Consider the following 60,948-nt stretch of genomic DNA (forward strand, 5'->3'; position numbering starts at 1 on the left):
CAGGCCTCCACAACAATTATACAAAACTCTGTTCGGGAGTGCAGCATGACAAGTTCCTCAGGACAGGCTTTTGCACTAACATCCTACACCAACAGAGATAGAGCAACGTTCTTCCTAGACTTTCAATAAAAGGTTTGGATACACATTGTGTACATTTCATAGCAAGAATCATTGCTTCTAAAATGCAAGTAACTCACAGAAAGGAGTGCATGGCAGGACACAGAGCACGATGGGACAGAACCTGAGGCAGAACGCAGCCCTTACTAACCTCCCTATGGCCGAGAGACATAACCCACTCAGATTCCTTCAGGCCTTTCCCGCCTCTGATTTCTGTGATCCCAGCAATGCTCTCTCAGCACTGATTGATGCCGAATGGCTATCCAAATACACTAGAAGCGCTTGCAGTGTTCAGGTAAAACGTGTATTTGAAGAAGCTATAAGATGGTTACCAGCAGGTGGCCCAGCAAATTGGTTCATTTAATACCAGCAACTATCTATTCCAGACTCTCAATTTTCCTTTTGTTATTGTTTGAGCAGTGGGGAACATCAGCTGAAGGACTCTGTTGAACTAATACAGCACACAGTGTTGACTAAATGTCACAGAAGATGTTATTTCTGAGGTCAGAGACCACATCATGAACTTACAAGGAAGGTACATCAAAAGGGAGGACAAAGAAATTTAAAAAAAAAAGAATCTTTTCTGAATGGCAGTCAATAAGGGGTCGTACAGAAGAGCTGACAGCAGAAAGGAATTCACAGTAAAAGATGGTCAGGAATACTAAGGCTGGTGGGTAAGATATTTGGAGTAAGAAAGAGAAGATCAGGTACATGGATATGCCAGCAACATTGTTTTAACTTGGTTATAAATCACTGTTCATGGTTTGCTAATATCAAGAAAGAAAACCAGTAATAGTACTAGACTGTATAATCAAAGTGAACAGTCAGCTAAGGTGATATTAATTGTATTTGACTGATGAGAAGGGGCGGGAGAGTGAATAGCTGGCAGAGGGAAAATGTAAAATTTGATGCCTGCTAAATGAGGCATGATGAATAATGGTTTTTCTTGTCAAAACCACTGCTAGATTCCCCTCAAGCTGTGAGCAGGTATTCAGAAACATGTGTCTAGGTTTAACCAAAGATCTGATCCTTCTCCTAATAAAGGGAACAGAAATTACTGTAACTGATGCAAACAGAAGCTGAAAAAGACCACAAGCTGAAATTCCTTTTTATTTTACAAAATACGTATCTAAAGCAAGTTAAAAACAATCCAGGGAGGGTATCTATTATCTTGCATGAACAGCCAGCAGTTGTTGACAGCAGCTAATAGCATTTTCCATGAAATTCGGCTTAATCTTGTTTTTGTTGTTGCGGTTGAAAACAATTTCTTTTCATGTATTTATTAAGAGTAAGCAGAATTTCTGACAAGATACTCTATAACTAAAGCATTAAAAGTGGATCACAGCTAAATAAAATAATATGGCAACAACGTAAGTAATTCAGATCTTAGGATAAGGTTATTCAGAGAGTTAATAGCAGTGGTTTTTGCCAGTCTTATTTGCCTCATCTTTACAGAGATTGCTCAGCTGTTAACACCCTCTTTTTATGGGAGAAGTTATCCTTTTTCAGTGTGTGCATGAAGTTGAATTGCACTTTTTTTTTTTTTTTTTTTTTTGAAGCAGTATCAATTAGATGTGTCTCATATGGTCTAAAACTGCTCTCAGTTTTCTTTTAATTGTAGAAAATCAGGACATTTTCTGTCATCATTATACTAAAATGAATTTGTGTCAGGACAACTGCTAAATCACAGCTCTCTTTAGTTTGCTTGTTATGCTGGAGAAGATTCTGTCCAATTATTTGGGCAACAGCCCCTGGGGTTATGCAGAGGCTTACTGCACGTATCAAGCCACTAAACATGTTTAAAGTCAGAAGCATAGCAGAGAGGTGCTATAAAAGCACTGATGCCTGAGATTCATTCTCTCTAACTCCCTTTCAGACACTGTATCATTGCCGAAGCAAACAGACTCTGTATGTTTAACAGCAAGCAGCAGAAATTAAACACAGGCGTAGAACAAGAAGGCACATGATGATGATGATGAATTGTTCACTGAACAGAGCCACAGTGCCGAATTAGTCCTACTGAAACCAATGAATAAAAGGATGAGAAGTAAGGGTTCTGTGGTAAAGATCATGCAGGGAGGCCATGTGCTCTCAACATCCAAAATTTTAAAGTAAAGATCAAAAAGGGCTTCAGTCAGCCATTCCAGTGGAGTTTCTTGCATCTGTTACAAAGCATCTGTTACTGGCCACCTCAGGTGACTTTGCAACAGATGGATCTAGTGACAGTCTGACTGCTGTGTTCCAGGTACACAAAAGAAAATCTATATTTTGAGAGATACAGAAGTTGTATCCCAGGTCTACTAAGTCACAGGACTGGAAATGAGACCATACCACCAGAATTCATGCCCAGCTTCAAATTTTCCCTAGATCTGGAGGATCTGAGAGCCAACATCTGAATTTAGGTCCTTCTTTGGCTGGAGTTAAGATTAAGTAATGATCTCAAGGATCAGCAAGGTCTGTTGATGAGTTATTCTGATAGCATCTAGATTACAACGCTATATAGCCACTCATTTCTATCACTGAAAGGAGTAAGCAGGACTGAAGACCTTACAGAGCTCTTCCAATCCTTGCAAGCAAACTAAGGCCCAAGTAGAGGCCAGGCTGAAAGGGCACTTGAGTGCCTATCAGGACTTAAGTCCAGCATCACCCTTGCAATGTAAATTCAGAGGTGCTACCAATTATACTTTACAGCTAATCAGTTGATCCCAGGAAACACTGAGTTTGATGACTTGCCTTTGCAACCCTGTCACTAACCAGGTCTTTCTAGCCAGAGTTTTGCTATACTGCCAGAGAATTCAGGGGCTGACCTCTCCTGGCATTCCACTCACTGCAGAGGCTTCAGGCTACTGCTGCTGCAAAGGTCTTGTAGCCATCCTTCCCCCTTCACACACACCTATTGAGATACATTCATGACTCAAACACACCTACAACCACAAGCACTGCCTAAACACTTCATCTTCTCCCTCCCTCAGACACAGCTTGCACAGCACCTGCTGAGATGATCTGACGCTCACCCTGCCATCAGGAAAAGCAGCAACAGCAGGTTTGCAGATGACCTGGAAGCACCTACCTCCTGTCCATCCATACTGTAAGAGATGTCAGATCAAGCTCTAGCCTGGATGTGCGCCAGAGGAGGAGTCTGGCTTTTGGGACAGTGTTTGAGCAATTGAAGAAACAGAAGCATGTGTGGACCACATGCAGTCTGTAGATTGCCACTCAGACCACAGTCATGCATAATTCAGAGAGAAGACACTGCATGCTATTAAATCCTTTTATGTAGCAAAGCATATAGTTTTGAAAGAACAAGTAAATAGTTACTCATGCTTCTTACCAAAGTAGTAAACAATTTGAGGGTTCAACTTCTCCTATTTTGGGAAGGTTTTTATGTTTTGCGTTGGTATCCTTTACATATTCAATCTCCAAACAGGAATGTTTGTGGAAGTAAAATTGCAAGCACTGGAGCGACACACACAAGCTCCACATAAACTTCTAAGCAGCTTTCATCCCAGCCCCAAATATCCCTGCTGGTCCTATGCAAAAGCTGCCAGCTTCATACAACTTCCTGCTGTTGATGTGACCTTTCAAAGATGTTACAGTTGAAACGAATTACAGAAGAGTTCAGTATGCCTCAAACGTACACTGGAAAGAAAGCACAGTTGCATGTGTTGTTTAAGAAGGAGCAAAGTGTTATTATATATCTGCTTTGCTGGAAACCAGCCCTTCATTTCTCCCTAACAACAGGGTCTCCTATTCCGTGTTTGGTTCTGCAAGTTGTATACAGCACTTTGTTTGATAACATCATTATAAGAAACAAATAACAAGGAGCTTTCTCTCCTTTGGTTTTGCCCTTTTTCAGCCGGCATCCCTATGAGGGGAGAGAGGCATTTTTTTTCTGCTCTTGCCTTAAATCAATTTTAGCACAGATGCCCTTTAATCAAAGAGATGCTGAAGTTAACAGGGACCCTTTGCAGGTCATCTAGTCCAACCCCTGCTTTTGTGCAGATTTCTAAACAATCTTATAAGCAGATAAAAGCAGAACATAGTCAGGAGACTATGTTCCACCACTGCACTTTTCAAAGGACTCAAGAGTCTTTCAATCCTAATTTTTCCATATGCTCTGTCCCTTTTTCTCACCAGACAAAAAGAGGTATCCTCATTCAGCCCTATGAGGACAAGAAACAGTCAAGAGCTTCTATCGTAACCATGCAGTGCCTTTGAGAGCTACTTTTGCTCTGAAGATTAAGAAGCAGACACAAATGAAGCATTTGTAAATGCAAGTATCTGTCAGTACAGCGATAATACTAATGGTATACTGCAGAGGTTGTACTACTTACACTGGATGTCTTCTCCCAGAAACAACGTTGGAGGTACAATAACTTTTGTACATGGAAATCTGCAGACTTTGCAGCTTCCTTCACCTGAGAAACTTTGATTCAGCTTGAAAAGAAAAAGAGCTTTCCGTATAAAAGTTACCCTACATGTACAAGGCAGCCTGTGCTGAAAGGCAGTCAGAGCTAGAGTTCCTGAGCAAGGAGCTACAGCAAGTGAGCTGTACTGAAGCCCACCCCTCTCCCCTGGGTGAACGCAGGTGTGCAGACACTCCTGTGCTCACACAGCTGTGGGCTTTTCCTTGTAGAGGAGCTTGGTAGATGAAGCGCTCTCATCTGCAAAATTTAGGAGATCTACTGATTTTTACATGTTACCTGAAGAAAGCCAAACAAAACATCTGCCAGCTTTATATCATATGCAAACACTATAGCAGTCTGAGGTAAGAAAGGAGTAGGAAGACAATGTCAACGTAAGCTGTACCTGAAAAATTGGCTAGTGAAATCAGCCTAGCCAAATTGTAAGCCTTCCCACCTGCACACAGCAGAGGGCTGTGTTGTGCTTAAAAGAGCTAGAGCCACCAGCTGGGAAGTTTCTTCAGTGCAGCAGAAAAAGCAGAGGCTCTAAGCAGACAGAATTATTCCCTGGGCTGCTGTAGGAAGAGGAAGAATTAGGAAGGACTGTACAACCTCCTAGTCTTCCATCCTCAGAGCACAGAGATACATCACTTCTGTTCCACCCCAGTAACTCGCAGTAAAACATTTGGATGTGTAACCCCTCTTCTCCTGAACAAGCTTACCTCTCCTTTGGCCTTGCCCAACTTTAATTAAGAACGTCAATAATTTTGCTACATTCATTTATCCCAGGAGAGAGAGGCCGCGCTCTTTGCTGCCACTGTGTAAATCAATTACTTGCTCTATACTGGGAAGTACATGCAGTTCTCCTTGCTCCATGACAAAAGGGATGTATTAGCATCAGGAGCATTTCTAGACAGATGTCACAGAGGTTAGAAATCCAGGATGCAAGAGCAGTGAGATGGGGCTTTTACCTAAGAAAGAAGGTAGGAACTTTTATAGATCCTTTAAAACAACACAAATACTGTGTACTTGCTAGGGTACAAAATATTTTGCTTCAGGGATATCGTGCAGGATATTCTGAGATAGACAGACAGTATGCACAGTTGCTATAACAACGCCAGGAGTGTTACTGCTATAGCATTAAAACTGCAGATAGTTGTGATGAAGTTAGGTCCATAAACAAAGAGATGGTCATTTTGAAGGCCACAGTGAGCAGAAACTTAAGGCCAGATCAAATGCTTTTACTTTTTCAGGGAGAAGGGGGAAAACAATGAAGACCTGCAGGATTTGAGCAAAGGAATAACATTATTAACACTGCATATCATTCAATGTAAGCAACTGCCCAGCACAAATTCCGCTATCCCAAAATGCATTCAGTTTTGCTGTAATGACCAAAAAAAAAAAAAAAAAAAAAAAGTCTGTACCAATACATATAAGAGCTCTTTTTCAGCTCTCATATGACTGAGCACACGCGGCTGATCTACTATCAGAGAGGTGCTCACTTAAGGCCTCTCTCTTCTGTTCCCAGCGTATCGTGAGAAACATTCTCATTTCCTTGCTGCAATGTGTCAATACTTCAGAGAAATGACAAGCTCTGACAAGCTCTGTGATCATGACAAACCTACTGGTGAGCAGGTAGCAAGCTGCTTCTCGTGTATTTTTGAGATGTAATTTCTGGTGCCTCCTGGAGTTTTATCAAGGGGACTCTCTTCAAAAAATGCCATGTTAGGCAGAACATTAGCAAAGAGGAGTTCAGTCATAACTGCATTCACTGTTCAGCTGCTTCAGGACCCCATTGCTATTTTCATTGTTTGAGTCACCCACATATTGACTGATTTTGTACAGGAATGATGTGTGTAAGAAACTATTTTGAGGAGGAAGAGGCTCACTCTCATAGGTGCAGCAGCTCTAAGTAAGCAAATTCAGCATGTTCCCAGTCGAGTCACAAAGTCCCCTCAGGGTAAATGATAGATGGGCCATGAGTCACAACTGTCATACTACATTTTAAAAGATTTGAATCCTTGTGAGTGCAATCGAGACAGAAGCATGACAATGCTAGCCTTGAAACAGTGGAATTAAGCCTCCCTTTTCTGTGCGAGACTTCAGTGGTCACAAAATTTTAACAATTTGCTGTCATTTAGACCTTTCTGTCTTGTTGCATTATTTCAGTTGACAGAATTAGCAGCTGGATCAGAAATGAGATATTTCATATCTAGAGGAAAGAGCAAGAACTGTTGGAAGCCCAAGAAAGTCAGCATCTTTCCCTAAGCAGTGTGTATTTTGATCTCAGGAGTAACATGAAATAAATCCCATTTACAGATTGTAGACTACTGTCTCCCTTTTGATTTCCTGTACTTCAAGTAAAATCTGGGAATGGGGATGACTACAAATAGTAATGACCTTATCAGAGTAAAAATTTGTTAGGGTGCACTCCAAGATTTTGCCCAAAAAATCATACTTATTTTTCCACCATCTGAAAGACATGGTGGGTCTCACTGAAGAGCTACAAACCAACATCCAAAGTCTCGCCTAGGAAGGTGTGGTCCTTTTTTCTCAGACAAGCTGTTCCGTTCATGCCAGACTGATATAAGCAATGGTATTCTAATACAAGCAAATTAATCTCACTGTGGCACAATTCAGCAAATATTTGGCTTTGCTATAACCTCATATATATTATTATGCTGACAAGGCACAAGCTTGCATTTGTTGTCTGTCTTCCTCCAGAAAATATCAGCTTTAGGACGAACTGTGAATTCCACAATTACTGAGCTAATTGTTCCTGCATGTTGAGCTCAGAAGCTAGTAAGCATCTAAAATCATGGACTCCGGCCAGCTTAGAATCAATCCCCTCTTTGCACTGCATCACATGCTGGTGATCCCTGTGCAGGTAAGTGTGTGGATTGCCTGAGGGTAGCTGGAACGCTGAAGATGAAACAGTGAGATAAAACAGCTCCTAGGCTAAGCATGAAGCCACCATATAATTAGAGCATGGTAACTAGACACAAACTTGACTCATGCTGGCTTTGGCCAGTCACAGCTGTGACTGCAGAGGCCCACTGTGGTCTAGGTGCACAAACAAACAACCCACATCTCCACATCAACAGAAAAGCACATTTCATTGAAACTACTGCTTTGTCAATGTCAGGGTATGTAGCCTGACAAAAAGCTGAGGGACCCTCCCTCGTAAGCTCTTGTCTGTCCAGTTTCCCTATTAAAAACCAATCACAGCTGCACCTTCCTCCAATTGGTTGCTCTCAAAAAAATCCAAGCTGCTCTCAGCTGCTCTGCAGGTAGTGTCCTCCTTTGGTTCCACCACTTCCTGGGACTGCACAGGGGCAGGAATGGGATGGGTTTTCCTATGTCTTTGAGAGAACTGAAACATTATCTCAAAGTTAATGGAAACAAGTGCTACTTGGAAGGGGGTCCTACTGGAACATCTTTCAGAGAATGCGAAGGGCTTTTTCTACCCAACTCCCTGAATGTAGCCTAAAGTTGTAAGAAGCTTTCAAGACAGTTTGCCAGAGATATACTCACTATGTAGACTTTATGGACTTAAATCAGAAAGTAGATTTTTATTTTATTCTTCATTTACATTCAACATATCTAGCTGCCCTAAATAAGGCATTAAAAAAAAAATCCAAACATCACATGGAACTACATTTTGTGGCTACAGACTGAACTATATCCAGCAGTCATAGCTCAGGCTATCTGTACTCTGGATAGACAAGAAGTTATAGGCGTGGATTGACTTGTGTTTCTTAAGAGTCTAAAGCACATAGGTTCTCTGCTTTGGTGCTTTGGTACCCTATTTGAGCAAAAAGAGTTACACTTCTTTTCAAGATTATGAAATCTTGAGGAAAGGGTTTCCCCTGTCCCGCAGATTATACTGGATGCAGAATTCACTAATTCATAGCTGACAAGTCAAACGAAACAGGGCAGTATGCCTTTCTCAGTTCTTGGTCTCATGCAGAGCTGAGCTGTTTAGCCAGGTGTTCGGCATCAGGAGCTCTCTGTTGATTTGCCTTGAGGATGGAGATCTCCAGCATTAGAGCCTTCAAACACACACACTTCATCAGTGCTAAGTTCACCTTATAGAACCACCCACTCTCAGTGCAAGAAAAATACACTTTGAGAAGAGATTTTTACTCGTTATTTCACAAATACTTAGCTCTACTTCAGCAGATTTAGTCGGTTCAAAGCTTGAATTTTAAGTACAATTTACAGAGGGAGAATGAATAAATGTTAAGTAGGCTGCACTCAGCACAACATAAAGCTGCTTTCTCTAAGCAGTTCAGGTGAAATCCAGACACTTTGCACAGCAGTGACATTGAGCCCGCTGACTTGGATTGTAACTTTTCTGCATTTTGACAGGGATAGTTACTACTGTTAGTGCCTGTTACTTAATCTGTGCACAAATTGAACAGAGCTAGGTAATTTAGAAGAAAAGGAATTCAGAGCACCAACTTAAGACAAAGACCTTGTCCTCTACTCACAGCTATGCTGTTGCTATACTATTGTTATTGAGATTGTCTCTGTTTCAGATGAAACAATTGTTTTCTTCAGTGTGCCTTGTATGATGGATGCTATGTGTTGGTTCTAGGATAAAAACAATGTTGATAACACACAAATGTCTATAGTTGCTGCTAAGCAGTGCTATATAGAGCCAAAGCCATTTACAGCAAAGGGCCCAAGGAGGGAACAGAATTAGGACAGCTGATTTAAACTGGCCAAAGGAATATCCCATACCATATGACATCACGCAAAGAGTTTTGAAGGGGGTGGGAGTTTATCTCCCTCTCTTCTGCTGATCAGGGTCTGGCTGGGCGTTGGTCAGGGAGTGGTGAGCTATTTCTTGTGCATCACTTGTTCATATATATAAATACATATACAGATATATTTATATACAGTCACAACTATTTTCCTTCTTTTTTCCAGGTGTCCTCAGCAAAGACACTATTTCTTTATCAAATTCTGAAGGAAAAGTTCTTGCAGCATGGAAAACTCTCAGTAAAAAAGGCTCTATTTTGAATAAAATACAAGTCATTCTTATATCACACACACAAGAGGTAGTAGGACACCATCACGCTGCTAATTTTTATTCTATCTTCTAAATAAAAAGACCAAGTGTAAAAAGAATCTTATCTGCTACTTCAATCCATATACCTTACACCACCTTCCTCCCCCCAACCCCCCCCCCCCTTGGAAAATGGGCATTTTACCAGTAAATATCAGAAAACCACACAGGGATTCTGTGGAATTTGTAGACTTTGCAAATTTTTATGACAACCTGCAGTTTTCTCCACTTCAACACACCGAGCTCCATTCTGAGCTTCAGAGAACAGCTACATCAATATAACGTGCCCACTCAACCTCCCTCCAGCTTCATTACCCCTATCAGAGAGCCTGGGTAGGTACTCCGTTACATTTTCCATCTCCAGTTTTTTCCTGCTTCACAAAGAAAATATCCAAGCTCTGGAGATCTCAGCCCTGGCACTGCTTTCTCCCACATTCACCAGCTCAAAGTGAACATGTCTGCTGGGAAAGACAGCATTTTAAGAAGAGTAGTATTTCCCTGAGGGCTTTCTTCTTATCCATCCTCAAATACATTCCATGGTCACTCAAATGCCCCTTTTGAAATCTGCTGATTTAATTAAGGGCTCCCAATATATATATATTATTTATTTATTTATTTTTAACTGCTATCCTGCACTTCCATTCTAAATGAGAGTAAAGTAACTTGGGAAGCATCATATATCTGATCAAAAGCTATCTTACCTTGCCATAACAGCACATGTGCTTTAATAGCTCTGGATATGATATGCAGAAATTCTAAGCTGCTTCATTTTACTTTGGACACTGCATGTGAAGATGCCTGACTAGCATCCCATAGGGGAAGAAGAGTGTTAAAGAATATTTCATATCCTAGTGGTTGCAGTGTTGAGAGCAAGAAATGATCAAGTTTTTAACTGATGAGGCTACGTGACCCATTTGCTACATATTCAATGGCTTTATGATGCATCCTCTCACCTTTTTAATAACTGATAAGAATCTCTTCCCTTCCCCATTTTCTGCTCCTCCCATAACCTGGCATGGAAGGTCAACAGCACATTTCAAGGGCTGTCCATGGTCCCAAAGGAGCATAGAATGGAATGCACAGCATCTAGGGAGATGCACTGGTCCATAAGCTGCATGGTTTGCTATGCTATGTACAAGTGAATGGACAGGGTTTATTTTGGAGGAACAGACAGATTAAAAAGCAAAAAAAAAAAAAAAATCACTCTTATTAACGAGTAATCATGAGATCTGGGCCTGATCAGGAGTAAAATCTGATCTGTGGTAACTATGATAACTGAAAAGAAACACGGAGATGCCATGCCAAGGATTTACTCAAGTTATGTGGCTGAGGCTTCCTGTGAAACCACACACACAGCTTACCCTGCAAGGTCAACCAAAGCACTGAAAGCAGTAATTATGTTGTCTTGAAGATATTCTTTGTAAACGGAATACCTATTTTGAATCCTTACTTTGAATTTAAGGAAAGACAAATTAGGGTGCCATTCCTCAAAGAAATTAAAATAAAAATCTGAGCACAAATGGCTCTAAAGCAGAAAAGGAGAATACGGGTATCAAGAAAGTAATTCAGGAAATTGCAAGCTGTTTATTGACCTCAGATAAAAAGGGGAAGTGTACAGAAAACAATCTGGGTCATAGTACCAAAGATGAGCATAAAATAATAGCAGGATTGTCTAGGGACAAAATGAAGAATAGCAAGACAAAGTGAAATGTAACTAGGAAGGAACATTAACAGGAATGCTTCAGCACTTAGCAGAATGGGAAATTTAGAATAGGAATAGGAATTAAGAAGATAAAAGTAATCAGAAAACGCCACATGTCCAAAATATTAAATTACATCATATAGGAGACTAACTAGAAATATTGGCAGAAAGCAGATCATGTATCAACAACAAAAGGGGTAGAAATGCATACAGCAGAGTAACTCCGGTATTTAAAAAAATATATATTTGAAAAGTAAATAAAATCAATGAAATAAAAGCAGATGAGTTGAATTTTTAATTCAAAAGGTCCATTTAGACAAATAGGTTATTTTGATATCTTTTTCATCCTCATTGGGCATAATGTTGTTTGTCCCAGAATAATTCTACAATTTCTGGAATTAACCTCAGTAGTGTTAATGGACATACTGGAGAATTCAGAATACAGGCAGCTTCTGGCAGATGGAAAACCTACTGCATCTCTAACAAGAGGAGGAAAAAGAGAAGGTGGAAATTAAAAACCTGCCAAGTTCAGTTACCAGAAAACTACTAGACTAAATTATACCATCTAACAAACCCACTAACAGTACTAGAGAACAAACGACACCAAATCAAATTTTCTTACATAACAGACCAGCAGGTTTTGTGGATACAGAAGAAGCAATAGGTGCCAGAACTCAGCTTTTGATGTTACCGAACATAACATTCTCATAAATGACCTGCAGAAGCAAAGATGAATCAAATTACCACAGAATGGGTGCAAATATCATCCTAAGGGGTATGTACCCACAGCTCCCTGCCAAAAAGGAAGTATGCATCAAACAGGATATTTCAAGAACAATGGCACCACCTCCAACCTCACTTCATGCTTTTGTTAATAATGTGGACAACAGAATAAACAAATTGTTTGTTAAATTTGCATATGACAAAGTAGGGAGAACTCCAAGTATACTAGATGTCAAAAAATCAAAATAAATTTGAGAAACTATCTGGAAGAAGATACAAAGTGATAGGAACTTAATGTAGAATACTGAATTTTAATAGCAATGCCCAACTGAAGGAATTTAAGATAGAAAATAGCTGGCAGTTAACAGCACTTAATAGCATTGGAATACAATGGATATCCATCAGATGAGAAGTCAATATAATGCCACTGTTAGAAAGGCAAACATCAGGCAAGGCTGTATGAACAGGATTATTTCATGTGTTTGTCACAATACATTTTCTCCATTTTATTTGGTGCTGATAAGGCCTCAGCTGAGAGTTTCAGAAGGCTCTAAGAAGAAGTTTCAGAAAGCTCTAAGAAATTATTTGGGGAAGTTGAGCTTATAGGTTGTTAAATTCCCATTTCATCCTTCCAGTCTTCAGGGGTATAAAACCTTTTGCAAAGAGAAAAGAAACAGTCTTCACACACAGTGGACAGGACAGGTAGGAACAAGCTTAGATGGAATGAGGCCTGTGGTTACAGATGAGGAAAATCATACAGCCTCACCCGACAGCAGATTATCTGGTTTGCTCCTTTATTTGTGTAAGTATGTGATTAATATGAAAATCATCCCGAAAGACAGATGTGCAAAGACAAGAATGATCAGAAGACACTATAGTTCCCAAAACTGTAGACAGTTCTTGACCACAGAAACAGACTCTTCTCTTGAAAACTGTGCATTGCTTTTTGCACTACTAACACAGCTCTGCAAAAAAAAAGCACAGTTGGGCCTGTGGGGAATCAGCTGCTTCCTTTGCACTACTGCAAATTCCCAGTCTCACTGACCTCAGGATGGCAAGAAGCATTCTCATTAGGGCACAAAACAATTGTGTCTTGAGGCGCCTTTTGTTGATGCTTTCCTGAGGAGGCCTACTTGAACTAGAGGCCTTAAACTTGCAGCTCTTTTAAAAGCATAGCAATTTGATGTTCACAATCCACTTAATATCCTGCTTTGTTATATCAGTACATCAAGTAGGTTCATTATAAGGAGAGCTCCACCCACAGCATAGAGGTGAGCTCTAATTTCTTAAATGCTGTCACTGAAAATGTAAGTCACTGCATTTTGAGCTGCTGGCAGGGGTTGAAAGGATAAGATGTTGTTATCCTGCCACAGTATCTAAGCTGTCAGTGGGAGATTTATTGCCAGAATAAAATTTTCTTTCAGGAGTAAAGAAAAGCTGAAAGCTGGTGCATGTGGGACAAAACACACAGAGTGGCATGAGGGACACTTAGCCTGAGATGTGCTATAAAGGAAGATATGGTCTCCCTGATACTCTCCCCAGTTCATATATATGTGAAAACAAGGACTGGTAGCTGGGTTTCTCCAGATGAGTGACCCTATTACTGAGTTTGCAACTTAAGTCAAGGTGATGAGCTATCAAGACTAACCACATCCCTTACTCATTAGGTTGAACATAGTGACAACAGAAGTAGAACAGGTACTTATTTTTATTGAGCTCTCAGAACCAGTATAGTTGAAAAATGCTAAAAAATTTGTCTCCAGCAGCAGCAGAAGCAACCTCCTGCTCCTTTTGCCTACTGTAAAAGGAGAAAAAAAATGTATAGGTTTGACCTCCAACTGAAGTGCTTTTACACTTAAAAAAAAAATGTTTTTTATGATATGGGTTTTTTTGTTTATGAAAATCCCAGACTGTGAGACAACAAAGTATTCCTTTTTAGTAATTCCTCTAAACCACACATCATTCAAGAATTCAACAAAGAACACCAACAGAAATTCGGTAATAATTACAAGGAAAGAAAATGTCTGCAATAAAGGCTCTCTTTCTTTGGTTTTCTGTTTCATGCCTTTCATGAGAACAATCAGCTCTCATAAATAAGCTATTTTCAAATTCCACATAGAACAGCTTCAAACTGACTTAGTAGAAATCAGATTTTTCTTTCCATTCTCTTCTGGAACCAATACTTCACTGAAAAAGGAGACAAGACATTCTGATTTCTTAATAGCAGAGTCATTCATAAAAATGACACGGAATATCTACGAAGTCTGGCTGTAGACAGTTATGAGTCAACTTCTGAGCCTAGCAGATAACCAGCAGATAGCAGAAAAAAAGTTGCAACAATTTTGGACCACCATCAACAAAATCAGAGAGAAGACCATAAGACACCAATTCAGAAAACAGCTAATTGAGAAGGAATAAAATTCTGCTCAACTGCTGGGCTGTTCAGTTTTTACAGGAAACAGACTGTAAGATACTGCAGTCGTTGCCTCTCCTGACCTTTTTTCTCATTTCAAGCTCAGATAATAGTGCTTTCTATTCTGTTTTTATTGGTCTTTCTAACCATAACTTTTTATTGACTTACAACATCATTGAGAGAAATAAAATGTAAAGATCACCTTGGGACCATATCATCACTGCTATCTCAGCACTTTCACTGTATTTTCAATCTGTCACCCTATGAGTTAACTTAGTTGACATAAACGAATGAATACATACAATATATCCTCAGCTTCTCAGGCGATTCTGCCTAGCAATTCCCTAAACAAGCTGAATTCTGTTTTCCATATGCGCAAACTCTGAAGTTATTTTACTACTTTCTCTCTCACCTTTCTTCTGGATCTATTATTGATTTATCTGTGGGCACTCAAGCCCTTGCCATCATCTGCAACCCCAGTTGCCACCAGCCCTTTTCTGTTTGCGAGCAGGGACAAACACATACCTTTATACGTGGCTGGCTTCTGTAACATCATCAACACAAGGCTAGGCACTTTCTGGGTCACTTGTATAGCCTCCTTATATGCTTTCTTCCCATGTAGAAGTAGGCCTGTGACCTTAATAAGTCTTGTGATATGTCCATCTGAGGTCTGCTGTCCTAATATAGGCCTGAAATTACATGAGAAAGCACACAGCAGTATAAAACACTCTCATGCACAATTCAAAGGGTTTATCAGTAGCTGAATGAAGAGTTCAGATGTTGCTGAAATATCAGACAAAAGAGGTTTTCCCAACTGAACTGCTTCTTGCAGCAGGTGAAGACATTCACAAACTGATACAACCATGGGAGGAATAAATGTTTGCTTTAAAAGGAATATTGCCATCATCAGTCAACTTACAGACCAACAACCAGCATAGCATTTGCTCTCCAGATCGCAATTACCAGCCAAAAGAATAAGAAATGAAACCCTTGAACTATGCCCACCCATACATCTGAGCAAGCCTTATGATTTCCCAAAGATACAAAACAGAATGACTGTGAACACACGTGCACATCACATTTAGCAGAAGCAGTACTGAAAACCAATATGCCATGCGGATGCTTATAGGCAATGCTGCACTGTGCAGAGAGGAGAGACAGCATTTCTGTGTGCTTCAGCTTTATCAGGATTTCTCCCACACACTTCCCTTCTTTTCAGCATAGAGATGACTTTATACAATTTTCTTTCCAAGGAAAATGCAGTGCTGCACAAATCCTCCATAGGGTACTTCTGGATCTTAGCACAAGGTGAAATCAGATGGCAGGTATACCCTACAGCCACATTCTGACCTGGAAATCCTCACTTCCACAAAAACTGTCTCCCTTCTGAGTGTAGACACTCAGAAGGTCTAAGACAGATAGACTGTGCATCTTACACCCTGTCAGTTTGAGCTGAGCACTACTTTTTTGTCTAGCCTATTGAAATACTCTATAACTACAGGAGAGGTGCATGGAAGGACTATTTTCTTTTTTTATAAGATTAATGACCAAGAAAGATTTTCATACAGTCATCCACTAATTCAATCCTGAGTTTGGAAAATATCTGGTAATTATGATTAAATACAGTAGTGTGCAATACACTGGGCTTTCACTCCAAAATGCTACCTTAAACCAACGCTTCTGCAGCTTAAAGTTCCTAATTCATTAACTGTCATATTTATGTGAAAAATTCACATTTTCATCTGGTAAATTTTGGGGTTTAACATGAGTATCAGCAATGGATTATGTCAAATTTCAACACAGCCATCTGAAAACAATGTTATGCTTTATGCTGAGGGAAATAATTCTAACATTTGTCAAAATACTAGAAACACCCATTCTGCAAGAGTTGAAGTTCCACAGAAACCAAAAGCCTTTAAAAATAATTTTCATCCAATCCATCCTTATGCTTGTCCAAGGGCAAATGAAAATTTCATTTTCAGCCTCTTTCCTTTTATATTAGTTCCACCCTATGCACCTCCCCTTTGATATCACATAATGAGCCAAGTTTAGATTAGAATCACTGTAACACATTTAAAAATTCCTCCAGAATAAAGAATGCAATTAACAGAGGACCCCCTTTGCAAAGGAAAGTAGAATGTCTTTACATTAAAAGCCATTAACAGACATCAAAATACCAAAGACCCACAGATATTTGGAGTCACATAGTACTAAATGAGCAACAACAAAATGTAAGGAACTGTTGCACATATAAAACAGAGTCCCTGATATTTGAGAGGCCTCTTTCAAAAATATGGTTTTCCCATTATAAGGTCTAAATACCTTGTTTGTTTTAAATACAAGTACTCCCCCTGTGAACAAGCACAGATCTCTAAAGTCTATAGGCTCACAGAATTCACAAAGCACTGCTAAGAGTTTCACCAACAATGCCACCTCAGGACAGCTTGAGTTTCAGCCAAGATTGCCTCACAGCATCGTATATAGGATTTAGTGATAAGCTATTGTATAATGTATTTACCCATTCTTCTTCACTGTAAGTACTTGTAACATTTGAAATACACCTACTGTCATTGCAAAAATACTGTGAAGAAAAAGCTTGACTTTAATGACACTTTAGAAATTGAATCAGGGCTTGAATCTCTCAGGGAGAGTGGATGGTCACCATTCCTCAGTCTTCAATTACACTGTGACAGTTTAGATGGATGGAAAAATCTTGTAATAATGCACTGAATTTTATATATTGAATTTGTTAAGAAAAACAGAAGAGTTTCCGCAGAAATCCCAGAGCGGGATATTTCACATCTACAATTTCATTTCTCCCCATTACATGGAAAGGAAGCTTGATTCAGATCAGGACTAGGATGCCAGATTTTCCCCCTTAAATCATCCTGATGAAAGGGAGACAGCAGTTGTTGTGCTCAGTCAATACTTCTGTTTAAGTCTGACCACAGCAGACTGAATAGAGAAACAATGCAAATGACAGACAAAGTTTTATGCTTCTATCTTTAAAGCAAACAATCGAAAAAAAGAAAAGAAGAAAAAACAACCCTGGTGCTAGGATGGGCAAGAGTGGAAGAAATTGTTGTCCCATAACAGCAGTTGTAGAAAACATGGGCAAACTGTCTGATGAAAAGGAACTTCTGACAATAAAAAAAAAAAAAACAAAAAACTATTGGTGTCCCAACTCCAGAACATGCTGCTTTGGTGTTTTAGAGGATGACTTTTTTCTCATCAGAACTTTGCTTGCAGTCCAGTAATACCACAGGATCAAATCTCTTCATGCTGTGCTTATTAATCTCAATACAATCTTTTTTTGCTAGACAGTAGCAGGTATTCCCTCTTCAGCATTTATAACACATGCTTCTCTACTGCACCCAAGACAAACAGCACAGCAGATCCTATCAAACTAATTGCACCAATCCGCAGTAATCCTATGCCCACCCATTATACCATTAAGATTCAACTTATATTCATCCAGGTGGATTCTGCACCTGGCATGAGGCAACTCCAGATCTTTGTACAATCTGGGGGACATCAGAGAGCACCCACGAGGAAAGCGATCAGCGAGCTCTGGCTGACAGCAAGCTGACTCTGAGCCAGCAGCATGCCCAGGCAGCCCAAAGCCAGCTGTACCCCCAGGGCCAGCACAGCCACTGGGTGATGGAAGGGGTTGTCCTGCTCTGCTTGTGTGGTGCAGCCTCACCTCGAGCACTGTGTGCAAGTTTGGGTGCCAGTGTATGAAGGATATAAAAGTATTTGACTATCCAAAGGAGGGCTATGGAGATGGTGGAAGGTCTACAGGGGAAGACGCATGAGGAGCACCTTAGTCCTGTAGTATGTTCAGCCCAGAGCAGAGGAGCTGGAGGGAGGCCTCATGGCGTATGCAGCTCCTCACAGGGAGCGGAGGGCAGCGCTGAGCTCTGCTCTGTGACAGCAACAGGGCCTAAGGGAACAGCACTAAGGGAACAGCAAGGAGCTGTGTCAGGGGAGGGTGAGGCTGGAAGTTAGGGAAAGGTCCTTCACCAGAGGGAGAAGCACATGGAACAGGCTGTCAGGGCAGTGGGCACAAACCCCAAGCTGCCGGAGATCAAGGAGCATTTGGACACCGCTCTCAGATATTGGGTGCTGTATGGAACCAGGAGTTGGACTCGGTGATCCCTGTGGGCCCTTTCGAACTCAGGATATTCTGATTCTAAGGACTATAGGACTAAAGGACTACAGTCCTTTCACACCTGTTTCTTTTTAATGTTTAAATGAATGCACAAATGACTTTTTTCTTTTCTTTTCTTTTTTTTTTTTTTTTTTGCTAAATTTCAGTGAGAAAGTCTTGCTTTAGGATTCTTGAGTCTTCCTTCACAAGGAAGTTAAAAACAAGAAACAAAAAAATAACACCCACAACCTATTAAGTGCTACACAGTAACCTCAAAGAAACACAGTTATCACAGCCTCCAGAGACATTACATCTGAGTCTTGCTAATCTTAGCCTGATCCCACCTCAGAGAAGTATCTTTGAGGAAGAAACTGAAAGAAGGAATCATCTAGCAGGAGGATACACTTTTATAAAACTGAGGGATCAGGGACATGCATACACATACACATGCACGCACACACATGTCCCAGAACAGTTTCCAGCTGGATTTCGTGGCTAAGTTTCCTCTTACAGCTACAGCACTTTCTACCATAGGAGTTTTTAGGAGTTTTTATAGACATTGCAGCAGTCATGGTGCAATTATTGTTTCTATCTGTATATAAAATACGGATGGCTTGGTTAACAACATCGTTTTTTAAACAGAAGTATAATTGACCTGCTTCCTCCAAATGGAATTTAAGGTGCCTCAGCTTGCAAAGAAAAAGCTCAAAGTATGTAACATGAAGGAATTGATTCCCCAGTTAACATGATGTTAAAGCAGACTGCAGTGGGGAAACAACTTCATAGCCTTAGGATTCATTTATTATTCAAATTTAATGATGAACTAAATTCCTACCAACATCCTTACTTTAAAAAAAAAAAACTCATTTTCCTTCATAATTATTGCACTTAATCCATCTCTTCATTAGAACAGCTTTACAAAAATCACCGTGCTGATACTTCCTTCTAGAAATACCTCTAGAAACATACAGTATTTTGTTAATGAAATAATTTCATCTTTAACAAAGCATCTAGAGCCAAAAAGAACAGTCCAAAGCTTCTAAGAAATTCTTGATTTATAGTTTAAAAAATACTGCTAAAAAAATTCCTCAAATTAGCAAATTGAATCCAAGTACGATATCAATCAAGCCCACTCTAACATAATGCAAGTGTTTAAAGGTTATGGTTGCCCTTTTTCTAAAAAAAAAAAAAAAAAAAAAAAGACAGCTAAAAAAAGTCAGTACATCAAAAGGCTTTTTTTTTTTTATGAAACCTTTCACAATTAAAAATCATTTTTAACATTCATAATGCTACAGCACAGAGCTTTTTCTTCTTGTTACTGTAATCCTTCCCCCCTCCCCCCATACAACTAAAACCCTCTCTCAGCAGTAATTTGCCTCAAATACAATAGTAGTTCACAAAGACACATCACAGTACCAACTTAACCCATGGGCAGCATGAATTTAGAATACACTACTTCAAAAAGAGAATGTTAACTACTCATTAACTCCATTTTTATTTTTTAAATATTTATGCACACATGTGGATGCACTTTAAAAATAAAACTGCCTATGTTTGCTCTTCCAACTTTAAATAAGGAAAGGCAGGATTACATGCCTGTTGTCTCCAGCTTTATCAAATCAGTAACTGCTGCTTGGGCCTCTCGTGCAGACATGGGATAAGTAAAATGGCAATTACAAGTTTAAGAAATTTTCACAAAAAATTCCACCCTAAGCAAGGCACTAATTTAGTGACAGACCTCTACCAATGGCAGTAAAGCTATGGTTCACCTAAGAAGGCCCACTGTTTATAGCTCAAAGATGATGACAGAGTTTCCATCAGAGATGCATAAAGTACTTAAATGAAAAAAGGTTTTTTGCTTTGTGTGCATTTGAGAAAGCCACATAAACCTAAAAGACAGTATTTATGTATTTATAGAACAGTTTAGTTGTACAACTTAGGTAAAATTCCTCATTATAAAAGAAGTCGCATAAAAAAATGCAACAGTGCATGTTATTATTGGGCCACTAAATCACACTTCTTTGGTCACGTCCTAGTTCTCATTTTTGTATAGGTTTGAGAAAAGTAAGCAACATTCAGAAACACACTAACTGCTCAAAGAAAGTTTTGCAGCAAAGCTCTGCTTTAAAGTTTTATTTTTTAAACAAAAAAAAAAACCACTTAAGAAAGTTAGGTTGTCACCATCTTACATTTCAGTATACAAAACTGAAAAAAAATCCCTATTAAAAAAAAAAAAAAACTAAAAAAAAAAAAGACAGGACTTCAGTCAAGTTTTCAGCTACTTATTGCTGTAGTTTTAACTCGAGTCCATTTATAACCCTATGTTTTGGTCATTTGTAGAGAGAACACATTTGGAACGCTAGCAACGATACAAAACCCCTTTTAAAACATAGGCTGTTACACTTTTGAGTGAAAATTAGCAGAAAACCATCACCAGTGGAACATAACAAAGCATTATGTAAAAGTACAATTTAATTGGTTGTTAGAAAAAGTGTTGATTTAAAGTACTATCCCAAAGCTTTATGTGGGCCTATGTCAGCAAAGTGCTTTTGTTCCCACTATGAAAAGACCATAACCACAGCACTTCTTCAAACATAAAGAATGCAGCCTTCACTGTTACAGCGCTTTCTCTCTCTCACTCTCCTCCAACATACAGAGCGCAGAAACTCGAAATAATTGCTAATTCCAAATTCAGGTGATATGCACAAATATACTGTTGAACAAAGTTTGAACAAGAAAACAGTACACCTGAGTTCAGTAATACAAACTAATTTGTGTAAATAGTGTTAGACGAATATATCCATGTCTCTAATATGAATCTAGATGTATTTTCTTACAAAAATGCATTGATAGAAATACCCAGGCAAATACATACCATACAATAGCAAAAGCTTTAAGCCCCATTTAATTAGATGATTTTCTGATTAAAAATAGAAGGCAATTAAGATTTACTCAAAATTACAATTAAGAAAAGCTTTCACAGTGCAATATCGAAACTGTCACAAAGTTAAGAAAATACTGATATCAAAGTACAATCACAATGTTAAGGTAGACAAAACTACTATACAAGGGCATATCTTGTAAAATCAAAAGGAATTAACACAACATAGGGGACATCTCGTGCCCCAGCTCTACATATCTCATTTCCTAGTCGTCAGAATCATCACTGTGTCTTTCCTTTTTGGACATTGGTAGAAGTCTCGTTAAAACTAAGAGGTTCAATCTTCTTTGTCGACCAGATTTCAGAGCATGATTACTTCTTCAACATACATTCTTCATCACTGCACAATTTCAAAGTAGTGCAATATCGCCATGATGTGCTGAGGCATGAACACATAACCCGTGTACAGTGCCATTCCAACAATGGAAACTAGCATTGAATCTGAACTACGGTTAAGGAAGAAAGCATTTGAAACCGAAAGCACATTAGAAGTCATACAAGCACAGCATTACCATTTTTCTGTTATCTAGCTCATAACATTATATTTGTAAATCCTAAGTGCTAACTGTATTCAACAGTTGCAGCTGTAGGAAGAAGCAACAGAAGATTGGAAAACAGAACGCAGGTAGGGGTGATAAGCTGAATTACAGTAGGACGCTTTGCAAAATATCCACTGCCTTGTCACAGACACAACAGTACAGACTGAAGCATGGGAAGGGAGAAGAAGGAATTGAAAACGGGCACTGAGGATATATGAATTATGCATACATCCTCCAAGGTATTAAGCAATACCTGCAGAAGCCAGCACAATCAGTCAGGCAGAACAGTCAACCATTGGGAAAAAAAAAAAAAAAAAAAAGGCAAAAACAAAAGGATTATATGAATACCCGTACTGAGTAAGAGCTGTTATTTGTGCCCAACCTGCTCGCTATTAAGCAGACAGTATTAAATGCTGATATCAACTTATCGGAACAGAATGACATAATAAATTTAATTTATCATTCACAGAACATTTGGTGTGAAAGTTGTACGGCAACCATAAAGCCAGGAAACCAGTGTTCCCTAGGCTTTAAGTTACTACATTATTTGGTTTGCTGCTCTATCAGCTCAGACCTTTTCTCATAGACAAGGAGCTCCATTTAAGTGTTGACAGTACTTAGGAAAAAAAGGCTTCAAGGGTAATGAAAACCGTGGGTGACATTGTTACACATACCTTTTCAGATATTTCAGTCACAATGCCTCATAGGATCAGCATGATTTGGAGTAAATTTATGTAAATAAATAGATGCTCACTGGTGTTTTACTATGTCAGAGCTGCAAAACAAACCTCACATGAAGCCATCTGCTAAGCAATCTTAAGATGATCCCTTCATTTAGCTGAACTTTCCAAACGGAAACCAGAAACTTAGAGAAGTCAGATAGCTTACAATGTAAACATACAACTAGACCTTTGTCACACTCCAGGATTCTCCAGGCTTTATCTGCAGAAACTACAGCATCAGACTACTCAAGGATTAGGCCATTCAAAGTTTAAGACTTCAGAAATTCAAAAGTCAACAATAACCTGCAGAGATTCAGAAACACTATATAAAGCTCTGAAGATTAACAAGCATGATAACACAGATAACAGTGCTCAGCTTCCACAGGTGAAATCAGAGGAGCCATGCATGCTCTGTAACTTTGAGAAATGAAGTTACCACAGCACGTGTGCAACAAAGGCTCTGTGACTGACTTCCCCAAGATAGAGCAGAAGTATATGTGGTGCTTATTAGAGCATACCAGCTTCTGGTGTATTTTTAGTCCCAGAAGATTGCACAATGCAAGATGCTAAAATGAAGGTCAACCCATAGATCTACATTCCAGTATCAGTGCTCCCAGCACTTCTAGAACACAAGAGGCTGGAAATGCACCTAGCAGGTCTCCACTGTCATCTCCAAGGCCCTCTGCCTGTGTGGTCCTTGCACAGTGCCTGGCAGACCTGGCCCACCAGCAGTGACAGCATTCCCTCTGAGGACAGGCACAGTTCTGCTCATCTGATGCGGCAAACAATACATGGGACACTCAGGACATTATTTTAAGTGGAGCAACAATCACTTCACTGCAAAACAAGCACTTTATAAAGTAAGTAAACATGCATACACATCTGTTAATTACTTAAATGGCCTGTCCAAGTTAAGAAGCTGTCTGGTTAACACAAAAGGAAAAAAATATATATTTATAACTAGCCTAATTGTAAGGAAAACAAAAATGAAACGTTTTCAGTGATACAGACACAGTATAAACAGATGAGGGTGTTCTGTCAGAAACACGGTGTTTTGAAACTAAGAACCACTGTCTCAATAACTATGCACAGTGCATCTGTAAGTATTAGAAAGCCAAAAAATAATAATGACCACACTTTTACCAAGTGTACAGAAGAAAACTCTCTGCAACCTGTAACCAGCTGTAACCTGGGAAACCACTCTTATATAATGAAACGAGTTCCTTTACAACTGAGCAGGAAAAGCAGCTTTTCACTCTTCAACCCTTCTTGACGGTTGAAAGCAGCGTTAATGTTTTTGTTAGTTTATCTCCGTGCCTCTCAGCATTAACTGGAGATGGCTCAGGGTCATTTCATGAGACATCATTTTAACTCGAGATCAAAACAGCCACGCTTGCAAAGAACACCACTTGTGATAAATAACAGCCCTTAAGAGACCGCAGTGCCAGTCTGACACAGCTGCCTGACGAAGCTCACCTACAAGCAGTCTGCATACAGAAGCCTCCACATTAGAATCTAGCCAGTTCTTCCACTCCAGAAGAGCCAAACAAATTTACCAGCTGAAGGATTAAGTGCTCTTCTAACAAACACCGTGTGACAAAGCGCAGCCCAAACCCTCCAGGTTTGGCAGCACACATTTACTTTCTACTAGACAACAAAACAAATTTCACGAAAGACCTGCGCTGAGCAGAAACCGTGGGGCTTCAGTTGAAGAGTCGGGGGGAAAAAACTACCGCAATTCTACGGGAGAAAAAAAAAAATTAAAAAATAAAAATAAATAATAATAATAATAATAATTTAAAAGCACAGGAGAAAGCACGCCAGGCCCCGGGCAGAGGCAGTCGGAGCGGCCAGACGCCTGTGACAGAAGGCACACGCGGGCAGTCGGGCTCTTCCCCGACTCCGGCCGCGCTACGCCCGTGCCGGCTGCAGCCCCGCCAGCTCCCCGCGCACCTCTCCCACGGCCCCGCCGCCCCGGCCGGCCTCGGCTACAGCGCCAGACGCCGTCCGTAGCCCACCCGGTCCCACAGCTGCCCGCCCGGCAAGCCCCGCGCCGCCGGCACAAGGATACTGAAGACGGTGCGCTCCCAAGGCTCCAGCATGTAGAGCGCGGTGACCAGCAGGTACTGGTAGTACAGCCACGACATCTGCTTCCAGGCCGAGCCCAGCGCCATGGCGCGCACCGCGCTCTCCCCGCCCGCCGCCGGCCCCGAGCCGCCTGCGCCGGGCCCAGGCCGATCGGAGACGGGGGCGGTGGCTGCCCGGGACCCGCCCTCTCCCGCCGTCTCTGCCGACTGGCCCCGCCGCGCGAGGCCCGGCCCCGGGCTGCGGCCTCCCGAAATGGAGGCGCTGCGAGGCGGGCGGGGCGCGGGCCGGGCCGGCGGCGCCCCGGAGCGGGCGAAGGGGGGTGCGGACATTGAGCACCCAGGCTGCGGCGCACGGCCTCTGGCGGCAGGGCGCAGGGAGCGGAGGGGAGCGCAGCCTCTCCCTTCCGCCGTCACTGCGAGTCAGTCCTGGAGTCGGTTAGAGGGGCCGTGAGGCTGCCCGCGTTCTTGTACAAAACAGTCTCTGCAGATCCCAGGAGAAGCCCGCGTCACGTATTACAAAACCCAGCCCCCAAAGCAGAACGCACTGATTTTCCCCTACAGAATAAATCAGCTGTATGCACGAGGCTGTTCCTGATTAGATCACATCACATCACACGACTGTCCGTCACCATGTGAGCAGATCTGAGTCATATCTGGAAGACTGCTGCACGCAGTTTCTCTCATCCTGTTTCATTTAAATGGACATACTGGGTGTTAGAGACCACCTGAAGATGGCACTCAACGTGATCCATCAGAAGTGTGTTAGAGGGTTCTGCAGAATGCTTCGGTACCATCAGTATTCAGTTGGCAAAGCCCACTCAAAACCATTGCTCAGATAAAGGAGAACTTACAATCTGTCAACTTGGACTGACTAGATCGACCGCACAGCAACAGCGAAAGGCAAAAGATCAACTTCTTATCATGAGAGCTGCTAACTTTGTACTTCTGAGAGGTGTTCAGGGCCAGACACTTTAGTGTTAGAAATTCATAACTGCTATTTTGACTTTTTCCTTATCTAAGGCCAAGAGATTGGCCTGGGGCCACACAGTTATAACAGCTCTTGGCAGCTTATGTGGACAGTTGGGTTTCAAATGCAATAGTTAGAACACAAACCCAGTGAAAAGCAACATGTGGGGAAATCAAGCATCACAATTAAGCCAACCAAGTACAAGGTACAACCAACCCCTGTGTGCTGGAGCCAGGCCACCAGGAAAGGTCTCACGCACATGCCAGGTGTGCACCACAGATGAGAAACTGCTGTCAGCCCTCTGCCATCATCCTGCTCAGTAGAACAGCTTTAGGTTATGTCAGTTCTAGTGCAATTCTAGTCTTGCAGCTGCCTCACACCAACATAACCAGTGTTGTTATTGCAGTGGAAAGCGAGGAAATACAGTCACAGGAGGGTGCTCATATTAATTATTTACAGAACTGCAAATTGCACCTGCAGCACCAGGAGATAGCTGCACAAAAGAAAACTAGCTGGCAGAGACAAGCAAATACTATAGTTATTTATGTGGAAAGATCTGATATGGGATTTAATCCAGCCAGAATACATTCAGACATAATTTATCTGGACAAGAAGAAATAAGCATATTCATACAATTAATACCCCCACATAGCTGGCTACAGGAGCTGTTGCCCCTACCCAAGACAGGTGTTACTTGTTGTAGTTGATACTGGAGGAGTCTTGTGTTGCTGACACTGCTTGAAAGAATTGCAGCCATGATGAAAGCTACCTTTCTAAATAAACACTAAGTCCAAGGACACATGGCGTTTTTAGCACAACTAAAGCACTACTCCCTTTCACATCTGCAAGAGCAGTATCAATATGGAGTGAACACGTTCCAGTCTCGCCTGCTCCCATGCTTCACAAGAAGAGGGACTGCAATTCAAGTGAGCAAAAAGCAGCAGCAAGTACATGAGATAAGAAGGAAGGTAATGCTGAGAAGCATGCCAGCTTCACAATTTCCTGCCCCATCCACCAGCTGGTCCCTTAAACCTTTTCACTTTGGTGCTTATTCAGAAGGCAACTGTTGCTTATTAGCTCCTTGAAAAAATGGACACTATTCCTCTGTGTAGTGTCCCATCCTCCACCAGTTCCATCCTACTCCTGGTTAGGAATTGCCATCGGCTACTGCTCCTCCTGCTACCACCTGCACTGACTTTGATTCCCTGAACAACATTCTCACATTCTCCTGTTTTCAGCAGCTCAGTGCAAAGATCTTACCCTGACTCTCCATAGCTTTCATGCATTACCTGGACTGTGAAGACAGTTTGCATTGAGGCCACTATGCCCTACAGCACAGAGTATAGCTCTATTACATCTGCTACTCCACAGTGTTAGTAAGGAATAGTTCTCACATTCAACATTTTCTATATATAACTCCACTCTTAAAGCATGTAATAAGTCTATCCCACTTTAGATGGTATCATTTCTGACAACATGCCCATAGGTAGGAAAAATGATATAGAGATCTTATCTTAAGCAGATCCCATGTTTCAAATCAAAGCTCAATTTCAGTTGCAGGTTTGATATGCAGAGAAAGTACATCAACCTGTCCAACAAAGTGTTCAGCAGCTACCTCAATAGTTCAGTGCTTCATCAAGAAGTAAAGGTTCTGCTGATGCAAAAATAGGAAGTGAAGACATTAAAGTAAAAATGCACATGTATTCCAAGCTGCTTCCTGAGAAACAAGAAGTAATTTCAGGATATTTGTGTTTACCATACTACTATGGAAGTCAGCATTCTTCTGGATACAGTAAACACCAATTACAATATTTACTCTTCTTTCAAGCTCAAATCTGTCCGAAGGCTTGCACAGCTACACTTCTGGAATTATCAGGAAAAAAAAAAACACAAAAAGCAAATAAATAAAAGTTGCAACTTTCTAACAGTGGACCTATATAGCTTTCAAAGTGTAGTAGGATTTACTTTCTTTTTACTGGAAAGTACAATCAGTCTGCATTTAACCCCAATTTTACAAGAACGCATGCTCTACGTTTCAGTAAGACAAAAATTTTGATGGCTCCTATTTCCTCCACCATCAGTAACAAGTGATTTCCTTGAAAACTGTAAAGAAAAAGGTGAATATTGATATTTGTACTAAATTCCTTCAGTAGAAGTTAAATAAATCTTAAATTTCCTTTAAAACAAAACAAAACAAAAAAACCACACATGAAGATAGCCAGTATCCAAAAAAGCAATTAATAAATAAGTAAGCATGCAATAGCACTGCTACCAATCCATGGGATGTTTAGGAAGCTCTGTAAAAGTGCCAGAAGAGGCACAGATCACACCAGTCTGCATTGCAGAAAGTTGTCCACTACACTGTGTGATACTTGACTAGAAAAGGAATTTGCTTCCAGCAGGTCCTTCCAAGTTGTGGCCTGTGCATAATTGTTATTCAGGCAACGACAAAACCCTAAAACATCTTACTGATTCTTTTCCTTCAGTTCCTTTTTACATCCTGCTCCATCTTAGCTTGTTATGCCACTTTCACAGCTTCCTTCACATTAATCCCAGATACATCTAATATAAGACCCTGGTCATTTATCTTCCTCACAGTGTAAATCCTCAAATTTTGGTGGGCAAACCAGCAGCAGACTCTGGCCTACAGCATTTAGTATTCAAAGGGCCAAAATGTTCATCAGATTTATAAACTTTACAAAAAATATTGGAAAAAAAAAAGTCAATGTCATCTCTGTCCTTTCTTCTGTCTGCTGCAACATCTATGCAGTAACAAAAAAAAAAAAAAAAAAAAAAAAAAAAAAAAATCAAAACAGCCTGTCAGGTTCTTTTCTTCATACCTCTTTATATTAAAAGTTCCAAACTGCATTACTAAGCATTAAGTGTTGATTTAAATGACCCATGCAGAATCATTCACGCCAGCAAAGTTGATATAACCTAGTCGTCCAATCTGTCTGTATAAAAAATTGTATGAATGAGCCACAAATCCAAATACAATGACAATTCTTTCTTTATCTTAACTATGTTTGTGCAAATCAACAAAGAATGCCAGCATAAAGGAGTCCAAAATCCTCACAGGGAACCACCAAGTTTTACAGTTCCATAGAAATGACCAATGCAGCTAGAGAGAACCAGATTATACAGTATTTATTCTAAGCAGCAATTCTAATACATTTTGAGGTAATGGGCAGTACATATACAGGGAATGATCATAATATGCAGATCTTACACTGTATTTACAAAACATTAAATCCTCAACAATGCAACCACCTGACAGTGTAAAAGAATATCACTCTTAAATGCAAGCAGTTAACAGTATTCCTTTCATAAAAAGGAATATAGCAATAGTGTCAGAAGTCCAACCACTGTAAAGTTCTCTGATAAAGGTGTACATTTAAAAGAACGTATTTTAAAAAGACTAATGTGCCTGCACTTCTGATACTTCACACAATCTTAAACAGAGCACTTTTTTTCTGCTTTTGCATATTAGCTGTGGCTGGCTAGAACATTGAAGAAGTGAAAAACTTCATCTTTATCCATCACTGCCACCTCAGTTGAACATTCAGTACATAATACTGGATGATACACTTCCTCCTCTTCTTGATTTGACTGTACAGGAGTAGTTTCTTCACTGTGCTTCCTTTTCTTATTTATTTTCTTTATCTTCTTTCTGTATTTCAGAATTTCCTCTTTGTTAACAAAGCAGTTCATCACAAACATTGCCCTGTACTGTGTTTTGTAAGATTCGTGTCTAGGGAGAAGAAGAGAAAATGCAAGTCATACCACTAGTAAAACTCTGCTTCCATGAAATAAGTTATCATCTCTGGAAATCAGATTAAAGATAGGAAGTGCCATGCCAAATGGCTGAAAGCCATATAAATATGAAGTTTTATAAACAGAACAGTCCTGACTACAAAAATATCACAGAAATAATTGAAGCTGCCTGCCTTGTTTTTGAGGAACATGTTTAAAAACACACTGGTTCTCACTGAAATAAGCACCCCTGGAGTACAGCTTGGTACTGCACAATCATGCCTGGCTATTTAGGGCTTATGATAGGTAGGCAAAGATCTTAAAGTTGTGAATGCAAGTGACTCAAACACTGGTATTTATAACCTAAAATATTTCAAGCCTGAAATTCTGTATGATAAATGATCACACATTGCATTTAAAAAATCCTGCCTACAATAAAAAGATATTTTTCAGCAGTCATCTGTATATCAGCTGCACAGCTGGAGTACTTAGCAAACTTCAGGTCTGCATCAACACATCTGTCCTGCTGGATTTCAGAGCAGCCTAAACCAGCATGCTTGGCTGCAGAAGTCCTATCTTGACTTCCAAGGCTTGTTTAATGGCATGCTGAGCTATTTTAGGTTTCAACCCACAGAAGACCAGCCTGACAATAAAAATGGACAGTTTTCTGTCAGCTTAGCAAATTGAAATACTTTACTATAGAACAGTGTCAAGGAATACCAGAACCAGCAAAGGAAAGAGGAAAGAGATTGAGAAACAGCAACCAGCACTGAGATAACTTCAGGCTGCTGGAGAATTTCACCTTCAATCAGCAAAAGTACTCAATAAATTAGACGTAGTTTATTCCTCACTACACAGAATTTCTTTCTCCTTTATTCAGAAATGCAAAGTCTCCTCTTCTGCCCAGGTTAACAGTAGTAATTAGGATTGTAGTGCAGTGAAACACTGAAGAACAGCAAAACATGCTATGAATTCACACTTAAATGCTTTCCAGATACTACTTAACATAACTATACTCAAAAACACAATTGCTGGTACTCAAACCAAGAAATAATATGCTGCTTTGATTTTGCTTAATCCACTCCTAAAAAAGACACTTTAACATGTAAATAAAAGTTATGTTGAAATAACTCTATTCCTCTAACATCAAGCCAACACAACTAGAAAAAAATATATAGCATAGAATCATAGAATGGCCTGGGCTGAAAAGGACCACAACGATCATCTAGTTTCAACCCCCCTGCTATGCGTGCAGGGTTGCCAACCACTAGACCAGGCTGCCCAGAGCCACATCCAGCCTGGTCTTGAATGCCTCCAGGAATAGGGCACCCACAACATCCAAAATGAACTTCTAGTTTAGTTTCATTTTTTTAAACATGTTCCTTTATCTACTATACTAAAGTTCGTTCTTGTTCTTCTTCATCTCCATGGTGCAGGTTAAACTGATCACCATCATTCTTTTAAACTGGTATTCACCCACACACCTGATTCACATACAGCCATCTTCTCTTTATAAGCTCCACTTTGCAAGACAGAATTAATCAAAGTGTTGAACACACTAAAACTGCAAACGACTCAAAGAGAGACATTACAGAAAGACTTCTGATTGTTCACTAATTACCTCTGACAGTCCAGGCATAAAGTTGTCATGCAAGCAGGACAATTTAAAACAGCATCACTGTTTGGAACAGATGAAGGTTTTGACTGTTGTGGCTGCAGCACTCTTCTTTGATTACGGTATCTACCGAATGAAATGAGGAAGGATAAAAAAAAAGTGAAATTACACATCGTTGCCCATCAATGTGACCTTCAAATATGTTTTAAATTAAAATACATTGGTAAATACCTGTCTCATTCTCAAAAGCTTTTCACTAACTGAAATATGTATATGTATATGAAATATACATAAATATAAACACAATGGGGAAAAACCACACTCAAATATTTTTCCATTTCATTTGTATGGATTTTCATCCAGAGATGTGCATACTTTTGATGTGGATTTGTGCTCAATAATCATTTTCCTGGAGAAGACAGGTGTCTCAAGAACAATCTCTGTAGATAACATACATTGATGTGCTTTTCAACAGATTTACGTCTCTTCTCTGCTGCAACAAGCACTTTTCACCCTTCAAAGAAACCTCAAGTAAAGCAGTTTTGAGCTGTTCTTATTACGAGTTTTTCATCAACATCATAGTTATTTTTATAAGATCTATAGACAAAACTGGCTTAGTGAACTCAGAAATTTTGATTTTGAAAAACTGCATGTTTTAGCATACTATCACTTTAAAGAGACTATTTCCAATACATAAATGCAGAAGTTTTACAAGTTTTTAAATTCCCTGTGCTGTAAATTCTAAGGCACTGAGTGAACTTGACAGTATAGGGTTTTTCTATACATTCAGCATATTTACTGGAATTTTTCAGTTTATGGTAAACATCCTATAATTATTTACAGTTTCTTACCTCCTCCTCTGTGAGTCTACCCACTCTTGGTCTCGACTGTCTTCTTCTGGGTCATATAGCAGCTCGTCATTGGTAAGAATCCGACGTTGCTGATGTTTTCTTTTTTTCTGGACATCTTGCTGTATAACTGTAGAGATTTAGGCAAGCACAGGTTCCACTGGTTAGACATATGATGATTCTCTACTCAACTGATCAACAAGTAATTTTTTCAATTTTCATTTTCAATACCTGCAATAAATGTAAACTAACTTGCAAATATCTAATTTATCCCTCCTCTGAATAGACCACCCCGAAGGACTAAAGCACCTTACATACATTGGGACACATCATAAACTTGCACGAACTTTGTTGAGACTACACAGGCTGGTAACTGCCCCCAAAAGGGGAATAGCCTCTGATGCCCTGAGAGGATTCTACTGGATCTGAGATACAGTACTACTCTGAAGATGCTGTCTTCTCTCTCAGCTCCTTACCCGTTTTGTCTTCATCTTCTGAATCAGAATCAAAGTAAATGTCATCATAGTATTTTGAAGTGGTTGCAGATCCAGCCTGCCCAGTGCTTGAAGAAGTACCTGTGTTAAATTGAAGAGAAAAGCGATAAGAACATCTCACCAAAAGGATAACGTGCATATAGCCCAGAACAAACTCTCATTTCCAAATTGCCCAACTCAAGAGCCCCCCAGTCTATCTGTGCATGTTAAGCTGCAGCTTTCCCAGTTTATTCCCATGTTCTGATCAACCATGTTACTTGTGTTATTTCATTTACAGGTAAAAAACTGCTCAATTCCTTTGAACCTCAGGTATGGTTCAAAGGAAAGTTTATTCTCTTCTTCTCTAAAGTCATACAAAAGAAATACAAGTGTGGCAAACTGTTTCATAAACTTTGATTAACATAAAATGTAAAGGAGAAAAAACAAAAACCAACTACATCTCATACATTCTATACTAACTTCATGCAGAAGTTCATAAAAGGCTCAGATCAATTGCCAATCACATCTAGGGGAGCTACAGTCAGTCTGCACCAAAAGTCCCACTGCACTGGATGCACGTAGTACTGTAAGTGCCTTTTGTTAACTGCAAACACAGAACTTAAAGATCAAGTTTGACCACTAACACAAACAAAACCATTAAATCTGCTACATGGAAAATGAAGTTCCTACATTAAAACAAGTGCTACATCAATACTGCAGAAAATTAAGAACATTTCACCAGATGTTTTGTACCAGGTAAAAAGAACAAAAGTTCTTTAAATGTCAGAGCAATCTACAGCACCCAAAACAGTATATAAACTCCAGAATGGATAAATCCTTTACACAGTTTCACTACTTGATGCAACTTATAATTATGAGCACTTTGGGGATTAATATTTTTCCTGACTCTTTTCCCCAGTCGATTTGGGATCTTAACCCACAATATGCCATTCCTTTCAGCAAGAACGTGCTCCAAATGATGACAGCATCCTGAGCCACTGGATAAAGAGACTGCAAACTGCTTGAAAGGCTTCTAAATACACATGTGAAAATTACTTAAAACAGAAGTTACAGAGACATTGGGGAAAAAAGAGGGCTAATCACACAAAGAGAAATCACAGTGTAACAGGAAATTAGAGATTCAGAAACAACAAAAGCAAAAATCTTAGAATGGATGAAACAGATGCATTCAAGGTATCCAAATACCCATTTCTGCGGAACTGAAGAACCGTTTTAAGACCTTTCCACAGGTCTCAGACAGCACTCCATTGCCACTGCGAACCCCTCCTCAGCTGTGAGAGCACATCAACTCCTTAACCGGACACCACTTAACCCTCAGTTTCACAGGCGAGCAGGCGTCGAGAATGATTTACCCATTTCTGGTGATTTCCATTTGCCTTCTATGTTTCTCACGGTGGTGTTGAGCTCTGCCTCCATCTCCTTCTGGAACTCATCGTCACTGGAAGATTCGCTCTCCCCAGTCAGGCACTCCCGTAACAGTTTCCGCTTCTGGTCAGGAGTGCCATGCAAGAGCACATCCACCTCATCTTCAGAGCTACAAACATTCAAACATCACACACCTAAGTATTATTAACAGCACACTACACTGACTAATTAGGACAACCACCATCTGAGCTGCGTGAAAATACCGAGGAGCACTTATCCGTGCATTTATGCGAAATCCACCGAGCTATTTTATTATTCAGACTCTAACTGGTTTTAATGCAAAGGAGCAATTGACTGAGTGCAGCCTGCCGCTGCAGCACTCGGCAGCTCGCTGTGTCGGGGAGTACAAAGGCAAACACCCGGGCTCCAAGGGATCGCTGCCGTGACTTGTGGCGGACGGACCCCTCACACCCTCAGCGGCCTCCTCCGTTACCGGCAGTACGACACAGACCAAAACCTGCAGCAGAGGGAAGCGGCAGCCCCCAACCCGCCCCAGGAGCAGGGCGGCACCTGCTGAGCGCTCGCTCCTCGTCGCTGGGCTCCTCCACCACGTACGGGTCATCCTCCTCCCGCAGGCGGCTCATGGCGGCGCCCCGCCCCTCGCTGCCGACCCGCTCCCGCCACTTCCGGGCTCTGCGCGACTTCCGCCGGAAGCAGCACGGCCCAACCCCAACCCCCGGAAGAGGACGCGCGCGCCCCCCCCGCCGAGCACCGCCCCGCCGTGCTGCCCGGAGCGGCGCGCTAGGGTCAGGCTGAAGGTTGAAGAGACACACCCAATACCAAGAGGCTTGAAAAAAATTTAATGAGCTACTAACACTGAACAACGAGGACTAGTCTAAAAACTGTTCCCACAATCCTACTTAAAATATTTACAATTGTGTTAACTGTATATACATTGTAGTCTTTTGTCCCTTACAGTCTATTTATAGATGAGTTCCTTAGGAATTATACCTTTATATCTGGAAGATGAACAGCACAGTATTAGTGTAGTTGCCAGTAATAGAAAATAGTATATACATGACGTGAGTTGCTCATAGCCCCTGGGCACTGATAACCATGTCTGAGGCTATGCCTATGCAACTCAATGCAAAGAGCACGTGAAGCTGAGGAACCTCTCTGTCTTAGAAACATTCCGTGTGCAGTGCTGTGGTTTACTACACTGTGCAATTCACCCTATTTGAAAATAAACCTAGCCCTCCATGCAGCAGTACCGGAGAGTGTAATTACAGAGACAGCCACTGACATTTGGTCGGCATCTCCAAACAAAAAAAAGCCATTCACTGGCATTTTGCTGCCCTGCTGAAGGGCTACAAACCCATACAAAGCAGCAATCCCGCTGTGATGAATAATTAATCAAGTAAAGCCTAATTTTATGACATTCTGAGATTATACAAGAAAACAGCAGCTCTTGGAAAGGACTTGTGGTTCAAGGGAGAGAGAGAAAGCATTCAACAAATGACCATGAATTCAAACAACAGAGCTCTAAATCCAGTTAGCAGAAGGAGATACAGTTCAGGCATTCCTTTATTGGGTATGCCTTTACTACTTATTTTCTGAAGCAAAGCTTCTCATTTTTATCAAAGTGGGGGAGTATTACCTTTTCTACTGAATACCCTTCTGCCAGTTTATTTTCCCCTTCTGGAAAGAAACCAGCTAGCTCCCTTAAAAAACACTTCTGCCAAAGAAAATGCAAAGTCAGCACTAAGGTCAAAAAAAGCTATGCTTGACAGGAAACTCACAGATGAACAGAGGCAAATGGGTAAACCTGAGAATGCAAGTGAAAAATTACCAGGCGAATACTTCATGTCAAATCAATCTGGTACCTGTTTTACAGGATGAACAAACAAAAATCTACTTAATCTGATTTACTAGAAAATATTAAGCGTATAGATGATACAATGTCTGCATAATTTTAGAAAAATCATTGATTTCATGGTTTATTTTACAATAATTGGATTAGTCTACAAGTTAAGGCAAACATACTAATGTATTTGCTTTTCCTTTTAAATCATAGTTATAAAGGTTACACAAAGTTCTTCAAAACTTCTAAGAAATGTTCACAATTGAAAAAAAGATTAAGTTTCTTGATATCAGTAAATGGAAAAAACTAAGACAGTGTATACAATGCATTATAGTAACAATAGTCAAATATCTAATGGTCAATAGTTAAGCCATTTGAACAATGTACGTCAAATGGTGAACTTCAGAAATTACTTACAAAGGTAAATGATTGGCAGCTGTATCATAGTATTCATAACATGTACATAATTATATTGGCTAGTTTCACAAAAACAGCATTTGGTTTCTGAACAATGAAAGCATATAATGATTAAATAAACATGAATATGCATGAATAACAAGTAAGCTGTTGCTTTGTATAGTCTTGAGCTACTTTCAGGTCTTTAACTTTTTTTTTTTTTTAAAGGAAGAGCTCACTTATGTGCACTTTGTCAAACAATTTCTCCAGGGAACTGTAAATGCCTATTTAAAGTCATGAAAACAAAATCCAGGAGGGCAGCCCTTGTTAGCGGGAGGACGGAGCGTAGCTTATGTGTCACCATTTAACACTGCCAGGCAGCTCTGCAGCAGCTGTAAGTTACCCTGTAAAAATACAGAAAAATATGACCACGTTTCCTTCCACATTCAAGGTACAAGAAATGATTTTTTTAAAACAGCAACAACGTTCATCATTGAGGGAAAACAGATACACATTAAGTATATGTGAAGACATTTAAGGAAAAGATTTTTGTTGACTTTAAGAACGCTGTGTCATGAAATGAAACTTGAAATTCAAAAATAAGCACTACTACCATTTCCATGTTTTTTTCACAAGTTTCTCACAGAAGATCTAGTTTAGCCATATCAACTATTCTATGCAGAGCAGTCTCAGCAAAAAAAGTTCAAAGCTGTAAAGTTTTCATTCTTTACACAGAGTTGCCATTACTCTGTCACTGCAGTATCATTCCCAAAACAGAAGCACTCATGCAAAGAATGCTGATTTTATCACTGAGTGTTAACCAGTGCTTTGCAATCTTCTACTGATAGCAGCCATTTCAGCTTGTAGCTCTTTTCAAGGATGGGCATAAAAGACTTCTCCCCAGATTGATATGCTTAGCTGCATGATTTAGCCACAAAAGTTTCAAGGCTGAGACTACAGAAAGCATTATTAGAACATTAACTAAGTTTTATCTCTACAGTCAAGTTCTGCCCTTCTTTCCAAACAGATTTTGTATGTCAGTTTTTAAATGATATTTAAAGCATTCTAACTCTACCAGGTTGACTTTCAGATTTCTAATTGAATTTACAGAGCTAGCAGATAAAAAGCTACCACTGCCAAGTATGCACAGGTGAACTGCTGGTAAGCCAGGAGATACTTCACAGAAGAAAATGATATATATCTGTATTCACATTGTTTTGTGCATTCATTTATACTCGATCACTTTACGTCACCATCTGTTCACTCTTAAATAGCTGTACTATATTTGTTCCCCAATCTGAAACCTCTCTGTAAGAAATAATAGATTATTAACTGCTAAATGCAATTCCTATCAGATTCAGGCAAAACACAAAGACAAACCACTCCGAATGCCGAGTTGTAAACATGGGAGAAACTGGTTCCTTTAAAAAAAAAAAAATCCTCCAAAAACTAACCTGAAAACATGTCTCCAAACAAACAAAAAAAACTGTAATTAATCAGTATCAAAAGCTGTAATTTGCATATCCTTGATAAATTGTCCACACAACTACTTAAGAATGGGTAATTCTTACTTTTTCACAGTTGAAAGCCTACCAAGCGGTAGATATGGACACTCGTTTCTCTGCCTGAAAAGGTCAGAAATCATAGCTCTCTCCTCTAGTAAGGTTTTTTTATAATCCACATTAAGCAATTAACTACATTAAAACAGAAGATTTCTACTTAAGTCCACTGAACCCTTTTCAGACTTATTCAGAAGACGTATTTCAGTTACAGCTTTAGTAGCTTTTTGTTCTTTTGTGTTTATAAGTGTAGGGGGCAGTCACAAGCTGCTTCACTTGGTTTGAATTCTGTGATATGAACAAGCTCAATATACAGGAGATGTATGTGGACCTGGTAGCCCATCTTTGCAGCGTATAGGATTCATAAATCTAAAGGCTCTATTATTATAACAGTTAATTATTAGTTAGTAACAAAGTCATTAATGGAATGGATTTCATTTTCAGCTTGAAGTACTTCTGGACTGCATGCCTGTTACCTACAGCAGAAGTATGACAAGTAATCTTTTGCCTATCTTTTTACAGTTCAGCAGGAGCATGAAATAATTTGTAGTTCACGGGCTACTACATAGCACAAAAAGGTTCTCAGTCATTTCCAGTCTCAGTATGACAGCCTACTGACACACAGGCACACTATTCATTTTCATTACGTTTATGAAGTTCACAACAATAACCTTATTTAAGTTATAGTAAACGAAGGACAACAGAGGCACCATTGCTCTTTCTAGCTGCAACATTTTATATACCTGACTTGCACCAGCATAGCTCAAAAGTCCTCCAATTTCACATTCAGAAAAGTATTTCTTACCAACTCAGATTCCTGAGCACTAAAAATTACAGTTATTGGTAAACTGTGGTGGCAGAAGCAGGGAACAAAGGACTTCTGACAAAGCATTTAACCAAATCCCTTAGCTGTAGATTTTGCTTACTTCCTTCTTCTGCCAATTCCAAACAGACATCTGTTATCAGTAAGGCAGTAAGGCAACAAGGTGTTTTTGTTTTTTACATCAGAATCCATAAAGGCAAGACAGTATATATTCAGATTTGTGGAAAAATCTTTGTGGGTTTTTTTTTTTTGAGGGAGGTAGTTTAGTTAAAATTCCTGTCATAACACAAAGTGCAGCCAAGGCTCTAAATGTTTTAAGTATACCTTAGAAGTTTCACCAAATTTCAGACTATCAGTCCTCCCTTCTTGAACATGAAAGCACAACAAAAGAATGCCCCAAAATCCAATGGTAAAATACTGAGTAGATTTAAACACAGCTTTTGCACAACATGCTTGAACACGTGTAAGCTACAGCTGCTTGAAATTATTAAGAAACACAGAACAGGCCTAAAATACTAATTGTTTAAAAAATAATAATTTAATTCAACACTCCCTTGCTCCACTGTTAAAAAGTCTGATATGCTAATAAAGTATACCTACACATGCATCTGCAAAATAAAGTCTTCTGTTAGCATTGCTTAGTTTAAAGGCAAAAAGAGTTCCAAAAGTGTACACACAGAACTGATCTGACTTTATTTCCTGACTTCATACAAGTCTCATACAATCTCATGCTTATGTCTGTCCTACTTGTCAAGTGCCCAACATCTGGATAACAGGAGAAAACACTTTCTGTCTCACAAAAAAAATCATAAGATGAGATTTTAAAAACTGGCAGGTACTCATGCTAAAGCAATAAATACCAAAGAGTTAGCGAAACATAAAACCGCAGTCAAAACTGTCTTCAAAGGGATAAGTTTTCTAAAGACAATTCATACCAGGCCCTCAGATATATTTTACCAATATTATTCTTATTATTTAAGAAAGTTGTAGAAAGTTTACCTTTCTGGAAGATGCTTATCATCAAACTCCTCTCCCTGGATGCAGGAGCATATATCACACATAACTAACACAGGTGTTTTGGTTATTCAAGCATTCAATGCTTAAAACTAGTTGAAATAAAGGCCAAAAAAGGACCATAATTACCTTAGCATGCTTTAATTCCAGTTCTGCTAGTTCCACTAAGTTTTTTCTGAATGCTGCAACTCTTCTTGTCTTGAAGTCTATCAATTCTATATAAAATAAGATTGGATTCATTAACAGTATTATTGCTAGTGCCTCGACTTTCCTTCAAGAAGAAAGAGGTCAGTGATGTCACATCTAGAAGAATAATTAGCCAGATTTCCAGGGTCAAACAGTTCCTTTAACTGATGAAGACAGAAGAACCTTGTACAAATCTGTCCCAAATGAGTCAGATGACTACTTACCCACAACAATCTAAGCCTAAAAAGGAGTACAATTCCAGGAAAGAGGCTAACATGTAAATAATACTGCTTTCCTTCACAATTACTGTAACTCTACATCTTCAGTAAAACATCATTTCATTACCCCTCCCTTTTTTAATATCATTGTTGCAACAGACTGCATAAAACCAAAAGGTAAATTTTAACAGAACTCAAAAATATCAGGCTTGCCTTTACTGCTAGCAATTGTCCTTTTATATCCTAGTCTACGCAAATAAGAGAGGGGTAAAAAATAATCTGCACCTAGACTTTGCTCTGCCAAGCAATTACAACAAAATGAAGCTATCAGAACCAGAGGAAAATATCATTTGAATTGTCCAAAATAAATAAATAAATACTAATTAAAAAAATAACACCCTTGCTTAGGAAACGCAGAACAAAATCTTATTCTCATTAATAGTAACTTAAAATCCATTATTTTTCAAGTAGTAACACATGATCAAAAGCTACCCAAATACCTTGTTTTGCTGATTCAGATATCTTCTCAAATTTCTGACAGCATATCTGCTGAGTAGTTTCAGCTTGCAGCACATCTTTGTTTTTTGCTCTTGCTTTATCCAATGCCTTATTAGCGTTTTCATAATCCACTAGTGACCTAGATCTTCTATATAGGAGATCCTATAAAGGATAAAGGCCATACAGAACTTACACTAATGTACTCAAACATTTTAGCATATACAAAGTAACAAAGAAAATTAGATTAAAATTAACCTTTCTTCCTGTATATCTAACTAAATTATTTTCATACATTGTATTTCATCCTGCAAGTCACAGAAACGTCCACGCTGGATCAGGCATGCAATTTAATACTGTTTGGTCTGCATCTTGTCTGACAGAAGCTAGCACCAGATGGCTTAGATGATACTGCAAAAAGTCTGAGAGAAGGCAATCATGGGAAATTTAACAGCTTTTTAGATTAGAAACAAACTATATTTAGATTACAGATCAGAAATACAAACACAGCTCAAGAAATAGCAGTATTTTTTTTTCTGCAGCAGTTATTGGTGTGATCTAAATACAGACACTTTCTGCCAAATGCTTCCATATTCTACTTATATCAAGCAACAATAAAAATGAGTCTTTTTAGGTACAGAATATCCAATCTCCCACTTTTTTTTTATCAGCGCTTGCAGAGAACCTGGAGTATTTATCTTCAATATTAAAATGAACAAAACAAATCTGCTTGCAGTCTACAGCTTGAAGAATTTATCAAGTGCTCTTCTGTTTTTAATTATACTGCATGTTTTAGCCTTGACAAGTGGTTCATACAGCCCAAACAACTGCACTGCTATTTCTTATATAAAACAGAGATAAAATTTGTACAGTTGAAGGAAAAATAGCAGGCTGGAGGTGGTATTATTTCAACCTCTCCATTAAAAAAAAAGCAGCCTATTTCTCCCACCACCCACCCTTTCTTAAAAAAAAAAAAAAAAGGACACCAATCCACCAAACACAAAACATAAGTTTACCTTAGCAGCTTGAGACTCCCTTAAGTAGTATTTCAGAAGATCAGAAAGTTTAAGATCTTCATCAGCAGATACCCTGGCCTCTATTTTCTGGGAAAAAACAACAAAACAGTTAGTAAAAACATCGATTTAAACATCTAGATATCAGACATATATTTGTAGGATGTAAGTACAATATGAACTATGCAACAGTGCAAGTCATTGTCTTTTTCAACAGTTAATCATGCATTTGTGAGACAATTCTTAAACGTGCATAAAGGGAAATTGTATTAGTCTTTGCTAATAAAATGTGACAACTGGCTTTCTATTTTAAACAAAAAAGCTTTATTCCCAATTCCTATTATTATTTTACACTAGGAAAAAAAATATAGAAGAGAAACAAAAACTTATCTGGTATGAAGACTTGTACAAGTGTAGTTTTCAAGATCAAATGAAAACAAATTTTAAGGCTCTACTCCAGTAGAGCAACTGTAACTGAACTGCAATAAATGGTTCAAAATACTACTCTGTAAAATTGTATTTTGCATTATTGCACTTAAAACATATCTCTGTGAACTTAGAGTGCATAAGGGCATTTTTAAAATCTTAATTTTACATTAAAAAATTCTAAAAACTAACATTTGAGATCAAAGCAAGTAATTTCAGAATTTCCATTTCCTTCAAAGTACCTACATATACAATACAACTGTATACAAAGTACACAATACAACTGTACTACAAAGTACCTACATACACCTATGCAACTGTTTCAGTTTAGGAAAGTAACACTTTTCATTCAAAACATTTCCTGATTTGTGACATCTGTAGAAACAGGTCTTAACTTCAGAAACAAGCAACATGACCACTTCTTTTTTTTTAATTAAGGATTACATTTCTTTTTTTCTTTAATAAGTTTTATGATAACCAATACAAAGTATGAAAAGCAGCCTAGGCATTTGCAGAGGCACCTTTACTAGCTTATTACACAGAAGAAAGGAAGACTGCCAAATATTTAGTAGACCAAGTACTCCTAAAGATCAATCATTTTACAGATGACTGAAAATTTATGCTTTTTCATTCCCTAATGCATGCTGCTTACATATTCAATATCACAGCGTCCATAAAACATCTCCATCCTAATGCATAATTGACGCAAGATATCCTGGTACTTCAAAGATAGATACAAAGAATATATCTACAAAGGTTTCAAGATACATACCCTTGTTTTATCAAATAATTCTGATACCTTCAGAAAGAACCTGTAGGAAGGAAAGAGCTTATATTACAATATTAACTTGAACAGTCTAATCAGCTTTCTATAAATCAAAACACAGTCTGTGTATGGCAATGAAGACTGTAAATGCACTGCTTATAAATGTCATTTACAGAATCTAAAGAACATTAAGAGTTTGAAGTACTGCAGTTTGAAACATTTGGGAACTGTACAACTTCAGAAAAGGTAAGAGAGAAAGTGTAACGTAGGAATGGATTTTACTACAGAATAATTGAACAGCTCCTCAGAGATCCTTTAACTTCTATAAATTAAACCCAAACCACCACCATCCTGATTAACAGTCCTACAGTTACCAACTGTCCTTCATAACTTTTCTCTAAAGAGTAAACATGATGCATGCCCTACTTGAAATTCAGTAAGCTTGAAAAGCACAGCAGATCTTCATTACAGGAGATGATACACACGTTTGGTACAAAAGCGGACTGAATTAAAGTAGTTTCTTTTTGACAGGAGACAGGTGCTCACTCTCTCCCTTGCTTTTATGCAATGCCTGAGCTGCAGTTCAATGCAGAAAACAGCAGTGTGAGTTGTGATTCCTAACAGACTCTAACAGACTACATTAAATCTCATTATTATAAGCAAAGTAATTGTTTATAATCATTACAGTAATCTGTAAGGTATCACAACATTTGGAAGTATAAAATTATAAATCAGGTAAAATTACAAAAAAAAGTCACCTTTCTTACACACCTATCTATTGTAACACTACTAAATGCTTACAAGCATTAACTAACATCTTTAGCTAGTTAATTTTTACTTTCAGATATATCAAACAGTTCACATTCAAGCAAACTACTGGAAGAGTGAAAGACACATCCATACACAGAATCCTCCTGCTATTTTCAATGCTTTTGGAATTTCCATTCCTTTACTTCCCTTAAGGCAGTAAATAAGTTGCCAGAACAGCAAGGTTATCTTTCAAGATGCTGTTACAGGAACATCCAAGAAATCTGTACACTCAGACCTGTGATACACCTTTGTTGCATTCACTGAAGCACTTTAAACACTTTAAAAAAACCGAGAGTTGAGGCATTGTCTGTTCTGTGAGGGCTCTTCCCCTCATTGTCTACAAACTACAGAAAACAATGGCATTTTTCCCAGGAAACGCAATAATATTAAAGCAGTCTCACATTAAGAACAGAAATGCTAGTGAAGAAAATCTCTTAACAGGATATATCTGCAATAAATTCTATTCTTCTCATAACAAGAGTGCTACCAAACTCAGCAGGTCATCATTAAGACTGCTACTTAGCAAATTCCCCCGTAAGCTATTAACAAAATCTTACTTGCATATATCTGTGGAGTCCTGTGTTCCTAATGCATATAATGAAGAACCAATTCTATTATAGTCATCCGCCACATCTAGGAAAAAAGCAAGCACTAGTTTTACTATTTAATCTCTCTCCTTTCTGGAAATCAAGTTCCTTTATTTCTTCAAGAGTGTTCTGGCTTTTGTTTTGTTTTGTTTTTCCTCCTACAAGGAGCATGCTTTAATACAAAAACAGAAATAAAATTTAATTTATGTCATGTATTATGAACTTCACACAACAAACATGGCTCTCTTACCAAACTGCAAAGACTGTACTGAATATCCCTAGATAAATTACAACTAGCACCTGCTGAGTACGTTTATTGTGCTTATTTAGAAAACTTACAGATTCAATAGCTGATGTTCAAAGTTAAATTTGAATCTGAAGTCCAGAACTATTTAAAAAAAAAAAAGAAAAATCCATGTGCTTTAGGGTATTACACTGCATATCAACTGTGAACTACCAAAATACAGTGCTATATGCACAATTTTTCTTGCATGTGTTTAACTTTCAGGAAACCCTTAGTTACTAGTTGAAGAGGAACTGGAGTTAAAACATTTTAAACAATAAAATCAGAAGCAGAGTTTGTGAAGAAGGCTGCCTCATCTGACTAGCGAGATATCTACACACAGATTGCTTCTTTAAAAACTTCTAGTGCGAACTCAACAGATCCAAGCAATGAATAGGAAACTATATTTTTTTTCTTGCTTTCGTTGTTTACAGAAATGCTTACATTTGAAAAGTTTCTGGATGAACTACCCTAAACATATGAATCAATTCTTTCTTGCTTCTTCAGAAGCAATTCTCATCATTAAGCTTTGACTTTTGTTCAAAAGATTGAGCGGGTCACCATCTATCCAATTTATTTCTCCATACATCCCAAGCTAATTAGCGTAGCTGGTCACAGTGAAGAAGGGTATAAGGTTGTTATAGGTTAAGGTTAATTAACTGTTAATTAAGGTTAATTAATGTCAACTTTATTTCACACTTAAACATCAAATACATTTTCTGCTGGAAATAGGAAGACATTTGCACTGTAAGCTTTGAAGTTCTCTGTATATCATGAACGTGTTATCAAAGAACTACAGATTGCCCATTTCCAAAATAAGCTTCCCAAGTTATGGGAATTCCCACTGCTGTTTGATAGAAGTTGCCAATAGACATATAGGGTTTGAGTCTAAAAAACTGAAATCAAGGGTAATGAAAGTCAAGCTTTTCATAGTTTCTCAAAACACAGTTATATGTTCCTAAACCAAAGGTTTCCTATTTCCTCAAATAGGCATAAAGCAACTGAGAAAATTATCTACAGCTTCAAAAAATGACATTAGCTAGCTTCTTCTTTGGAAGAAAAATCAACAACTAATCAGAGAATTCCACCTCAGCAACAAAAGGGGTCTTGCAAACCAAGCTACTGAATACAAATTCCAATCCCCAGTCTAGAAGGCTGAAAAATGGAAATCAGATCTCCCAGACTATAACTAACAGCCCAAACAGGAGTTTGCTACTCAGTAAGTCAATGCAATGCCTAGTGTGCTAAGAAACTGCACTCTGATAACCACAAGCTTAACTAATAGAGAGCAACCTCATTAGGAGTAAAATCACTAGTAATGCTCTATTACCCACTTCACAATTTAAAGACTAAGAATCAATCTTCAAGAAAAAAAAAGTACATAAAGTTTTGTTTGTCTCCAAAGGGACTGAAGAGACCTTCAGCACTGAAATATGCTGTTCATACTCCATCCAGACTGCTATAGCAAAGGTTAAATTTTGAAAATAATAGAAGACTATACTGTGAGAAACTCATCTTTTCTTGTTAAAAAGTAAAAACTATTGCTCCTTACAAATCACTTCTGCGCATTCTAGAACAGCTCTCCTTCTGAAAAAAGAACTCACTTTTATGCGATCTTGTCATTTTATCAGATTTGGCAGAAGCATCTTTGACTCGGTTGTGGTATTCTACAAGGAATGTCCTTTCATGTTCAAAGAAATCATCCACATCCTGGAAAAAAAAAAAAGACAATTTAAAAAAACTCAGATTTCACTCATTCAGTATAGTGCAAAATGTGATATACTGCATAGAAAACGTGGATATACTGCTGTTACTGTGACATGAAATGAAATCTGCTTTTATCTAAAACATCATGAAACAGTGTAAACTGTTTTACTCCTTATTTAATCATGATCTCATGTTTTATCACAAATTTGTGACAAGCATTTCAAACGTCTAAGTAACTAAAGCAGAAGAGAAGAAAATCAGTTCACTAATACCTATCACTTTGTTGATAGAAATACAGGATAAATGTCAGGCACTTAATCAATGACACTAACCAAGAAAAAGGCAGGATGGGAGAGTAAGATACTCAATTGTGCAAATGAAATGGTCACAATACAGACAACACAAACTTAACAGCACTGACCTTTATGACAGATTTAAGTTCGCAAATGTAGGTAAATTTAAATTGCTACCATATTACCATTTAAGATATGTGGCTTAAACTAAAATTCTAAAATAGCACGGATATCCAATAATACCTAATAGACTACAATACAGGCTTTGAACAACGTGCTTTTTGAGTAACCACTGCTGGTTATTTGAACTTTATATTTTTTTTCCACCTCATAATTAATCCTGTGTTACCCCTTCTGTCCAGCAAATTTGAAATTCAAGATTTTATGACTAGGAACTTCAGCTCCATTAATTTGCTTGCAAACGGAAAGTTAATACCAGAAAAAAAAAGGCAAAAAAACTGCTTCTGCAGTATTTTAGTTATAAAAACATTATTTCAACATTAGGAAACGTTCGAAGACAAAGACAATGTTAATACATTTGTAATTTTGATACATTAAGTAGCAACTACCTTTACTCCTGAAACAATGACACCATCAGCAGATTTAACCATATTTTTAAAGAAATCTTCCAGTTTTTCTTTCTTATTTTTCCCACGAACACTCAACTGAAAAAACAAATTCATATATCAAGTTATTTCATTTGCTGGAGGCAATAGTAGCTTTTTTTTTCTTCTAAATATAGAAAGACATACCAAAGCTTGCTGCTTCTAAACCAGTTTTCCTGCTCTCTACTTACCCAAGCTCTGCATTAAAGGAAATAGAGCAGCACACACCCAGAATCAGACTACTCTGATTTATTACTGTCCTTCATACCTATCATATTCTTCCATTAAATAAAATACAATTCAGCAATATTCTAGCAAATATATATGATATCAAATTAATGACATGCATGTCAGTTATCAATAATACAGTATTTATCATGGATAGTATAACTTGAGTTATATATACCAGATTTTGCTCTTCTAAGCATAGAATGACAAGTCTCTCACTTTGAGAAACGAGAAGCATTAATCCCTCACAGCACTGAAGATAAGCTGGTTTCAGTCTACTCACACTTTTTCTGCCCATTTAAGTTTGTCAAGTTTGAGAAAACTGGGCTCCTTAAAAAGCTGGCATTTCTAAGTCAAATAATAAGAGGATTCTCTGTAACACATTTTGAAGGTAAGTATGTACTCAGTCGAACCAGTATTTGCCAAAATTTCTACTTCAACATTCAATGTTGATTTCTGCAATTTTAAAAAAGCAACTAAAATACATTTGCAGAACCAGCAACCACCAAGCAGCTACTATAAACTCAGACAGATTCCTTTCAATCAACTCAGATAACAACTCAGTATATAACATAACTCAATATAAAACATAAGATAAGATTCTTTGGACAGCCACAGAATCTACACCTCCAGAAAAAAATTAGTTTCACCGACATTATTTAAAAAAAAAAAAAAAGAGAGGAGGAGGAGTTTTCTTTATCATAACGCTTTAAGAGAAATCCTCTGGTTTTGTAAGCAACAGAATTTAAACCATTGTTCTAAATTCTAAAAAATTTCTGATGTGGGGTTTTTTGTTGTTGTTTGGGGTTTGGTTGTTGCTTGTTTTTGTTTTTTGTTTGTTTTTTTTTTTTTCCACCAACTCCACACCCCACCCCAAGTTTCAGTCAAGGAACAGACAATTGTAACACCACATGAAATCACCAGCAAAAAGCTAATCTTTTTAATCCAAAACATAATAGATTCCCATTAATATTTTTTATTTTGACACTAGAGTATTTGGTTGCTCAGGCGGCAGAAGAATGAACTCCTACAGACATTAATGAACTTGTAACTTAAAATACAAATATGTCAAGTATGAAGGAACTGATGCAATTTGCTCCAGGAGGTAATGCTTTTTTAATCAATTTTCCACACCACCATAAAAGTACATCTTGATTTTTCTTGCCAGCAATTTAGTTTTCAATACTCACGTCCTGATTATATTCCAAAAAGACATGGAAATTTAAATCCTTTCTCAAAATAGGATGTGCTGCCACACGACACAAAAACACTTCATGCATTGCAACCGTCTTCTTGAATATTGCCAAGTATTCGCTGAAAACAAAAAACAGAACAGATTAAGAATTTCACTTGAAGCAATAAAATTTGAGGTAAGCCCAATGAGAAGCTTTAAGAGATCCTCAGTAAGGACACAAAATTTAAGTTGACATAGTAGAGGTTATCATTCTGATACATATATATATATATATATATATGGACACACATATAAAAACAAATAGTATAACGTTAATATGAGGGGGAAATTCAAAGTCCTAACATATTACTGATAGATTTTTAAAGAAGACTCAAATACAATTTAATTTTTAATACTAACACACACAGATAGGTTTGCTGCAAGTGTAATTTCAATTGTGCCTTTTCACTGCCTTCACAAAAGTCAAGAAATTGAGATACATTAGTTAGTAGACAGCAGACGCGCAATTTCCTTCCTCCCCATCTCCATCCCCTTGCCTATTTGCACCCTCCTTCCTTACTTCAACATTCATATCATTTGGTTAGCTCTTTAAATAGCAGCCTCTTATTCCGTGATAAAGTACTTAGCCTTTTTAGGCAGAATCTTACATGGATGTCTTGCTTCACTGATTCTAGAATCAGTGGTTCTAGAAGTGAAATTAAGTGCCTTTGGTAAGTACAACCAAAACAATCACATTTAACCTTTACAGTTATGTAGTTGCTCAGATCAACCAACTCAAGGAAATATTCATTTGTGATTTAATTAAGAGGATGGCATTTTTATTACTACAAGTTTTCCAAAATTCTTTTTGCTCTGCAAATTCAATCAGTAAGATGCAACTTCTCTAGAAACAAGGAAGGGGCTCTTTTCCCCATTCTGAGGTCAAACAGTGAAATGATAACACTTTTGCTTCCACTATGTGTGAGGAGGTTAAGATTTACATACCAGCAAACCAGCAGGGCCAGTGTTGGGAGATGTTTGATCTCAGTGAGAGTAGTAGTCATTCAGTGAAGACAAAAAAGGAGGATGCAGAGGATGGAGGTGGCAGTAGAAGAAACTCAAAGTTTTCTGTGTTATCCAACCCCTAACCAGACCACAAGAGAATCATGATCAGGGCCGCTGGAAAACCAGATTCTTTAAAATGTAGTGTTTTACTAATTTCCAGTTCTCTGTATACGAAGTGTATATCTACTCTGCTATAAATTATGTGGTATGCAACACTAACACAGAGTTTTAAGATATTTGCTCACAGCTGCTGGCGTTTGGAGAGAAAACATCAGTTCTAAGAGTTCTATGTACTTCTCTTGCCAATTCAGAGCTCTTGATAGAAGTAGTCTAGAAGCAGTGTAAATATACACTTGAAAACTGAAACCAATGACAGGAAAAAAGATCAAAGAAGTGAGTGCATGACAAGGAAAGTAGAAGGAGCCAGGAGAAAGTTCACTGTGTAACTCAACATAGAACAAGACGACTTAGTTCAAATGTTTCAATACATGCTAAATTGGCAGTATGTGAAGATGCTATTTTCAGGAAGTATATTCTCATTGTGCAAAAAAAATAATATTTCAAGAAAAAAAAGATTTTCTAGTAATTGCTTGCTGTGTTTCTTAGGGAACAGAAGGTTGGCATCTACATTCACAATACCAACCACATGCAAAAATGCCTAGTTCAATCACTATATGCATAGAACTTATTGTTTGTTACATTTATAGAATGGGGAACACCAGAAATAAAAAAGACTTGGGCTACCTCCTCCCTTTCCAAGTGCTCTGTGAAGAAAGGGATCTAACTAGGTTGTTGTTTTTCTTTTCCTTATAAAAGAATTCTTAAGAACAAGCTGACTTTCTTCCTGTTTCAGAAGCTCATCTGTGAAACAGTCATAATTTCTAAGCAGTGATTTCTACAATTTTCCTAATGGCTCTGATCATGATCACTAAGATAACCTTGGTTCTCAAACTTTTATCTCACAGAGAACCACTGCAGTGAAATCAGAAACATGGGACAGCCAACAGCACTAAAATTTGAAGGGAAAAAAAAAGGTAGTAATCAAGTCTACATACGCCTCCAGTTCTTGTTTCATCTTGGTGAATTCTTCTTTAGTCATCGATCCTTCTCCTTCTCCAAGCTTCTGCAATTTTTCCCTTGAGGCATCAAAGTCAGGCCTGGGTGGCGCTGGTGGAATCTAGAAACAAATAATTTTTTTTAATTTGTTCAACTTTTGTTCCCTTACTGATTGGATACTGTTTGTCTGAGAAGTTGCCTGCAGCTTTTTAATATATGGCTCTCTCTTTTGTCATTTATTAAAGCATTTATGGATAAATCCTCTCATGAATGAGTTAGATATCTGGAATTAGTGTGCCAATTTTCACCAAATGTCCTTGAAGATTACTCAAGAGCTAACTAAATGGCTTTCGTAGTTTAATTTCAACAGAATTCAAGCAATACCTAGCTTTCCCAATGCAAGGAATTAAAACTCAAAATTGTTCTTTTACAATCAGTTTTGGTTTAGGTTATTTGGTATGGATTGTTTCTTCTTCAAAGAAAGAAAGAATTCTACAGTTTCTTTCACACCATTTATAACTCCCGAAATTATTAAATAAAAAAGCCCTACGTTCTGCTGCTTGCAGGAACCAGTTTTTTCTTGTGGCACTGCTGACATTAAAGATATATCTGTTGAAATAACAAAGCACATAACAAACAAGTCCCCAGGCTCTTGTCATAACAGTATTGAATGAGAAAACACTGCAGACAAACTGATCCTGAATTGCTATGAATAAAGAGAAATAGAACAAAAAGCTAAAATGTGTTCAAATTTAAGTTCATTGATATTTTTCCATTACATGAATGAATTACAGAACTAGTAAAATCCAGAATTTACTCAGACAACTGTTGAAAACTAGTTACTAGAGATCAAAGCCCAGTCACTCCCAATAGCTCTTACTAAAAATGACTAGCTCAAGAATAGTATGACATCACAGATTATCAGAATTGTAACAATTAGTCAATTAGAAATACATTTACCAACTGAATCAGTAGACCCTCTCACCCAAACACAAACACTTAACTTTCACACCAGGATAGTAATATTTCTATCCATAACTAAAGTATGAGCAGCAGCATCCATTTTTAATAAGCATCCCATTATAAGGTGACTATTTTGAGGACATATCTTCCTTGGATGCATAAAATAAATAACAAAACATTAAGTTGTTAACTTATGTATTAACGTGCTCTGTACTTCTGGATGGTTTTTAAAGTGGGTTTAGTTTTTTTTTCCCCCTCAAACTGTTTTATGGTAAAATGATCTTCAAAATGGAAACTGAAAAAGCCTAATTACTAGTGCTCAGTTACTGCACTCTGCCATTCCAGATAAAACAAAGGCAACATGAAGCTCTCAACTAAGTTAAACATTAGCTTACAAAAACAATATTACCAAGTTATACAGTCTCCCACACTTCAATACTGTAGAATAAAAATATGCTAGGATATAGATTAAGCTACTCACTCCTTAGTATTAAAAGACAATAACAACCACAGTAATTTTCCTCCAAGTTTGCTTTAAACATAAATTGTGTAATTGTATAAAATGAAGTAGTAAAGCATCTGATCTCATTTTAGTAGGAACAAACACCCGCTGTTTCCACCAGATTTAAAAGCAGCCTTGAGTACTTCTCATGTCCACAGAAACCAGCACACATAAAACAAAGGAACTGTCATACTTACAATATAGCCAGCATAGTCCTCGTTCTCCACAAAGGAATCATGAAGCCAAATAAACTCTTCATGTTGCCGAACAACGGAAAATTCACTTTGTTTGAAATTTGGTAAGGAGCTCTGGAAAGGGCAAAGGAGGAAGAGTTGTGAAACAACAAAGAACAGTTTTTCATTACTATATTAAAAGAATCCTGAAAAAAAATATCAAAGTATATCCCTGTAAAATAATAATAGTAATAACTCTAGCATCAAGGCAAGTATTTTACCAAAAGCTCATACAGCAATAATTACTCCATCTCAATTAGTGCATCAAGCAATTGGAATGGTTTGCCCAAAGAAATTGTGCAGTCTTCACCCTTGAAGATATTCAAAATTCAACTGGACAAACCTTAAGAGACCTGCTCTGCTTTTCTCTCATTTGATGGTGGAAGTAGGGAGAGGAGAAGGGACTAAGTGATCTCAAAAGATCTTCTTCAACCTCAACTATTCTGTGATTCTGCACTCAATAAACTAACAAATTTACAAAAAGAAGTCAAAACAAGCTGTAATTAAAAATGACTCGAATATAATTCCATTATGAAATGCATTTTTAGAATTTGAAACCATGGCTAGCCTAAGAAAAAAAACTACTCTGAAAAATCCTGAGGTTACCTACAAATAGGCTGATTAATAGGCATAGAAATCATACGATAACATGTCAGTACAAAAAAAGAATGTTACTTTATTCCACACTTTTTTTTTTTTAACTTCCATTTTTTGTCATCATTTCTTTGAGCACCACTGCTACATGGTCTCTTAAACATGAAATAATGCTGTTCTCTCATCTCCTTTGGAATATTTTACGCTTGCTTCATAAACACAGTTTAAGTAAGTTTTCTTTTTTGTAACTAAGAAAACGTTCAATGCACAAACCCAGGCTTTTACCTTTGTGTGGACAGTGAACTTCACTTTGTCCCTCTCACTGAGTGCATCTGAGATATCCACTTGCAGAGCAGCATCAGTCTGGAGATCAACATTTATTGCTCTAAGCTAAACAAAGAGAAAGAACCTATTTAGCTTATATATATCAGCTAAACATACAAACATGTTAATTGCATTTCCCTTATACTTCCCTTGAGAAGAGCCCCAATCTAAAGTGATGAACAGCTTTAAAAGACTGAAAATAATTCATTTAAAAGAGCAACATTAAATAATCATGTAAGGTAATTAAGAAGTAACTAACAGTCATAAAGGCTCCTTCAAGAAAAACAGAAGCCCTATATTTCAAAGAAGGAAGAGCTATTAAAGAGCTGGTTTGCTCACACTGTCTTACACTAACCTTTTGTTTAAGATGCCCCAGATAGATCAAAAGAGCTAAACAAAAAACAAACAAAAAATCCTCTGAAGTTCACAGAACTGTCCTTTTGGACATCTTTTTTCTGAAAAAAATAAGATAATCTCTTGAGAAATAGCATGAGAAATGGTAATAAGGCTAGGAATCCCTGTTTTTTTATTTTATTTTTTTCCACGGGACATGAAATCTGAACTCCCACAATATACTTCAAGTCATGAAAGAAGACAGCAAGACAATCAAATACAGACAAATACAAAGAAGATAACTACCTGAGCACAGCGATCAGAAGAGGCCATTCCTGGTAGTAGCTAGACTGAAGGCTTCACCACTACTCAGGGAAACTAACTTCACCTTACTTGGACTCCTGTTTTAAAGCAATTTGTCCCATAACAATTTCAGTCATGAGCAACCAACATTCTGAATATTTTTACAACTACTAAGGCCAAATCAGAAGTCTTCTACAATTGCAGTGCCAGAAATTATTTCAGCGTCATGCTTGTGATGTTCACTTTTTACTGAAACGGTTTCCTTTCATGTTGTATTTATTTATAGAAATACCAAGTTCCTCAGTATAAAAGTGCTTTTCCATACAAAGTTGCACTTTTTCCTACAAGATTTCTCAGGAATGCATTCTGAAGTCCATACTCAAGTACAAAAACGCATTAATTATCAGCAATGTGCAGCACAAAGGCTGCACACAAGCAAATTTTGAAGGGAACTCTGCAACATGCTGGAAAAACATCAGGACAGAAGCATCAACCATCACACCTTGTTTCCCATCATTTACCTTAAACCTCTTGCAAATTTCAGTGGCCAGCTCCCACTCTGCTCTCAGTGCACAAACAACTCCACTCCTTACGCAGCAGCAATCAGACTACTTGAGCTTACAATTACTGTATTAAACTAAGCCAAATCATACAGCCTGGAGTACCCTGCAAGGCTGGTTCACCAGCAGAATTTTCTTCCTCACAGCAAAGCTGGAAGTGATTACATAGTGACACATTCCCACACATGACACAGGGATTTTTGTTTTGTTTTCTCAAGTTCAGAGGTTACTGCCTCACACAAAGATGTGACATTAGCATGCAGTGACCCACTGCACATCACATCTATGAAGAAGAATCTCTCAGCTCCTACTGTGCTTCTGAAGTCCCTTAGATCTAATTTAGGAAAGAAAAATATAATCTGACATACCAAACTCGGCCTTATGTCAGGACACTACAATTTCCCAGCTTGTAAGAAAGTTTTTTAGTGGTTGCACTGTTTGATGCACTGCTTGTTCTCTCCAGTCCCACAGAAGGAGCACAGCTGAGTAGTCTCAGAAAATAATCTGGATTATCACAATGCTGGTTTTTGTTGTTTTTTTTTTTTTTTTTTTAATTGTTATTCCTTCACAGGTCATAACAATTTCTATTAAAACATTTTGCTTTCCTTTCTAACAAAAATGGTAAAGTACAAAATTCTACAATTCTGTAAAACAGCTCTTCATATTTGTTACAAGAGGTTATGCAGCATCTAGAGCAGCATTTCCTATGGGACCATTTGCACTATTTACAACATTCAAAAGGAAATTCTCATCTCCACTGAGAAAAGGAAGAACAAACTTAACCATGACAACTTCACTCATAGCATACATTTTTAAAAGACTAATTGTGTGATTTATACTGAGTTAAGTTTGTAACGATCCTGAAGATTTTAATCACATGTTAAATTATGCTATGCAGCCTGACTGCCAACAGGGAACGTTTTCATCTGCAATGGTAATGAAGCATTCAATGAAAGGTGTCGAAGACAATCACAAAGTTGAAAGACTCTAAATTTATTCATATGACACAACCGTTCATATTGTATTACTGGGAATTAAAATCACAACATCATCACACAACAAACTTAAGCAATCTCTCCATCACTACTCCAAAAGAAAGCTCCCACCAACTGGTAGTTTCTGAGTCACGAACAGAATAGGAAATGAAACAAAATGCTACAAAACTCTCCAAAGTTTGATTTGGACCAAAATGAAACTATTTTAAGTTCTGGAAAGAAATATGGGTGGGACAAGTCCCTCCATCTCCTTTCTGCTCCCTCCCCTCTCAATCCAATAAAGCACAGCACAATCATTCTATGCTTACATACATGCTCTACACTTATGCTGAATGTCTTGCAAAACCTAAGCTAAGTTAATTTAGCTGCTTTGCAGTTTCCTGTGCTATACAAACAAAGTCCCTTTTTTATTGAAAGTCTAGAAAACACCAGAAGCCAAACAGGGCTAAACGATGTTACAGTACTAAGACAATGCAGTGCAATTGAAGAAGATTTAGCATCTAAGTACTTGTTTAAGGACCAGTTAGACTTAATACGATTAGAAAAAGAAGCTGGTAGAGACAAGGGAAACAACCAAACCTTACATTCCTAGGCAATGTCTTCCTTCAACAACAACAACTACAACGCCCTTAGCTTTCAGAAAGGTTAGAGACCAAGGATCCTTTCTTCAGTTGATTCTTTACAGGCAGATAAATACACAAAGCAAGAGAAATAAACAATACTTTACAACAGAGGAACACCAAGCCTCACCGCAGCATCAAGTTTCTAACAGACCTGTTCTAAGGGATAGCGCGCTTCCTCCAAATGAGTACACAAGAGCATAAGCCAAGTCAGCTGAGGTATACACAGATATGAAATACACATAACAGTAATAGTAGAGCAATACTACGCCACCCTTCTAAAACGCTTGTTGTTTATATTAGAGAGATCACACAACAAAATACAACCAGGAACTGAGTTACTCTCAGTGGACTCAATAGTATCTTCCTAAGCAAGATTTAGAAAAGCTGTTCCCACAAGTTCATTTTATGAAAACTATTTATAAGCAGTTTCTTCTACAGACCACCCACTTCTACTTCCTCAAAGACGATTCTCAGTGCTCTATTTTACAATCACCCAGAAAAGTCTCCTCCATATGGTATAATGCAACTGTTAAGAGAATTTGTTTTATGTGGCATCAGCATAAATTCCAGCTTTCCTTTCATCCCATCATCCTCACATCAAACTTACACATCTGTAACTGACCAACACCGTACTGAAGATTTAAAAGTACAGTTGTTAATTTCTGAATTACAGAGAGGAAAGAATACTTGTTTCCAAAACTAAAAGCTAATTACTCTAACCAGAAATTGTAATTCACGCTTTCAAATAAAGATTCGACTGACCATTTCTGAATGACAAAAAGAGGAAGGCAACAAACCAGAACTAGGAAAATGCTCTATGCAAAGCTGTTTATTTTTACTACTGCTGAGAAAAACGTTAGGGTTTTGAAGATAAGAGCACAACAAACCTATTCATGAACAGACTGCTAGTGTTGCTTCTGATGACGTTTTCTGTATCATGATCAGCCTATGTTTTAAACCCAGGGATTTTCAGAGCATAGTGTGAAGGGGAAAAAAAAGCACGACTGAAAATAAGAAACCAAAGCTGGAGAATGGAGGACACTGCTTAATTCCTCAGTGTTGGATGCTAGATGAAGTGAGAGGAAGAAAAAGAAAGAAAGAGAGGACTGCGCTTGGCCAACTGAGATGATGTAAGTCGTCCAACAGCACAAACAAGACTGCTAAGAGAGTTCTAATGGCTTTAAAATTACGTTGTGAACTCTGACTACTTGGGGCCTCAAAGGGAAAATTAAAACACAATCAAGAAAGTTTTACACATTCTATCTACATCCTCAGACAAAAAACAACCTAATCATGCACTTCAGTACTGTTCCTAATTACCAAAGAAAACACACGTGAAATATTATTCAAACCCTCTCCAAACTAGGGCTGAAGAATTGGAAGACAGGATGGCCTGGGTTGGAAGGCACCTCGAAGTCCACCCAGCCCCAACAACTGCCATGGATAGGGCTGCTCCCCACCAGTTTCAGGCTGCTCATGGCCCCAGCCAGCCTGGCCTCGAGCACCTTCAAACGATGGGGTACCCACAGATTCTCTGGGCAGCCTCTGCCAATGCCTCACTGCCCTGTGAGTGAAAAATTTCCTCCTAGCATCTAACCTAAATCTTCCCTTTTTCAGTTTAAAGCATCTTCCCCTTTGCTCTAACATTATCGGCCTATATAGGATATACAGAATTATCTGCCTATATAAGGATATACAGAATACACTTAATTCCTACCACACGCTTACAGTCAAAAATCAGAAGGTACTGAACATTACGCTTGATGTTTGAGTGTGACGTACATCACCAATGGAGTTGTTCAGATTTGATGTCTTTAACAACGTAGTAGACACAGCTCCTGTAATAAGCAGCAGCAACCAAGTCAATCCCTGCCATCCTGTCCAGCAGCTGCTCTCCTATCTCACCCAGTCCTTCTCAAGATACCACCTGATAGGTCAGCCTGAATGAACCACACCAGATTAGCCTATTTGTTGTTTAACCTAGACACGGAAGTTAAAGATGAATGTGAGAAGATAAACAGAGGCCAGAAGAGCAGGTCAGAGAAGCGTTTTCTCAGTAAGGAACATCACCGTGACACCCGCTCCCAACAACAGAACTTCTGTTCAATAAGGAGCTTATTAGGCAATGCCAGCCTGCAATGCAAACGCCCCTTTGTTGTCCACGGGAACCCTGGGGCCTGAGGAGAGCAGAGGGTGCCGCGGTGGCTCCCCGCGCAGGGCCGCACAGCCCCAGACCCGCCGCCCGGCTTCGCGCGGAGGCGGGGAGGCACAGCGAGCGCGGCGCCGGCGGCACGCACGGATGTGCCCAGGCCCTCCAGCAAAAGCCCCAGCAGCTGCCCCTAGAAACGCGGGGACCGCGACGAGGGTAAATCACAGCAAAACACCCGCGCGGGGGGCCCCGCCCGGGGGAGGCCGTCCTCCGGGGCCGCCCCAGGCCTCGAGCCCACGGCGCGGAGGCCAAACCGCCCCCGCTCCCCGAGTGCCACCCCGCGTTACTCACACCTCGATCCTCCTCCGAGAGGAAATCTGGGCCGTCGTCAGAGCCTTCCTGCTGGGCGCGAGGAGGAGGAGGCGGCGCGGGCCGAGGACAAGCGCGGGCCACGGCCGGCGAGAGGGAGGAAGGCGGGATGGGGGAGAGACGAAGCGCACAGGTTAGCGACAGGCCGAACGCGCCCGCCTGCCCGCCCGGCCCCTACCCCCGCCCCGGCCGCCCGGGCACCCACCATCATGGCTGCTCGCCGCGCTCCCGCCGCCGGCCCTCCCCGCCAGGCCGCCCGCAGCCCAGCGGCGAGGCGGGGCTGCGCGCGGGGGCGGGGCGGCGGCGCCTCTCGCGAGGGAGCGGTGGGTGCGGGCGGCTCGCGCCCCGCCGGCCCCTCCTCCTTTGCCGTGCGGGCGGGGGCGAGGCGGGGGCGGTCGGCCCGCGGGGGGAGCTGGGGTCCGCGGGCAGAGCGCCGGCGGCCTGTCGCAGCGCCGTCGCCTTTCCGCTCCCTGGTTGGCGCGTCGCTCCACGCGCTGCTTTCTGTGCTCGGTTTGCTGATGGCAGCGTGGCTTTGTTCACGCGTGCGGAGCGCAGGGAGCGAGGCAGCAGAACCTCTGGAAGCAGGCAGCGCTGTCTGCCTCGTCCCTGACCTTCGTCCGTAGCTGTAATTTCCACGAGAGACGGGCTTCCGCAGCACCGTACCTTTGTGGGAGCACGCGTGAAAATGACAGTGCAATTATGCTGCGCTAGAAATAAAGCGCTTCGTTATTCCCTAACGGCTTACGGGCAGTTATATGGCTGACGGCCGCCTTTCTTTCAGATGAAGAAACGGGACTGATAAACGCCCCTTCGTTGAATGACTGCGGAAAGCACCAGCATCAAGCAGTGCAAGGAACAGTGCAAAGAACAGGGCTGCAGAGGGCAGGGCTCCGGGGCCGGGCTGCCTTTGTGGGTGAATCAGCCAGAACAGCAAAGAAACAGCCTCAGGGTGGGGCTTTACGATCAGCCTAAACTGATCCGAGCTGAGCCTGTGCGGTTGCTGAGAGATGGTGGCAAGTATGGACGTTAGCAACCCCTGGGCATGCAGGCAGATGAGGGAATTGATCCAGCTGCAAATTAACCCGGCAGCGAGTGGCTGCTTTTCATCCTAGCTGACTCTGCAATGCAGCCAAGTCCACACCTAGATGAGCACTAACGGGATGGGGCCATCACCTCCAGCAGCACCGCAGGATCAGGTGGGCCTCAGCCGATCAGAAAACTACACCTGCAGAAATCCTATTCCTACAGCCATAGGATAAATGAAGAGAAAGCATTCTGAGTTCCACGGGGCTTAGAAACGTGCCTAGAATTCAGAAAAAGGAAATTCTCTTTGGGAAATTTTTCTTTGTGTGTGGGGAAAGGCCTTTTGCCATGCTTTTACCATGCTTTTATGATGCTTTTTGGGTGTGATTCAGAATTCTTCAAACACTTTTCATGTGCTCAGTCAATTTCTGTGTTGAGACAGACATGTGCAGTACTGACTTACTGCTCAGGTTGAGAGAATTAAAAAGATTTTACAGGAATCTGAGAAACAGTATGTGATCTCTGTTTAAATACCAGTCTGGTCATGCTGAAAAGGTATAGCCTGAGTTATGCAGGAAGCTGATCCATGCAGGTTTACCTGCACGCAACAACATCCTGTTCTGTGCACAGTCTGTGCTCAGTGCCATGCTACCACTCCACTTAACAATGACCTAATCTTCTGGAGAAACTTAGAGCAGTGACAGAATTACCTTATTTCTTTAAATTGTTAAATTATTATTATATGACCAAAGTGCTCCAGTCAAAGAATTGAGAAAAGGCTTTACAAGTAATAAAAAAGACAACTCCTTTGTTCAGATTGCTGAGAAGTCCACAGTGACTGGTATGAGTTCAGCAGGATGACCATCTTAGCAGCATCTACAAAAAAAAAAAAAAAAAAAAAAAAAAAAAAAAAAAAAGGCTATATGCCTTTGCAGTGTAGCTTTGGAAGCAGTTCAGGTGGTTCTCAGATGGCACAGATGCTAATAAATGCCATATTCTAAAACATCAAGAGTACTGTGGCTTTGAAGGTATTCAGTACAAAATGACACCAAAACTCTGAAGCAGAAATCTTACCCATGATACCTATCTTTTGTGCTGCACTGATCCCCATTCCCTATCTTGCTCTACTTGTGTTCCATGCTCCTCCCCCCTGACACCACAATGCTTGCTGCTCACTCTTTGGGCCACAATCCCCTTTTCCTCTGCCTGATCAGTGGCATCCTCATGGCAGAAGAGCTGCTATGTATACAAAGATCTGTGACTCTCAGGGCAGATGTGAGTGAAGTCTGAAAAGGTCAGTGTGCATAACGTTAAAAATGAGTGATGTTGGATCATCTAGCAGAACTGGAACTAAGAGCTGAATGCAAGTCTACATCTGCCATGCGGACATCCTAGTTACTGGGCTAGCAGACTAGAGAACACTACCTCTTCTCAGTGTTCTGCTCTTAAGGCCCAGTTCAATACTCCTTCACTGAGGCTGTAGGATCACATTATGTTTC

At 39.2% G+C, this 60,948-nt stretch overlaps 3 protein-coding genes across 4 annotated transcripts; all 3 read right to left on the minus strand.

The window, feature by feature from the left end:
- Positions 1-21,249: 21,249 nt before the first annotated feature.
- On the minus strand, positions 21,250-25,047 carry SPTSSA (serine palmitoyltransferase small subunit A). Its single transcript, XM_031593799.2, has 2 exons — positions 24,856-25,047; positions 21,250-21,964 (listed from the first exon to the last, which is right to left on the minus strand). Exons 1-2 carry the CDS (start codon positions 24,956-24,958, stop codon positions 21,861-21,863), a joined length of 207 nt encoding a protein of 68 aa, XP_031449659.1. The 5' UTR covers positions 24,959-25,047; the 3' UTR covers positions 21,250-21,860.
- A 3,923-nt stretch (positions 25,048-28,970) lies between these two features.
- On the minus strand, positions 28,971-34,635 carry EAPP (E2F associated phosphoprotein). The gene is made up of 6 exons (XM_031593802.2): positions 34,484-34,635; positions 33,901-34,082; positions 32,531-32,629; positions 32,058-32,184; positions 31,213-31,332; positions 28,971-29,589 (listed from the first exon to the last, which is right to left on the minus strand). The coding sequence occupies exons 1-6, from the start codon at positions 34,555-34,557 to the stop codon at positions 29,325-29,327; spliced, it is 867 nt and encodes a 288-aa protein (XP_031449662.2). The 5' UTR covers positions 34,558-34,635; the 3' UTR covers positions 28,971-29,324.
- A 1,262-nt stretch (positions 34,636-35,897) lies between these two features.
- Positions 35,898-58,719, minus strand: SNX6 (sorting nexin 6). 2 transcript variants are annotated; one of them, XM_031593801.2, is made up of 14 exons: positions 58,632-58,719; positions 58,409-58,456; positions 53,056-53,160; positions 52,141-52,251; positions 50,478-50,599; positions 48,374-48,497; positions 46,920-47,015; positions 45,955-46,060; positions 44,038-44,113; positions 42,677-42,716; positions 41,482-41,568; positions 40,471-40,630; positions 39,696-39,781; positions 35,898-36,574 (listed from the first exon to the last, which is right to left on the minus strand). In XM_031593801.2, exons 1-14 carry the CDS (start codon positions 58,635-58,637, stop codon positions 36,521-36,523), a joined length of 1,221 nt encoding a protein of 406 aa, XP_031449661.1. In that variant the 5' UTR covers positions 58,638-58,719; the 3' UTR covers positions 35,898-36,520. The 2 variants fall into 2 exon arrangements, with proteins under 2 accessions (XP_031449661.1, XP_031449660.1); XM_031593800.2 differs by having other exon boundaries at positions 58,409-58,459.
- Between the last annotated feature and the right edge of the window lie 2,229 nt (positions 58,720-60,948).

This window comes from Phasianus colchicus, chromosome 5, assembly GCF_987193195.1.
Source record: "Phasianus colchicus chromosome 5, bPhaCol1.hap1.1, whole genome shotgun sequence".
NCBI lineage: Eukaryota > Metazoa > Chordata > Aves > Galliformes > Phasianidae > Phasianus > Phasianus colchicus.

Excerpts from the sequence above, each read along its gene's own strand:
- SPTSSA (XM_031593799.2), bottom strand. The coding sequence starts at position 24,958 with ATGGCGCTGGGCTCGGCCTGGAAGCAGATGTCGTGGCTGTACTACCAG. Across the intron at positions 21,965-24,855 it reads TTGGGAGCGCACCGTCTTCA|ATTCAATGCTAGTTTCCATT; the intron begins GTATCCTTGTGC and ends ACCGTAGTTCAG.
- EAPP (XM_031593802.2), bottom strand. The coding sequence starts at position 34,557 with ATGAGCCGCCTGCGGGAGGAGGATGACCCGTACGTGGTGGAGGAGCCC. Across the intron at positions 32,185-32,530 it reads AGAAGATGAAGACAAAACGG|TTATACAGCAAGATGTCCAG; the intron begins GTAAGGAGCTGA and ends AAATCTCTACAG. Across the intron at positions 29,590-31,212 it reads TTATGCCTGGACTGTCAGAG|ACACGAATCTTACAAAACAC; the intron begins GTAATTAGTGAA and ends TCTTCTCCCTAG.
- SNX6 (XM_031593800.2), bottom strand. Across the intron at positions 50,600-52,140 it reads AGGACTATGCTGGCTATATT|ATTCCACCAGCGCCACCCAG; the intron begins GTAAGTATGACA and ends ATTTGTTTCTAG. Across the intron at positions 48,498-50,477 it reads ATGAAACAAGAACTGGAGGC|CGAATACTTGGCAATATTCA; the intron begins GTATGTAGACTT and ends TTTTGTTTTCAG.